At 41.3% G+C, this 72,089-nt stretch overlaps 1 pseudogene; it reads left to right on the top strand.

Annotated features, from left to right (window-relative positions):
- The first annotated feature begins 22,074 nt into the window (after positions 1 to 22,074).
- LOC131249760 (indole-3-acetaldehyde oxidase-like) lies at positions 22,075 to 41,843 on the top strand (annotated as a pseudogene).
- The last annotated feature ends 30,246 nt before the right edge of the window (positions 41,844 to 72,089 follow it).

Raw genomic sequence — 72,089 nt, 5'->3', positions numbered from 1 at the left:
ATGTTCCTCTATGAGGAAAAGAAAAGAAACCAGAAAAGATGACAGATGATTAATGGTTTTTATTGGATCGGAAGACTTTAAGAATGATCTGACTCTCTTTGTCTAAGAGCATCACCTTCAATATATCCAAAACCACAAAAGAATTAATGGAAGCCCTAGCGACGATGTATAAAAAACCCTCAGCGTCTAACAAGGTTCATCTTATGAAACAGCTATTCAACATGAAAATGTCAGATGGTGGGAGCATGGCTAAACATCTAAACGAGTTCAATACAGTTACGAGCCAGTTGGAATTCGTTGGCATTGTTTTTAAGGATGAGGTCAGGGCGTTATTGATCTTGTCCAGTCCGCCAGACAGTTGGGATGGTTTGGTGATTACTGTGAGCAATTCTTCAGGGTCGACAAATCTGAAATTTGATGATGTGGCCGGTCTAATTCTCAGCGAAGAATCTAGAAGAAATGCATCAGGAGTTTCAGGGGATTCAGGGAATGCTCTAAACGTTGAAAAAAGAGGAAGATCGTGAAATGGCCAAGCTTATATGTCCGAAGGGGGGGGGGGGGGGGGGGTGAATAGGAACGATGCCAGAATAAAACTTTAATAGCGGAATAAAGAAAGAAAGATAGCCAAATAAACTAAATCAAATCACAATGCTGAAACAGAAGCAACCTTATTAAATAAGAATCGAGAGGTTGATACGAATTCAGTTCTAAGGACAACCTTACACCATAAAAACCAAGGGTTTATGGCAGGACAACCTTATTTCTAGAACGTCCTTTGTATTAAAAACTCAAACCAAAAGGGGAATAAATAAATTACAGGAATTTAAATCTAAAGTATTACAACATTCCCACTGTGTTTGAAATATAAATTTTACAACATTCACATCTACACATACATTCCACAAATCTGAATGATAAGAGATATAAAACTTAAGCAAGCATTCAAACCACAAGACAAAGAATTATAGTGGTTCGCCTGTGTGTACACCAACTGTTAATAAATAGCCACACAGCACTACTCCACTCCTAATATCCTCACACAGGGGATATCAACGTTCACTAACAAAATAGGTTTCACAGGTTCACCTAAAACCTTCACAATTGTGTCTTTCTCTGTGGGCTTACACAATTAAAAAACCCCTCATCTGAGTTTTCCTGGCTCTCCTCAAATAACCAACACAATGAGATTTTTCTAGCAAATCCCAAAAGAAAACCAAATGAAAGTAAATTACATAAACGTTAAATACCTGGATTTCTCCTTCGTTGTAGCTGCCCAGAAGAACCAAGTCGGAGTAGAGATTTGAATGTCAAAGTTCAATGTCCAATACTCACTTTATAATGGTTCTAGGTTCTAATAGATTTTAAATTAAACCAAATTGGGCGTAGCTCTATTTGATTTTAATTCTAAGAAGACGGCATACAACAATTCCTCTTTTCAAATAAGATTGGAATATAGGAACAAAATTAAATAAGAAAAGCTAAAGAAAGAGAATATTAAACATACATACTTAACTTAAATGGAGCACAAACTTATCTCTCAAAAGGCCGAATTAAATTAGCTTGAATTTCATGTTTTATTCTGAGATTTGTGCTCTATTTATAGGTGAGCAAATCACGTCTTCAACTGGTCTAAAGAACTCTACGACTGGTCGTAGAACCAATAGATATTTGAATATTCAGGCGCAATAAGATCTGACGGTTTAACGACTGGTCATAGGTGGTTTACGACTGGTCGTAGGTCCCCTTCGACTGGTCATAGGTTTCACACGACTAGTCGAAGCTAGCCGAATTTCAATACTGTACTTTGAGTCGTAGGTTTGCGACTGGTCGAAGCACCAGTCGACACTGTTCATATAACTAGTCGAATAGACCTTAAGACTAGTCGAAGCCTAACAGAAAATATCCGAATTTTGCAACAAACTTACGACTGATCTAGAAAATTCTTAGATAGGTCGAAGCAGTGTTAGGACTAGTCAAACAAGGTCCAGGACTAGTCTTAGAATAACCTAAACTCACTTATATAAAACATATGAATTATGTATCCAGAATGGCCTACTCTAAAGGTCAACCTAAGGTCAGTCATACCTCAATAGTGAAGTAAGGACATTGAAATTAGGAGACGAGTGACCTTTGAGAGTAATGAAGCTTGAAGTCTTGATGTAGCTCAAACTTGAAAGCTTCTTGGGATCTTGAGTTTAGTCTTAGAACAGCCTAAACTCACTTATATAAAACATATGAATTATATATTCAGAATGACCTACTCTAAAGGTCAACCTAAGGTCAGTCGTACCTCAATAGTGAAGTAAGGACATTGAAACTAAGAGACAAGTGACCTTTGAGAGTAATGAAGCTTGAAGTCTTGATGTAGCTCAAACTTGAAAGCTTCTTGAGATCTTGAGGTGTGAACTTGAAAGCTTCTTGAGATCTTGACTTGTGAACAGTGCTTGTCAATCAAAGCTAATCTTGAGTAGAGCTTTGTTCTTCACATCTGCAAGCTTTATAACAGTGTCTTTGGCACCACAAATTTGACAACACAAAGGGGCTATAAATTATAGCACTTACGATCTCCCCCTTCGTCAAATTAGTGACAAAACAAACACACTTCCAAGATATGTTACATAACATAGAATATCTGATTAAAAAATCATGTATTAGTTGTTATATCATGTACCGGTTGTAATCAACCGGCATATTAACATGATCCTGCAAACCTGTAAATCAATATTCAACATAACATATAGTCCACTTCTACACATACTCCCCCTGAGTAACATACATCAAAAACGCAATGCTACTCCCTCCTCATAGCATAATCATAATCATTAGACACATCCATATCCATTCTCCCCATTTTTGTCACAATAGGACAAAGGAAGCACAAAATAAATGGCTGAGGAGAAATAAGTAAAGAGATATATGAGTGGAACCAAGACAAGATATGATTAACCAGCATAAACAACACACATAATTCATAAACTGAGTTAAGTTAAAGATAGATACAATCTCAAAACCAGTTAAGCTAGTGCAAGAGTAATAAAGTTATAACAGACCAGAAAATTTAAAAGAACTAATCTGAACCAGATGAAGGAGCAGGGATGGAAGGATCAAGTTGATGCATGCCCTTATTCAAGCGCCTAAGATATTTGCGCATATACTTGAATTGTAAATCATGGGCAACAGACATGTTTTCCATCTTAACATTCAAATTCTCAACCTTGTCTTCCAAAACACGCAGACGTGCATCAAACTCAGAAGGCTCATAATCTGGATCATTTGCAGAATCAGATTCAAGTTCTTCAAAAATATCATCTATGTTAATGTCATGAGGAAGATCACCAGCATCCTCCTCATTTTCAGCTTCAGTACCACCAACACCAGCACCTTGGCCAGGAAGGAAATCCAGTTTCATCTTATTGATATTAGAATTGTTAAATATCAGATGATGGATAGGGGCCTCTCTAACCGGCATATCGACTAACATATGCATAGCCAACACAGTCATCAAATAATCAAAAGGAATGTCACTATGACCTGGATGGAGTCGAAACTGAATAATGGAGTGACAAATCAAGGATGGTAGACAAACATGAGCACCGCTAGCAACAGCATGAAGAACACGAACCATGAAGGAAGTTAATTCAGATTTATTACCTGATCGAGGATACAAGTTAGACACAAAGATTTTGTGAAGAATTCTGTATTTGGGTAACAGATACTTTGAGGGAAACGCATTCCCTTCATGTGTCCATGGAATATCCAAATTGCATAAATCTTTCGTGAGCATACGTTTTTCAGATACATAGAGTTTTTCAGATAAGTTGTGGATAAGAATGCCCTCATCATTCTCAGGAGTTTCCATAAGAGCTAAAATCAAATGACGATCAACGTCAAATGGTCCTTCTCTTGTGGCTATCTTAAAAGATAAATTTTTCAATGAAAAATCATTTATGCATGTGAACATGGACTGGCAATGGACCGGTATGCTGGCCCACCCCAATGCAATAAGTTATCCCAACCTACAGCTTGGAGCATAGGAAGGATATCAAAAGGAGCAACATGATTAATATCAACAGGATGTTCAACAATAACGTTACGCAATCTGATGTCCCGAACATAAGATGGATCGTCCTCGGGAGCTCGAAGATGACGCTTAGTGATAGGGGCTGATCTGGAGGAAGAAGATGGACCACGGGATGTTGTCTTTCTCCCTCTAGATGCCATTTGCAACAAAGATTTTAAGAAAATAAAGAGTTGCAAAGGATTGAGAAGAGGGTTTTCTCAAATCAGATTTTACAAAAGAAAAACCTCAAATCTCAACGAAATTTGAAATAGATAACTTTAAGAGACAAATAGAAGAAATCTAGATACAAATCTATAAGAAAAATGTAAATGGAGCACTAACCTTGAAGATTTTGAAGGATAGGTTCGACTAGTCGTGCGTCGGCTAGATGGAGAGAGAAGAGGAAATGAAGAAGATGAAGCATTTCCCCAAATTTTAAGAGATTCACGGGATTCACGACAGGTCATGGATGTACACGACCGGTCGTAACATGACTGGTCGTGTATACTCACGATTGGTCGAGTATCGGCCAAAAATCTAATTTCCAGCATTATATACAAAAATTGAAATTTAATCAAGCAATTATATACAATATGATACAAATAGGCATAAATACTCATTTAAAAATGCACATGCCAAGATCAAATTTCATTTTGTTAAACCTGCTTTTGTTGAGCGGTTTAGTGAAAATGTCAGCACGTTGATTCTCAGTAGGGATATATTCCAAAGATATAACCTTTTCTTCTACTAATTCTCGAATATAATGAAATCTAATGTCAATGTGCTTAGTACGAGAATGCTGAATTGGATTTTTTGAAATATTTATGGCACTGTAATTATCACAATATAATAACATAGAGTCCTGTTTAATTCCATAATCACTTAGCATACGTTTCATCCAAACAAGCTGTGTACACGCATTACCAGGTGCGATATATTCAGCTTCAGCTGTTGAAAGTGATATACAACTTTGTTTCTTGCTAAACCAAGAAACTAAATAGTTTCTAATATAAAAGCAACCACCACTGGTTGATTTTCTATCATCAATATTACCAGCCCAGTCAGCATCCGAGTACCCAGCTAATTGAACACTAATCTCATGAGGATACCAGAGACCGAGATTAATAGTACTTGCAACATATCGCATAATCCGCTTGACAATAGTCAAGTGTGACTCTTTAGGATCAGACTGATATCTAGCGTAAATACCAACAGTTAGAGCGATATCAGGTCTACTAGTAATTAAATACAGTAAACTGCTAATCATACTCCGATATAATTTCGAATCCACATTTTTACCGGCAGAATTTTTTGAGAGTTTCAAAGTCATACTCATAGGAGTATCAAAATTTTTACCATTCTCAAATCTAAATCTCTTAATCAAATTCATAGCATCAAGTTTTTGTTTTACTTGCAACCCAACGAATAATTCAATTCCCCAACCATGCTCTTTTCAAACTGAGATTTCATCAAATCTGCAAACTCAATAGTCATGTCAGTACAGGTAGATCCATAAATGATATCATCAACATAGATTTGAACTATTAAAATGTGATCATTATGTTTTTTAATAAACAGAGTCTTATCAACACATCCCATTTGAAAATTATGGCTTAATAGAAACTTTGTTAGTTTCTCGTACCATGCCCTAGGAGCTTGTTTTAAACCATAAAGTGCCTTTTTAAGGCGATACACATGATCAACATTTTTGGGGTCTTCAAAACCCATCGGTTGTTCAATATAGACTTCCTCATGTAGATCGCTATTTAAAAATGCACTTTTCACATCCATTTGGTAAATCTTAAAGTTTCTAAAACACACAATGGATATAAAGAGTCTAATAGATTCAAGACGTGCTACTGATGCGAAGGTTTCATCATAATCAATACCTTCAATTTGAGTGTAACCTTGTACCACTAGCCAAGCCTTGTTTCTAATTATATTGCCAAGCTCGTCAGACTTATTTTTGAAAATCCATTTGGGTCCAATGATGTATTTATCTTTAGGTCTAGGTACGAGATACCAAACATCATTTCTCACGAATTGGTTAAGTTCTTCTTGCATCCCAACAATCCAGTTTTCATTAGAAAGAGCTTCTTTTACGTTAGATGGTTCTATCTGGGATGTAAAACATACGTAATTACATATATCCTCAAGTTGTCTACGGGTACGAACACCAGTGAGAGGGTTTCCAAGAATCTGTGTGGTTGGATGATCTTTAACAGTCCTCAGTTCAGAATCAGTCTGAGTAGATGAAGTATCAGATTTATCAATTACTAGAACTTCATCATTATCTGAACTTGAGACTGGTATGTTTAAGTGATCATCAATGACTACATTGATAGACTACAGATTTATCAATCACACCGGTCCTTTTGTTCAGAACCCTATAAGCTCGACTGTTTAAAGAGTATCCTAAAAAGATCCCTTCATCACTCTTCGTATCAAACTTTCCCAGATATTCGTGATCTCATAAAATATAGCACTTGCTGCCAAAAACTCGAAAGTATTTAACAGTAGGCTTTTTATCGAACCACAATTCGTAAACCATTTTATTATTATTTTTACTAGTGAAAACTCGGTTAATGATATAGCTAGCTGTATTGACTGCTTTAGCCCAAAGATTCTCAGAGAGTTTCATACTATTCAACATGACATTACCCATTTCTTGAAGTACTCTATTTTTCCTTTCAACTATACCATTTTGTTGAGGAGTTTTGGATGCTGAGAATTCATGTAATATTCCCTAGTTGCTACAGAACTTCTCAAAACCGCTATTCTCAAATTCAGATCCATGATCACTACGAATCTTACTAACTTAAGAACCTTTTTCAGTTTGAATCCTTTTGAGAACCTTTTTCACTTCTTCAAAGGTTTTTGATTTGTCCTTTAAGAAGACAACCCATGTATATCTGGTAAAGTCATCTACTATTACCAAGATATATCTTTTGCCACCTCGACTTTCTGTCCTGGTAGGTCCTACACGATCCATATGGAGAAGCTCAAGTGGTCTTGATGTGGTATTGGAATTCACCTTTTTGTGTGAGTTCCTCGTTTGTTTGCCAATCTCACATTCACCACATATTTTATCTAATTTTTGAAGTTTGGGTAGACCTCTTATAAGTTCCCGTTTGCTCAATCTATATAGATTTCGGTAGTGTACATGTCCAAGACGTTTGTGCCACAAATCAGTCTTGTCTGTATGGACCATGTAACACAATTGATTAGATGAGCTGGATTCGCTAACAATATAGCAGTTTTCAGACATTCTACGTCCAGTTAAAATTACTGAACCCTTGTTGTTTATGATTTCACAACCTTGACTGGAAAATTTCACACTATGGTTGTTATCGCATATTTGGGATATGCTTAACAGGTTGTGTTTTAGCCCCTCAACATACAAAACATTTTTAAATAAAGGAAGGTTATAGAGTTAAACCGTACCTTGGCCAATTATCTTGCAATTACTTCCATCACCAAAAGTAACTGACCCATCAGTTATATCTTTAAGATTGGTGAATAAAGCCTTGTCGCTTGTCATATGTCTGGAGCATCCACTATCTAGGTACCACTTTGAATGGCATGTTGCTTTGAAAGCGGTGTGGGCAACCAAGCAGGTAACTTTAGGAACCCATTTCAGAACTGTTTTGGGTTTAGGAGTATAGTTGGTCTTCATCTGTCTGTTGTTATAAGAATGGCCTACTGAGTTAGATTTTAAGAGCTCCTTGAGTAAATCAGCTATCTTTTCAACTACTGGGTTTTCGTTCTGATTTTTGAAGTTGACATACCTGCTTTTAGTTTTTTGAAAAGCTTGTGAATTTTTAGAAAAACCTTGATTAGTATTTTTCCCTTTTGAGTTAGAGGACTCTCCTTTCACAAACTTAGGAGGAGTATTCTTTTGTTTAGGAGGAACATTTTTATCGTAGCCTAACCCGGATCTATCGCCACATTTTTTAGATCCGGATAAAAGTTTTTCTAACTTTGGATCTCCCTGGGCATACCTCTATGTATCCTTTAAACTCAGAAGAGAAGATACTTCATTTTTAAGTCTCTCATTTTCAGATTTCAGATTTTCAATCAGGGAGGTTTTGAATTCTAAATCGTATTTTGATTTTTCAAAACAATCTGACATTTTGAATTTTTCTAAAACAAGAGATTCAAAATATTCTTTGAGTTTAAAAAACTTTTCTTTTTGAAGTTTAAGTTTGACAGCAATTTTACAACTTTCCTTGTATAGGGCATTATAAGCGTCTTGAAGATCATCTTCATTTTCATAATCACTATTCAAATTTTCTTCGCTAGTTGAATCATCATGATTTGAAAAAGTGAATTTGACTAGAGTCATAAGAGCTTTTACTTCACTGCCCAACTCGGTTTTAGAATCTTTTGACTCAGAAGAAGCTTCAGAATCAGACGATTCATCCCAAGTAGCCAACATACCCTTCTTTTTAGGTTTGTCCTTTTTAGGAAATTTGTTTGCTAAATGCCCATATTCTTGGCAGTTGTAACATTAACTATCTTTTAAAGATTTCTAAGTTTTAGATTTAGGTTTTGATCTTTTTTCATCATTTGATTTTTGAAGATCAACCCTTTTCTTACTCTTGAAAATCTTGTAAAACTTTTTCGCTAAAAGAGCCATATCATCTTCAGAATCAGAGTTTTCTTGAGAAATACATTTAGAAGATTTAAGAGTGATAAATTTACTTTTAGGAGCTTTAAAGTTTAACTCATAGGTTTGTAAAGAACCAACTAGTTCTTCTACCCTCATATTGTCCGTATCACGAAGTTCCTGGATCGCGGTTACCTTAGAGTTAAACCGTTCAGGAAGTGAGCGTAGTATCTTTGCACACACTTTACTTTCTGGGATTTTATCGCCAAGACCCCACATTGAGTTTACAATGTCATTTAATCTAGTGTAAAAGTCCATAAACATTTCATTTTCCTCCATATGAATTTCTTCAAATTTGGTTGTGAGGAGTTGGACTTTAGATTTTTTTACAATTGTAGTACCCTCGTGTGTCATTTCTAAAATATCTCAAGCTTGCTTTGCAGTATCAGAGGATATGATTCTTTTGAACTCATCCGGTGATAGTGCGCAAGTGATTGCATTTAGTGCTTTTGCATTGGCACTACTCTCATTTTTCTGAAGGGTGGTCCAAGAGAAATAAGGAGTTACTCTTATTGTTTTTGAACCATCGATTCCAGTCACTTCAGTGGTAGGTGGGTTCCATTTAGTCACTGTGGCTTACCACACACTCTCATCCATTGATTTGAGGAAGATCCTCATCCTGGCTTTCCAATAGGCATAGTTGGAGCCATCAAAGGGTGGAGGCCTAGTGACTGATAAGCTATCAAAATTTGACATCTTACATAAAGCTTAGATTGTTAGCTCAGAAAATAAATCTAAATAAGAAGCAATAAGAGCGAGCTATTAGGCTCTGATACCACTTGAAATGGCCAAGCTTATATGTCCTAGAGGGGGGGTGAATAGGACGTTGCCAAAATAAAACTTTAATAGCGGAATAAAGAAAGATAAATAGCCAAATAAACTAAATCAAATCACAATGCTGAAACAGAAGCAACCTCACTAAACACGAATTGAGAGGTTGATACGAATTCAGTTCAAGGACAACCTTACACCATAAAAACTAAGGGTTTATGGTAGGACAACCTTATTTCTAGAATGTCCTTTGTATCAAAAACTCAAACCGGAGAGGAATAAATAAATTACAGGAATTTAAATCTAAATTATTACAATATTCCCACTGTGCTTGAAATGTAAATTTTACAACATTCACATCCACACATACATTCCACAAATCTGAATGATAAGAGATATAAAACTTAAGTAAGCATTCAAACCACAAGACAAAGAATTATAGTGGTTCGCCTGTGTGTACACCAACTGTTAATAAACAGCCACACAGTGCTACTCCACTCCTAATATCCTCACATAGGGGATATCAGCGTTCAGTAACAAAATAGGTTTCACAAGTTCACCTAAAACCTTCACAATTGTGTCTTTCTCTGTGGGCTTACACAATTAAAAAACCACTCATCTGAGTTTTCCTGGCTTTCCTTAGATAACCAACACAATGAAATTTTTCTGGCAAATTCCAAAAGAAAACCAAATGAAAGTAAATTACATAAACGTAAAATACCTGAATTTCTCCTTCGTTGTAGCAGCCCCGAAGAACCAAGTCGGAGTAGAGATTTGAATGTCAAAGTTTAATGTCCAATACTCACTTTATAATGGTTCTAGGTTCTAATAGATTTTAAATTAAACCAAATTGGGTGTAGCTCTATTTGATTTTGATTCCAAGAAGACGGAATACAACAATTCCTCTTTTCAAATAAGATTAGAATATAGGAACAAAATTAAATAAGAAAAGCTAAAGAAAGATAATATTAAACATACACAGTTAGCTTAAATGGAGCACAGACTTATCTCTCAGAAGGCCGAATTAAATTAGCTTGAATTTCATGTTTTATTTTGAGATTCGTGCTCTATTTATAGGTGAGCCTCGACTGGTCTAAAGAACTCTACGACTGGTCGTAGAACCAACAGATATTTGAATATTCAGGCGTGATAAGATCTGGCAGTTTCACGACTAGTCGTAAATGGTCTACGACTAGTCGTAGGTTTCACACGACTAGTCGAAGCTAGCCAAATTTCAACACTGTATTTTGAGTCGTAGGTTTGCGACTGGTCGAAGCACCAGTCGACACTGTTCATACGACTAGTCGAATAGACCCTAAGACTAGTCGAAGCCTAACAGAAAATATCCGAATTTTGCAACAAACTTACGACTAATTTAGGAAATTCTTAGACAGGTCGAAGCAGTGCTAGGACTAGTCGAACAAGGTCCAGGACTAGTCTTAGAATAGCCTAAACTCACTTATATAAAACATATGAATTATGTATCCAGAATGACCTACTCTGAAGGTCAACCTAAGGTCAGTCATACCTCAATAGTGAAGTAAGGACATTGAAATTATGAGACAAGTGACCTTTGAGAGTAACGAAGCTTGAAGTCTTGATGTAGCTCAAACTTGAAAGCTTCTTGAGATCTTGAGGTGTGAACTTGAAAGCTTCTTGAGATCTTGACTTGTGAACAGTGCTTGTCAATCAAAGCTGATCTTGAGTAGAGCTTTGTTCTTCACATATGCAAGCTTCATAACAGTGTCTTTGACACCACAAATTTGACAACACAAATGGACTATAAATTATAGCACTTACAAATCGATGAACAAAGGAAGCAATAAACACGGGCGTTCTAAGTCGAGGAAGAAGTCCAAGGGATTGAAAGACAAAGACGGGTGTTGGCATTGCGGGAAGAAGGGGCACATGAAACGTGATTGCAGGGCGCTCAAGAAACAAGAACGAAGTTCTCAAGGCGGGAAGGATTCAGTGAATCTATCTGAGGAGAGTGACACAGAAGCGTTGATCTTGTCTCTTGATGTGAGGAATGAGTCTTGGGTTATAGACTTGAGTGCTTCGTTTCATGCCACCTCGTATAAGGAAGTTCTGCATAACTATGTATTAGGTGACTTTGGGAGAGTCTACTCGAGTGATGATGAGTCGTGTAGTATTGTTGAAAAGGGAGATGTTCATATAAATCAGAAAGACGGAACGACGTTGAAATTGAAGGATGTCAGACATGTACCAAATTTGAGAAGGAATCTGATCTCAGTAGGGCAGTTGGTCTATATCAGTTATGTGACAACATTCACCAGTAATTCTTGGAAGATCACAAAAGGTGCATTAGTGATATCTCGAGGCAAAAAGGAAGGTACTTTGTACGTGACTTCAGGATCGTATAGTTCACTCGCAGTCGCATCAACTGGAGTGAATGGACAGTTATGGCATCAGAGGTTGGGACATATGAGTGAGAAAGGGATGAAAGTGCTATTGTCAAAAGGGAAGCTACCAGGGCTGAAGCTTATTGACTTGGAATTCTGCGAGGATGTTCACACCTCAAGCATAGGGTTGTGATGTAGTAATAAACTCGGTAAGACCGAGGTCGAATCCACAAGGATTGAAACCTGTACATAATCTGAAAATAACTAGAACTAGAACTAGAGTAAGATGAAATCTAAATTGAATGAATATGAGGGAGTAATGGTGAGAATATTAATATAAAATTTGTAGAAATCAAAGATGGGAAACTAGGGTGCCAAGGATCCACTTGTAGAGATTAGGGAGAGCTATTCTTGATTCATGAACACAATTGGATTTAGAGTCCCATCTTCATCTAGTTGGAAGATATATCATTAAAATCAAATCTGAACTTCTTTTGATTCAGTTTTCAAGAGATAAGAAGGATGTAAATTAGAATGGATTCCATCACAAAACCACGCCTATGAGACAAAGTAAACAACATAATTAAACCAATCCACAGCCAATCTGAGTAATGTATGAATGTTAGGAAGAGTTCCATCATCCAACCATGTCCAAGGGGCGATGGTGAACAACAGGGCTTCCTAACTTCACAATAAAAAATAATGAAAAGGAAATACACAAAGTCATCGCAGATTGATTGTAATTTCAGTCACGACAAACCATTAAAAACTAGAGGCATTCCTTATAATCAAACTATACTCAAAATTAGTTCATCTAACATAAATCAAGCTGTAGAATCCTTCCCATCACGCCACAAGCTTCACCTCTTAGCCCTAGCTAAGAGGATTAGCCCGACATGATCCAGCTAACTCTCTTAAACAAAAACATAAAAAATAAGAAAAATAATAAAAAATCTACTATCTCTCTCTTGTGCAGCCGTCCAAGATTTGGATCCCACTCTCTGTCTTCTTTTTCTTTTTATAGCTGTGAAAGTTGGTGGAGAAGAGCCTCCTTTGCTGCTAACGTCAGTGCAGGCGTGCGTAAGCAAGTCGGTTTACATTACCGACTCTATTTCGCAGTCGGAAGAAACGTAAGAAGGAAAGCTCATGTAGCAAGATCGGAGCCTCCCAACTCCCTACTTCCTTTATTTCTGTCCAAAAAAACAATGTCCCTTGGGGCGTTTTGGACAAGCCTACACGATGGACGGTCTAGATCGGTTGTCCGATCATCATTATGAGCGTACAATAACCCCAAAATCGGTCGATTTCGGATGCTGAAACAGGGCTGCGTAAACAGCTTAGGCTGTGATGTTGGTGGGGCCCATGATCAGTGTCGGTTGAGTATTGCTTAGAAGGACCTTGATATTTTAATGGACAGTCCGGATCAGTTGTCTGGGCCACGATGGTGGCCCACAAGATCCAACCGCGGGCTCTGTTTGAGCGTTTGTAACGCGGGAGGCCGAATCCGGATGGGTTGTGTGGGTCAGCGCCTGCTGACCGTCTGACTCGATTCCATGCACCGGGAGATTAGGTGCCCCAGATGCACACTCACCCCAAGGTGGGTCCCATCGTGATGTTCTTGAGAAATCCACTCCATTCATCTGTTTTATCATACCAATTAACAGGTTGATACCGAAATTGAAGCATATCCAGATATCAGGTGGGCCCTAGATGAGTGATTTATGGGATGATCTGTCCATTGGCTACTTCCACAAGGATCCAATGGCTAAAATTTGATATGTATGGTTAATTTATGGTCCTCAGGCCATACATGAAGTTTCGAGCCGAATGGATAGTGAGAACCCTGTGATATTGCATTTTGGACAATTTTTGGGCTCGTTTAACGTGAGTGGCCTAATTTTCTCGAATCTCTAACTTGTAATTTCTTTTATCTTGGACCCTTGGAGTCCGTCCTTTTCCTTGGTGACTTCAGAGCATCAAATCCATGCTTTTAGTACCATTTTTCAGTCCAGGCTCTTAGATTCACCTTGCATCACAAATACGATTAAAATAGAGTGTTAACTGGTATCATGCTCATAAAATCAGGTAATAACTGGGGTTTATTATACAATATTTTATCCTCAATAGAGGACTGCGTGTATGGCAAGCAGAAGAGGGTAAGTTTCAAGAAGACAGTATGCGCTCCAAAGACAAATCTGTTGGAGCTTGTACACACTGATGTGTGGGGACCGGCACAGGTATTATCTCTTGGTGGCTCACATTATTTCGTTTCTTTTATTGATGATGCTAGTAGAAAACTATGGGTCTATTTCCTAAAGCATAAATCTGATGTATTTGATGTATTTAAGAAGTGGAAAGTTATGGTAGAAAACGAGACAGATAAAACAGTAAAATGTCTCAGATCTGATAATAGGGGAGAGTACTGTGATAAAAGGTTTGAGGAGTATTATGCAGCAAATGGAATCAAACATCAGAAAACGATTCCAGGGACACCACGACAGAATGGTGTGGCTGAGCGCATTAACAGGACCATCCTTAAGCGTGCCAGGAGCAGAGGTTACATGCAGGGTTGCCCAAGACCTTTTGGGCAGATGCTATGAATACTGCCACATATCTCATTAATAAAATCCCTTAGCATCATTGGATGGTGGGCTTCCAGAAGAAGCATGGACTGGGAAAGAAGTGAACCTTGCACATCTGAGAGTGTTCGGTTGCGCTTCATATGTTCATATTGATGCAAAGCATAAAAACAAGCTGGATGCGATGTCCAGGAGGTGCACGTTTATAGGCCACGGGCAGCATGATTTTGACTACAGGTTTTAGGATGCAGAAAACAGGAAAATCATCACAAGCAAGGACGTAGTCTTCAATGAAAAAGTGATGCATAAGGATAGTGTACAGGAAAATAAGGCCGATGAGAAAGAATTCGAGAGCTTGAAGAGTTACCGAACACGGGTGTTACAGCGCCACAGGATGATCATGCATAGGAACATTATGAGGCAGAGTCACAGACACCGGTTGTGAGGAGTTCTACTCAGGAGAAGAGACTCACGGTCTGATACTCACCCTCCTTATATTATCTACTATTGACAGATAATGGTGAGCCAGAGTGTTTTGAAGAGACGTTATAGTCAGATACACGGGTTAAGTGGGAGCAGGTCATGGATGATAAGATGGACTCTCTTGAGTCTAATCATACATGGGAGCTAGTCACTCTACCTAAGGGTAAGAAAGCTCTTCATAACATGTGGGTTTACAGACTGAAGTAGGAGCACGATAGATCGAAACGATACAAGGCTAGATTGGTTATGAAAAGGTTTTAACAAAAGGCAGGTATCGATTTCACTAAAATATTTTCACCTGTGCTGAAAATGTCTATGATTCGCATGATCTTGAGTATAGTGGCTATAGAGGACTTACATCTAGAGCAGTTAGATGTTAAGACAGTCTTTCTTCATGGGGACCTTGAAGAAGAGATATACATGCATCAGCTGACAAGGTAAATGACACTAGGAAAGGAGAACAAGGTGTGTAGATTGAAGAAGAGTTCATATGGCCCGAAGCAGGCCTCGAGGCAGTGGTACAAGAAGTTTGACAATTTCATGTCCGGAAACAGTTTTAGGAGATGTCATGCAGACCACTGTTGTTACTTGAAGAAGTTTGATACGTCGTACATCATCCTTCTTCTGTACATTGATGATATGCTTGTGGCCGGTTAAAGCATGAAGGACATCTCAGATCTCAAAAGACAACTGTCTAGAGAATATGCCATGAAGGATTTGAGAGCTGCAAAACAAATCCTATGCATGAGGATAAAGCGTGATAGGGAATACAAGAAATTAGTTTTGTCACAGGCAGAGTACATATCTAAGGTACTTGATCGATTCAATATGGGAGGTGCGAAGCTGGTTAGCACACCATTAGCCAACCACTTCAAGATAAGGAGCAAGGTGCAAAGACGCAGGAGGAACGGGACTACATGGCAAAAGTCTCATACGTGTCAGCTATTGGGAGTCTCATGTATGCTATGATAAGCAAGAGGCCAGACATTGCTCAAGCAGTGAGAGTTGTTAGCAGGTTCATGAACAACCCCGGGAAGGAACATTGGAAAGTTGTGAAGTAGATCCTTAGATACCTGGTAGGTACTAAGGATGTAGGGTTGTGTTATAGTGGATCAGAAATCAAGCTACAAGGCTACGTAGATTCAGATTTGGCATGAGATATCGACAGCAGAAGAAGCACTACAAGTTATGTCTTTACTTTAGGTAGTGCTGCAGTCAGTTGAGTCTTTCATTTACAAAAGATAGTATCTATCAGTACGACAAAAGCAGAATATGTTGCGGCTACAGAAGCATGCAAGGAGATGGTGTGGTGCAAGGTTTCATGAAAAAGTTGGGTAAGAAGCAAGTAGATTGCAAGCTGTACAGTGACAGTCAGAGTGCAATACACTTGACTAAGAATTCAACCTTTCATTCAAGGACCAAGCATATTGCCATCAGATATCACTTCATACATTCGTTACTGGAAGATGGATTGATTGCTTTGGAGAAGATTCATACAAGTGAGAATCCTGCGAATATGCTGACTAAGGCGGTCACACGGGAGAAGTTGAAGCTCTATTTAGCTTTGATTGGTCTTCAGGCTTGAAGACGGGGAGGTGGTGCACTCCGGATGTAGAAGACGAAGGCTTATGTCGATGTGTCTCCAAGTGGGAGATTATTGAGATGTGGAGCCACATCTGGGGGCCGCTCGACTGGTCGTGACCCCTGCTCGACCGGTCATGCAGCCCACACGACCAGTCGTGGACTGGCTCGACTCAAAGTCCAGCGAACATCAATTTTGGGTTTCGAGGTGCTCAACTGGTCGTGGCCCATTCTCGACTGGTCAAGGGGTCTGCTCGACCGGTCATGCAGCTAGATCGACCAGTCAAGGTTACGCAGATTCGTTTCCGAATTTGATGCGGACTGCGGTTTTTTGAGTCGGCTTTTACAAGGGTGCGAAAGGGAAGTTGCCTAAACTATAAATAAGTATTCCTAGGGCTTTTCTAGTGTATGGGAAAGCTTTTCTAAGAGATTGAGAAATAATTTTAAGGTGTGGACAAAAGGTTTTCTCTGTACTTCCAGGGAAGAGGTTAGTATTTTGCCTTGTAATCTTCGTTTTTCTTCATAGTGGAAGTTTGCATCTGTGGTTTTTTACCCTAGTTTGAGGTTTTTCCACATATATCTTGTCTTGTGGTTTGTTTGGATTGCTTTGATCTATTTCTAGTTTATATTTCTTCTAGCTTATCGTTTGTGGGAGAGACCGGAGATTGGATCTCGGTTTACTGCGTTGTTGGCGTGCTACGCAATACCTATCTAATCCCATCTACCATGCGTTAAACACCCCCTACCGGTGGAGCCCACAGAACGTGGTGACGTCACCTCAGGAGCTAGACTCGCTACTGTCAAGTTCGCGTTCCTTAGGCTGGGGATGCGGATTAGCTTATGAAAGGTTGAGTAGCGAGACTCGCTATTGAAGTGACGTTACCAAGTTATGTGGGCCCCACTATGATGTATGTTTTGTATCCAAACTGTCAATACATTTTTAGAGATCATTTTAGGGCATGATACAAAGAATGAGGCAGATCCAAGGCTGGTGTGGACCTCACCACAGAAAGCAACAGAGAGAGTGACGCTAATCATTGAAACCTTTTGAAGGTCCGCCTTGATGTTTATTTAAGATCCAACCCGTTAAAGTGCTAAAGCAGACATGTAAGAAGGGAAAACACAAAAATCAGCTTGATCGAAAACTTTTGTGGCCCTTGGAACTTTTTAATGGTGGGCGTCACTCTCCCTACTATTTTCTGTGGTGAGTCCAATCGAGCTTTGGATCTGACTCATTCTTTGGATTATACCCTAATATGATCTCTATAGATGGACAGTGGATACAAAACATACATCATTGTGGGGCCTACGGAAGTTGGTGACGTCACTTCAGTAGAGAGTCTCGCTACTCAACATGTCAGTATCTAATCCGCGTCCCAACGTAGGAACCTCCTGCGAAAGCCTTTCGCAGGAAATCTGCATCCTGATTTCCCCATCCTTAGTTCTCTTCTTCCTCTTCCTTCCCTTCTTATTATTCCTCACTCTGTCTTCTCTCTGTTTACCCTTTTTATAATTTCTCTTTCCCTTCAATCCTTTCTTTCCTTCCCCTTCTCTTGCTGCCAACAGCTTCGCAACTAGCACTAGCGGCACCGCCAGTTGCAATGGCTCAGCATGCTGCATTGACAGAGACATCCAACGTCGCCGTAGCATTGTCTGGTGCTCCATAAGGTTGCACTATCTTCCTTTCTTGCCTTTGGGTGGCCCATCTTCACCCATCACATTATTCAGTTCTATATTCATTTGATTCATGGATGTTTGGCAATGGATGTTAAACCTATGATTCATTGAATTTGAGATTAATTACACTTTTATCCTTGTTCATCATATTTCTCTTTATAGTGCCGATGGGAAATTATTTGGGGATGGGTCATCAGAAAGTGATGTAGAGTGGGGTCGCGGACATTTTCATGACCAAGATGGCCTTAAAACAGACATATCTTGCAGGAATGAGTTACTCAACGTACCATATATGATTTTGGGGTAGGATAAGCTACTTTAGCCAACCAACACAGTTGCCCGCGCCGAATTTGCGAGATTCCATCAGATCGACGGTCGAATTTCCTGTTTATTTCTGTTTTTACCATTTTTAGTAAGTTTTGGTTTGATTGTAACTTTTCATCCGTTGGGCTTTAGGAGTGGTGTCCAACATGAAAAGTGCTTAGAATAATTTGGAGAATAATGTGGTAAGTCAAATAGGACACTTACTATAAATAGTAAATTTACTATTTATGGTAAGTTACGAATTTTAGGGAGTTTTAGTTGCAGTTTAATTCCTAAACTTATTCCAAGCCTTGGTATACCTATTTAAATTTGTTTTATCTATCAATCATCAATAAATTTATTTCGACTTTCTAGAATGGCCCAAAGGGCAATTTTGTAATTTCACAAAGTATTATTATTATTATTATTATTTTATGTAAACCCTCATTCGTTTGGGGTAATACATATTCTTTTGTGAGAATGACAGAGATATTTTGTATTGAGAGCTGATTCTTCGTTTTTTGCCTTTTGAGCGTAGTTGATCGGCGTGAATCCGTGGTCGTAAGGGAACCACATAAATCTTTGTGTTGTGGTTTGCATCTTTTCTCTATTTTTCTTTTCATTTTGATATTGTTGTGTGTGTGGTCAAGAAGGATTCTTCTCCGAATGGATGGGATGAATTATTGTATTTGGTCACAGTCAGCTAAGATATTTATCGGAGGGTAGAAGAAGTTGGGCTACATAAATGGTACTAAAAATGAACCCAAAGAAGATGATCCATCCTACAAAGATTGGCAAAGTGAAAATTTTACAGTAAGGATCTCGTTGCTCCATTCTATGCAACCGAGTATTAGCATATGCTTAACGTTGTGTAGGACGACAAAAGAAATGTGATACGGTTGTAGTTATGTACTCTCAGAATAATGATTTAGCCCACACTTTCTATTATATGCCTATGGTTGGTATTCCATATGAACTCTCAAGTGGTTGGAGAAGCAGAGGATTTTTTATTCTAATTTTTAAGTGGGCTTCATCCAGATCTTGAGGCTGAGTGTGCACAGATTCTAAGACAAGTCTTTACCCTCCCTTGAGATTGTATATAACTATGATAAAAGGAGGATTTTTGGAGAAATTGATTCAAGCAAAAGATTCAAATTGGTTCCCGTAAGATGTTATATGAATTGTGAGATTTTTGAAACCGTGGCTGCCAGGTTCATAGTTTAGTTTACTGAGTCTTGTATGGAATTTTGTCATGCACAAGTGCCTGGTTAATCCAAAGTGCTGAGTCTTGTTTTGCTTCAGTTAAAATCAGATGGTTGCATTCATCCAATTCATTTAGTTCTCGAGGCCACTTTAAGTCTATTTACATTTCTTGTGTTCTTGACTTTATGAGACCACCAATCTCATGAACTGGAGAAATGTGAGCATCGAGTTAGCTAGCCATGTTTGGCAGGTTTGAGGATTGGAATGTTGCAATCAACAGGCGAGCCTTGGTGAATTATAGGTGGGGAATTAGCCAATTCATTTTGCTTAGTTCAACGTGAATATTTTCAACTGGTTGGATGGGAGCAGTTCTCTTTGGAAGCTACAGGTTGGATTGACGCGGTTGATTTTTAGGTCTTTTGGTTTAGGCGAGGACCCATTTGGATGTTAAATCAGATTGGGATTGGTCTAGCACCTTCAGAGGAAACCATCTGCTTTGCCTCTGGGGTTGCATACCCAAATTTGATAATGAGATGAGAACTGTAATCATCCTGCAATCAATTTCTTTGGGGCACTTTCCCACATTTAGTTTCTAGATTCTTCTACCAAGGTGCCACTCCCACTGACAGAAAAAACTGGTAATTAATCAATAATGATTTCTATGAGAACTATTGAATCATGATTTCCAATTTTGGATTCCTGTTTGGATAGCAAGTGGAAATATCATATTCCTCTCAAAACACTCACCTAGTTTCTTGTGTCATGAATCCAAATTATGGAGAAGTGTAATGATTGCTTGTGGAATCCTTATCCACCCCTTTCTATACTAGGCAAACAACAAAAATAGTCACATCAAAGGAAAACCCTTATCCTTTTCCTGCTGTCTGTTGTGGAATCCATGGTTTCTAAACATGGCCTTGTCCTAACATTAAATTAGATTAAAAGACATTCTAATGTTTTGAAAGAAAAGCCTTCCTTCTCCCATACCTATATCTACTTATGCTTCCCCTCGTGCATTTTGCAACTGAGATTCCACATTAAAAAAAATAAAAATCGGAAACACCAAAAATACCCCTAGTTTGGAATTTTATTGACTAGTAGCAAATAACGTGTAGCATAGCATTCACCCCTCTGAAGCATGAGGCGTAAGCTACATAGCGTGTAACGTAAGCTACACACTACTACATTTTTATTTAAGGTTGCGCTTGGTTGCACCAATTTCATGCTTTTTGCACCAAATTAGACCGATTAATAATGAAATTTAACAAAAATTCATGATATTTGGTGCAACCGAACGCAACCTGAAGTAATAGCTAGGAAAGGGCAATGATTAAGTATAAAGGTAAAAGAAAGAGCAACGAAATCGATTTAATATTGTTAATTATATTATAACTAATTTTTATTGAAAATAGAAAATTGTAACAAATCATTAAAAATATTAGTTGATTTTAATATTGCAATGAAAGTTAACTTGTAATGTGGGCTACGTAGCGTGCAACGTATGCAAATTATCATGTAGCATAGGCTACATGCGACTTAAGCTATTTTCACGAGCTACATAGCGTTAAGCCTACGCTATGCTACTTAGCGTAAGCTACACGCTACATATCATGGCTATTTAAAACACTGCTATTGACTAGTGATGGTAGAGATTTCATTTGGGTTCTGGCTGTTCATGATGATTAAGGGGCATGGTATGGTCTATTGATTCTTTGAAATTGGGATTTCTTACATCATGTAGATTCCGAGGTTATGATTTAAATGGGTACTTTTTTCCCTATTGGTTTGGTAGTGTCTATGGTAAATAATGGGCATATATGGCCTATTGATTATTTAATACTGGAATTTCTTACAATATGTGATCTCCAAGAACATATTGGATAAAGGATCAACCAGTGGGTCCCGACTTGAATAAAGAATGAGCATTGATGTTGGGCAGGTTGCCAATTTTAGAACTTTTGCCAAGCAATCATGAGAATGAGCAACCCCAAATAGCTGGGAGCCTGGGACAAGACTATGAATGATGATGGGGACGCAGTTTCTAAGATCATGATAATGTAGTTTCAACAAGGCTGTGATGCTAATGATGATACGGTTTCCAAGATTGCGGTTTTAGACTTTGTTTCTCTTCTGCTTTTTGCTATAGTGTTTCTTTGGAGGGAGGGAGGGAGGGAATTTTTGATGTATTCTATTTACTTCAGCACCTGTTTGGACAGAGGAAACTCATTTGGATGCTATCCCTTTTTTGTAGCCGAAAATCTATGATAAGGATGCTACATCATGTCCTTTTGAAGATGGGAGTGGAGAATTTCTGATGGGTTTTGTTTCACTTTCTCTTGGAAACAAGATTCATTGCGATCTTGATATTCTATTCTACAAAACGACATGGATGCTGCTGATGTGGTGCCCTTCTCAAGGATTGTTGGCTACAGAAAGATTGATATCCAAATGGGTGTCGTCCATGCAAACATATCCTTAATGAAGGATGCTGTATTCATTTGAGAATTTAGTATCTTTTCTTTTGCAGGTGGTTGCGGAGTGTGTGTAGTTCTTCTGTCGAAGTATGATCCTATAAAGGACCAAGTCGAAGAGTTCACAGTGAATTCATGCCTGACTCTTCTTTGCAGTATAAATGGCTGTTCAATTATGACAACCGAAGGCTTTGGAAACAGCAAAGATGGGTTCCATTCAATTCATCAGAGGTTTTCGGGTTTCCATGCTTCTCAGTGCGGCTTCTGTACTCGTGGCATGTGCATGTCTCTCTTTTCAGCACTTGTTAATGCTGAAAAAACCGAAAGGCCTGCCCCTGCCGACGGATTTTCAAAGATCACAGCATCTGAAGCTGAGAAAGCTATTGCAGGCAATCTCTGCCGGTGCACAGGATATCGACCCATTGCCGATGCCTGCAAAAGCTTTGCAGCAGATGTTGATATGGAAGACTTGGGTCTCAATTCCTTCTGGAGAAAGGGGGAGAATGCTGATGTAAATGCGAATAGATTACCTTTTTATAGTCGTGAAGGGATCTGTACATTTCCAGAATTTCTGAAAAATGAAATCAAAGCATCCATGAATGGCTTTATTGACTCGCCAGTGAAGAATCCTAGTGATTTTATGTGTGCAAAACTGCAAGTTCCGGCTAATTGGTATAGTCCTGTTAGTGTTGAAGAGCTTCAAAACCTGTTGAAATCCGAAGTAGCTGAGAATGGAAACCAGGTGAAATTGGTTGTTGGCAATACAAGTGCCGGTATTTATAGGGAAGCAGTTGAATATGATAAATACATTGATCTAAGACACATTCCTGAGCTTTCAGTTATAAGAAGGGACAATACAGGGATTGAAATTGGAGCTGCCTTGTCGATTTCCAAGGCAATCGGAGTATTAAGGGAAGAGAGAGAGAGTCCGTCAAGGTCCAATGAAAGACTGGTGTTCACGAAAATTGCAGATCAAATGAATAAGATTGCATCTCAAAACATCCGAAATACTGCCAGTTTGGGTGGTAATATAATCATGGCGCAACGAAATCCATTCCCCTCGGATATGGCTACCATTCTTCTCGCAGCTGGTTCGTCTTTAAACAGCCATACTGGTTCAGGAGCGGTATTGCTTACATTGGAGGATTTTCTCCAAAGGCCTCCATGTGATCCGAAAACCTTACTTTTAAGCATTCAAATCCCAAGCTGGAATTCTATAGGAAACTCTTCATCTGAAACCAAGTTGCTGTTTGAGACTTATAGAGCCTCTCCACGTCCCCTTGGAAATGCAGTGGCTTATCTCAATGCAGCTTTCTTAGCTACTGTTTTGACCCAAGAAATGTCGGAAAGTTTTGTTTTAGAAAATCTACGGCTGGTTTTCGGTGCTTACAGGACTAAGCATGCAATCAGAGCAAGGAAGGTCGAGGAATTTTTATCTGGGAAATCTGTTACTCCGGCTGTGCTGCTTGAGGCAATCAGAGTACTTCGAGCAACTGTTGTACCTGCAGAAGGCACTTCCCATGCTGCTTACAGATCAAGTTTGGCAGTTGGGTTTCTCTTTGATTTCCTTCGACCCCTTGTCAAAGATCTGACAGGACCTGAAAATGATTTATGGATGAGGATCTCTGATGTTGTTGATAGCACTGAAATTCAAAATGGTGGCCTCAATGGATATTCAAATGTTTTGGCAGATGAGTCTTCTGTAAATGGCCATCTCTCTTATAGAGACCATCAGGAGAGACCAGTTCCGCTCTTATCTGCAAAGCAAGTTATAGAAATCAGCAAAGAGCATCATCTGGTAGGTGAGCCTACTAAAAAAGTGGGGGCCAAGATTCAAGCTTCTGGTATGCTTCCCTGCACACTGTTTCTTACTATTCCAACTCGATCATGAAGCTTTATTTGAAACTCAGTAACTCTATGCTGCTATGTAAGACGACACTCCCTTTAATTTAGAACTCTATTGTGGAAAAACTTCACTTTATCTTTTACTTCTTTTAGAGGTTTGCTAAGCTTACATGTACTGTGGCCCTTCTACAGCCATCCAATGTGGCACAAGTATGCAAGATCTAAGCAGTCCATCAGGCAGGTTCCATCAATGCTGTTGCCCAAAATTCAGGTCATGCCACTGATCAGGGGGTTACATCTTATGAAACAATGGATGGCTAAATGAAATTTGGTCAGTATCTTCTCCTCTGTCGACCTGTCAGCCTGATCTTTGGGCCAGGGCATCTGTACCTTAGTACACACCTGATGGACGCTTGGATCTCGCACCCATTTATATAGTATTTATGGTAACATACTTTGTTTTGTGATTTTAAGAACTACTATTATGTAACTATCTACATTTCAATATTATCCTACAACTGTTCAGTTTCTAGATTTGTCGACTTATCAGGTGTTTCATGATCCTGTTTTGACACCTCAGAGTTTGTGCCGGACATGGATGCGTGCGTCCTTGTCTTAAATTAGACCAGGAATACGTTAATCGTAGAAGTATGCAAAAGTAGAGAGTATCTTCTCTCTCCTCAAGAATCTTTTATTTATGATTTCTTAATTACAAAGATTATCTTATGTATACAATGAGGTATTTACCAAAAGAAACCAAATATCCAAAGGATATTTAAAAGATAACTAAAGGATAATAACTGAGAGATATACGTCAATATAGTGTTCATTAGGAAAACACAAGACTGTACACCATTAATATGGTGCTCTGTAGGTATGCACAGAGCTGAGTACTCTTAACATTAATGAATTGGGTTCCAATGAATCATACAACATGTTGGTTTCGGGTTGGGTTGTCAGGGTACTTGGTTTGGGTTAGCATTAGAAAACCCCAACCCACTTGAAAACAGGTTGGGTTTGCAAATTAGGATCGGGTTAGGTGAGGTTGGGACTTGGGAATAATCACATGTTTTTGGGTCGGGTTAGTTTAGGGTTGGGTATAGAGGAATTTGGTTAGGAACCTTGGGTTGAAATTTGAGTTGTGGGTTGGTTCCTCTTGAGGAGTGTCAAGTTCGGGTCAAGCCTCAATCCAACCCAACCCGCGAAGTCGCACCCCTAACTCTATGCAAAATAAATGCATACATAAAACAAGTGTACGTTTGTTGAGTGATTTGGAAACTGCATTTGAATAGTTATGATCAAATCATGTAGGTGAAGCAGTGTATGTAGATGACATTCCTGCTCCTAAGGATTGCCTTTATGGAGCGTTCATCTAGAGCACAAGGCCTTTGGCATGTGTAAAGGGCATTGGATTCAAATCTACATCAGCAAGTGAAAGAATCGTTAAGGTTATTTCTGTCAAAGACATTCCGCGAGGAGGGGTTAACATAGGCTCTCTGTGTATATTTGGTGAAGATCCTCTATTTGCCGATGATCTTACCCAGTTTACCGGTCAACCTCTTGGTTTCATGGTAATTCAATGACCTCTCATGCATGCACACACTCTCCTCTCTCTCTCTCTCTCTCTCTCTCTCTCTCTCTTTCATGTATTTACATTTTCAATTTCACATGCATAGTTAATGGAATGGTTGGTTTAGATTGCAGAAACACAGAGATATGCCAACATGGCAGCTCAGCAAGCGACAGTTGATTATGACATGGAAAGCCTGGAACCTCCCATTTTAACTGTAGAAGAGGCTGTTGAAAGGTCCAGATTTTTTGAGGTCCCTCCTATGTTTTCCCCAAAAACAGTTGATGATTTCTCAAAAGGAATGGCAGAAGCAGAACAGAAGATTCTCTCTGCTAAGGTATTTCCCTCATACTTTAGGGCATGTTATACATTGAATCCAAGCAAAAGAAAGGGAAAAAATAAAATAAAAATCCAATGATGATTTCCATGAGAACTATTGAAAGATGGATTCCAATTTTTATTTCTTGTTTGAGTAGAAAGTGGAAATCTCCTATTCATCTTGTAAACACACGGATTTGGAGAATGTTTTTCTGTATTTCAGACAACCCTAAAGAGTTGAATATATAGAAATAGCTTGATTGCCAATGTAGGGACGAATATTGTGAAGATGGGATACATCACCAGTCATATGATTTGAAGCACCAGAATCGAAGAACCATGGTGAAGATGCGGTTATACCTGACATACCGGCCGCAGAAAGGGCCTGCACGATCTGCTGGAGCATCGCAGGAGTTAAAGGTGAGGAAAGACCTTCAACAGAACCAGTGGATGCAGTATCACTAACAGAAGGCTCAGAAGAAGTAGGTACAGAAGTAGCAGAAAGAGCACGACCACGGCCACGACCTCGACCACCACGTCCATGGCCAAATGAGGATGCGTAGGCACGTGAACGACAGTCTTGAAGACCATGACCAGTCCTTTGACAATACGCGCACCAATCTTTGCACTGAGCGATGACATGTCCCACTTTGTTACAGCCACGACAAGTTAAAGGAGTGGAATCACAATTTGGTGCAGAGGTGGATACAGTAAGTGTCAGGTTAGATGGTCCCTGAGATGTCCCCTGAGAGAGGACATGCAATCGTTGTTCCTTGGCTAATAAATCATTAATAACTGAAATCATTGAAGGAGTTGGGCTACGGTTCAGGAGAGCAGCTCTGCAATGCTCAAATTCCGGACGCAGTTTCATAAGAAACTATCTAACTTGCGCACTCTCGCGCATTGTGTGGAATATTTTAAAGTCATTTGGGAAGTCAGGATCCATCATAGCCATCTCTGTACAAATTATAACCATTGTAGAGTAGAAAGATTGAATACTTTTGTCACCCTAAGTAAGGTGAACCAGATTTTGTTCCAGGCGGTATTACCTAACCGCATTACTCTGTTGATATATTGTCTGGAGATGCTCTCATATAGCCTTAGCAGTGTGATGTGGCGTGAGGCTAACAGTTATTGATCGATCGACGGAATCAAGAATCAAGGTAATAAACCGTCCATTTTTCATTTCCCAATCAGCCATTTTGTCGACTTCGGTGGAAGCGGGAACAGGAACAGATCCATCAATCAGTCTCCACAAACCACGACCCTTGAGAAAACGTTGAAAGTGGATGCCCCATAGATTATAGTTGGTGCTATCGAAACTACATCGTGGGGCCTCTGTACGGGAGTCTTTGTCCATATATAGGAAAAGATATAAACTACGCCAAGGAAGAAGGTACCTTGCAGCAGGAGAGTTGGTTGCAGGCAATAGAACTGCAACAGATTAGAACAGCAATAAGCAAGAGGGTTTATATCACCACCAACAGATCAAAACCGTAACTAGCAAACGACAACAGATCAGAACAGCAAAAGGAGGGAGCGCAGCAGGGTACGAGCCGGATTAGATCAGAACGACAACAGCAGTAGGGGCATGCGTAACAGCAAAAGGATGAGCGCAGCAGGGGCGAGCGCAGCAAGGGCTTGCGCAGTAGCAACAACAAACAGATCGGACGTGCGCAGGGTGTGTGTAACAGCAACAGCAACAACAACAACAATAGCAACAGCAAGGGCGAGCGCAGCAGGGGCGTGCACAACAGGAGGGGTTGGATGAAGCAGGTGTGAGCGCAGCAAGTGTAGCAGGGATCGGATCTGGCCAGCAGGACCGGATCTGACGAACAGGACCAAATCTGATGAGTAGAACGAGATTGTTAATGGAGAGCAGGACCAAATCTGATGTGGATCTAGAGATTTTTTTTTTTTTTGGTGGTCGTGCAGTATGTATAGGTCGCTGGATCTGGAGATGGTAGAGATTGGCCGCAACTACAGCGGGATCTAGAGATGGTTTTTGACAGCGAGCACGCTGATGGAGTACGATGGAGATGATGGCAGGTCGCAGAGAAGATGACAGAGCCACGGGAATCAATGGAGGAGGCTGCCGGAATCGTGGACTACCGGAAATCGAAGAGGGAGCACCGGTTCAGAAACTTGGCTCTGATACCATGTAAACACACGGATTTGGAGAATGTTTTTCTGTATTTCAGACAACCCTAAAGGGTTGAATATATAGAGTTCTACAACGACTATACAAGGTAAGATGATAAATACAAAATCTTCTATACAAGGAATGTGGGCTGTCTAACACCTCTCACAAGCCAAGAATCCAAATTATGGAAAAGTTAATGGTTTCTTGGTGGTATCCACCCTTTTCTTTGCTATGCAAATGACACAAATCATCATATCCAAGGAAAATCCTTTTCCTTTTCAGCTGTTTGTCATGGAATCCATGGTTTCCAAACATGGCCTTAGTGTCTTTTTTATATCAAGGTCAGAAAACTTGAAACTTGACTTGGACTTAAGGAGGATCAATGTGACTTAAAGCTTGGATCAAGTACTCAATTGAGTTTTGTCGAGTTTAAGAGCTTATGGTCTGGTACTTTTTTAATTTTAGAAGTACTGGATTGAGTTTTCTGGGTATTTGAGGAAGTACTCTTGTTCTATACAAAAGCCAAGCAACATATGCCTGTCGTGATCAAATGAACTCACTGACTTCTTTGAAGACTTGATTGAGTTTCAAAAGTTCATCTGAACTGAATTGCTAGAATTCACTTCAAGAAAGCGTCATGAGCAATGTGGGACTAGCCTCACTCTGTTTGTAATAGACTACTTCCTGAATTGCAATTAGCATCATTTCTAATCCAAGTACAAATTCGTAAGTGTGCATCAGGGGTTTTGTTGTCATTAATTATTAAAATAGTGCTGCCCCACATTGGTCATCTCCTTTATAATGAATTAATTGAATTCCAATTTAGTTGAATTGGGTATCCAAATGCAGATTTTTCTTTTGCTGCTGTGTATCTCTAAAAACAGGTTCTTCATAGTCCATAGAAATGTTAACGAATGTGGCAATGGTTTTCAGATTGAACTTGGATCGCAATACTATTTCTATATGGAGACGCAAACAACACTTGCTGTACCGGATGAAGATAACTGCATGGTGGTGTACACTTCGACCCAGTGCCCCGAGGTCTCACACCGCGTAATCGCAAAATGCCTTGGCATTCCCGACCATAATGTTCGTGTGATTACAAGGAGGGTTGGTGGAGGATTTGGTGGGAAGGCCTTTAGGGGTTTACCTGTGAGTATCATTAGCATCATTTTCATTGGGCATGAATTTTGTAGACATTGTCATTTTCTCTACTATTTGTTTAGATAGACGTAGATTGCTTTCGAATGAAGTAGTCTTCCAGTCTTAGACCCTGGAATGTTACCCATGTAGAACTTCCCTAACCTTTCCATAAGAAACCAAAATATCTTGATGTCTTCTTAAGCATCATGACACCCATGCATGAAACGCTATTCATTAACTTGAATGAGCGACTTGGTTTAGCGAGGCTTGAAGTGTTTCAGAGTCTGATTAAAATATCAGTAGAGATAATGATTCCCCCTTTTTGGTAATACATTTAGTGATTTTTACTATGATTCATTGGAGTCAAACTTGAAACGGTTGTTACAAAATTTGGGTTCGGAATTTTTTTTTTTAGTGAGTTAATTAGCTGCTGATTTTGGGAAAAGCCAGAGATTCTTTCATTTTACTAACCAGTTTTTTATTTTTTCCTTCTTTTGGTTTCTTTAAGCCCACATGTGGCTCGTGGCGATTTCAAGAGTGGAGAAAAATGAATTGAGGTTTTGGAATTTTTATTGTTAGTTGAATTTCCAAATTGGTCTCTCTTGTGCGTGCACATTAGTATCTTTTCATGATTTTTGTAAATTCAAGTAAAAGCAGAAATCCTAGAGTGGTGTATTATTTTTCTCTAGGCCAAGTCAAACGAAGCCTAACGATTGAATGATTCATGACTAATTCTTGAATGTGAATCTTTAGTGAACTGTTCAAAATTCTCGAATTGCTTGCGTGGAACTCTTTTCTAAGAGTTCTCTAACAATGACCAATGTACCTTGTTCTCTTTTGCCATTGACTTTCTTTTTTCAACTGTATACTTCTCTCTTCGACTTTATGGGCCACCAGCTATTTGAGAACATTGTTGTACTAAGCTATCTGCTTTGCAATATGTAGTCTCAGTTTAACTAATGAATGATTTCTTGTCTGCATCCATGACCTCACAATTATGGGACTGTGCAATGTTTAGGTTTCGACTGCGCGTGCACTTGCAGCATACAAGTTACGCCGCCCTGTCTGAACTTACCTAGATCGCAAAACCGATATGATAATGGCAGGTGGACTGCATCCAATGAAGATAAACTATTCCGCTGGTTTCAAGTCTGATGGGAAGATTACAGCTCTACATACCGATATATTACTCAATGCAGGGATATCTGAAGATATGAGCCCAATGGTGCCATCGAACATTGTGGGAGCATTAAAGAAGTATAATTGGGGAGCTCTCTCTTTCGACATTAAGGTCTGCAAGACAAATCATTCAACCAATTCAGCCATGCGGGCCCCAGGAGAGTTACAAGGGGCCTACATTGCCGAAGTTGTAATCGAGCATGTTGCTTCAGCTTTTTCCATGGAGCCCGATTTGGTTAGGAAAAGGAATATGCATTCATTCGAAAGCCTCCAGTTGTTTTATGGAAGTAGCGCTGGTGAACTCACTGAGTTTACTTTATCTTCAATTATGGATAAGTTGGCTGCATCTGCAAGTTTCCATCACAGGACCGAAATAATCAAGCAATTCAATGGTCATGACAAATGGAGGAAGCGGGGCATTTCTCGCGTACCCATTGTGTATGCAGTGTGGCTGAGACCGACACCGGGCAAAGTGAGCATCCTCAATGATGGTTCAATTGTTGTAGAAGTTGGAGGGATCGAGATAGGACAGGGGCTGTGGACAAAAGTAAAGCAGGTTACGGCATTTTCCCTGGCTCAGCTATTGAGTGATGGAAGTCAAGAACTTCTGGAAAGAGTTCGAGTCATTCAGGGCGATACTTTGAGTCTAGTGCAAGGAGGATGGACCGCTGGAAGCACCACGTCAGAGTCAAGTAGCGAAGCAGTTGGGGTTGCATGCAATATCTTGGTTGAAAGGCTGATGCTGCTTGAGGAAAGGTTGCAGGAGCAAATGGGTGCAGTTTCCTGGGATACTCTAATCCTCCAGGTGATTATTTCGAAATTCTGAAACCATGTCCGACTTTCTTTGATCAGTTTGCAATGGGAGTTATACTCTATGTGGGTATGGGTACATGTCTGGGTTCATGCATAAAACTCGGCCAATCTCCAAAGCTTACTGAAAATAACAATGACCAACAACCAAGATTAAAGAGGCCCTTTTCTTTATTTTACTAGGTGGCACTGACAGGATTTTTATTTCATAAATGTTATCATGTTGCTATTTTCATAATTTTCTGTAATTTTCTGTTTAATCTTTAATTTTTATTGATAACAAAATCATGAGATTTCCAACCTGAAGCTTAGGCTTGTGTAGCCAGAGGCCCAAACACTTCACCTCTACCTTACACATTTTGAAATGCTGATTGCCTGTGTTTTTGAATCTCAATTCGAAGTTTCTGATAAAATTCGTGATTTGTTGATCACCCTGCCTTTTTATTCATAAAGTAGGCCGACTTTATGAAAACCTGGATAAAAAATAAAAAATAAATAAAAATAAAATCTCTCAGTCACACCCAATATTTGATTTTGATCACTCCAAATCCATTCTCTGTTCAGTCAAATGTCAACCTACCTTGTATAACATACTACCAGATGGTAGCTTCATGCTTCTCTTCCCTTCCCATTTCTCCTTGAAAACTGCTCACATAGATTCCCAGAATCCATCTCATCATCATTGCTGTTGTTGTCGTCACCATCGCTGCCACATCCCAACTGTTTGGGGCTGGCTTTACATGTCTTGTTTTGCCAATCATTCTAAGATCCCATGTTCAATAAGTGAACAAGCCTCCACATCCCTTCTCACCACCTCATTCCAGGTCCTCTCCGGTCTTCCTCTCATCCTCCTTGAAGGCTCTAAACCAATCAAGGTTCTTCTCCTTAATGGAGCCATCTCGAGTCTTTGTTCCACGTGATCAAACCATCTCATTCTGCTCTCTATCATTTTATCACTTGTTGGGACTACCCTGAGGCTTCTTCTTTCTTTTTTTTATTCTTCCTAGTCTTCCCACACATCCATCTCAACAATCCCATCCCTGCAACACTCATCCTCAAAGCATATCCAACTAAGAATATTGAAACCCGACACAACCTCATTAAGAGTTCCAACAGCATAGGACAAGGAAACCCATTCACTGACTAGGTGTTTTGCATAAAGGAAAATCACATCCGGAGAACATGATTTATCATGAAACAAACGATTGTTGCGCTCCCTCCAGACTGCCTGCTAGAAGGGAAAGACACCAGTTAGCCAGACTTTTCTTGACAGGCAAGTTTCCGAATGGAAATCTGATTATCTCCACTTTATGGGACTAACAATTGCAATTGAAATCAACATTGCATAAAACTCACCTTTAGTTTCTTAAGACATCTAACGTAACATCTATTGATTGAATACTAATATGAAGTTTTTGTGATCCCAGGTGGAGATAGATCTTCTTACAGGTGCTACCACAATCTTGCGAACAGATCTGATCTATGACTGTGGACAGAGCTTAAACTCTGCTGTGGATTTAGGACAGGTCACCTCAATCAACTGCTATTTATACTAGTCTTGTTTAAGTATTTATTTTCCGTTTTTTTTTTTTTTTTTCTTCTTTCTTTCTTTTTTCTGTTCCTTGAACCATGACGATGCATTGGTTGTGCTTATCTGATGAGCACATGTGATATGTGTCCATGGTAAACGTGCTCTTCTCCCCATTCTAGGAGTCATGCAAGCTCACTGGGTGGCAGTTCTAATAGATGAGCTCTTGGGGTTCTTAAAGGCCTCTGATAGAAGCATCCATGCATCTCAATGCATCATTGAACATTGGCTTGAATTGGTGTGTGCTTGGAAATACATGTATTTCCATATGGAATGCATGTTTATATGTGCAATTGTGCATCACTCCATTCATGCATGCAAATGTATTTGGTGGTAGTCTTCAAGGATATTCTGTGTTTGTGCTTCAAGACAAGATAAAGTCACGTGTTCATTTCAGTGCATCGAGTAGTCTGATGTAGTTCTAATCCTATGCATGTGTGCATGTCCATCTCTCACATCCATATTAGGTGGACTATTGGGCTCTCCTAAAAATGCACAATAAAAGCATGTATATATGTCAATGCATCAATGAACTGTAAACCGAGAGGAGCTGAAAGCTTTTGTGCATTTGAGACAACCCAAAGGGGTTGAATATATAGAGATTACAACATCTATACAAGGAAAGAAATAAAATCAGAATCATCTACCTATGGAAACCAACTATATAAGGTATGCTAGCTATACAAGGCATATTTCAGTCTGTCTAACATCCCCCCTCAAACTAATGCGGGTCATCGACAAGTAATAGTTTGCCAACGAGAAATGAGTGACGTGCAGAAGTTAGGGACTTGGTGAGAATGTCTGCAATCTGATCATGGGATGCAACATGTGGTAGAGAAATGAGCTAAGACTGAAATTTCTCACGGATAAAGTGACAGTCAACTTCAATATGCTTCGTCCGTTCATGAAAAACCGGATTAGAGGCAATCTGAATGGCACTGAGATTATTAACATGGAGTGGAGTAGGATTCTGCACAGGAATGCCCAAGTCGGAAAGAAGTCCACGTAACCAAACAAGCTCACTACACGCAGCAGACATCGCTCGATACTCGGCTTCTGTGCTTGATTTGGAAACAGTGGCCTGCTTCTTACACTTCCAAGAGATGAGAGAAGTGCCGAGAAAAACACAGTAGCTAGTGGTAGATCTTCGTGTGAGAGCGCAACCAGCCCACTCAGCATCTGAATAAGCATGAAGGTCCAGAGTCGCCGTGGAGGAGAAGAACAGTGATCGATCTAGAGTTCCACGTAGGTACCGTATGATGCATAACACCGCAGTCATATGAAGAGTCCAAGGAGTAGAAACAAACTGACTGACGACTTGGACAGCGTAGGCAATATCAGGGCGAGTCATAGTTAAGTAAACCAGACTCCCAACCAAACGGTGGTATAAGTCGGGCTGTGCAAGTAGATCACCATCGTCGCGGCCATAATGAATGTTAGGTTCTAAGGGAGTCTGAACTGTTTTCTGATCTGTCAATGATGCCCAAGCGAGAAGATCCTTGGTATATTTACGCTGGCTGACCAGGATCCCACATTTAGACCGTGAAATTTCAAGCCCAAGAAAGTATGTGAGATGGCCGAGGTCTTTCATCTTGAAGGAGGATTGCAGAACTTCCTTTAAAGCCGAGATGCCAGTAGCATCGCTACTAGTCCGGAGGAGGTCGTCAACATAGACCAGAACAATGACAATTCCGTGAATAGTGATGCGCAAAAATAATGATGGGTCATGACCACTTTGAGTAAAGCCAGTACCCGTAACAACATCGTGAAAGCGTTGGAACCATGCCCGAGGTGCCTGTTTGAAGTCGTACAGGGCTTTCTTTAGGCGACATACCTTATTGTCGGGGATTAAAGAGCCAGGAGGAGGTTTTAAATATACGGTTTCTTGGAGATCTCCATGAAGAAAGGCATTTTTCACATCCATCTGAGCGAGTGGCCATGAGCGAACAAAAGATATAGCTAGAAGAGTACGAACAGTTTTCATCTTGGCCACGGGAGCGAAAGTCTCATCATAATCAATTCCGTATTCCTGTTTGTATCCCTGAGTGACAAGTCGAGCCTTGTATCGATCCAATGATCCATCAGACTTGAGCTTGACAGAATAAATCCATTTGCTACCAATTAGCTGTTGGTCAGCAGGTCGAGTGACAATGTCCCACGTATGATTATCATCCAATGCTGCAAGTTCTTCTGCCATAGCCTTCTTTCAACAATCATGAGTGGCTGCCTGAGAGTATGAAGTAGGAATAGAAACGATATCCAGAGTAGCATTCATGGCAGACATAGAGCATATCAACCGATCAGGCGCTCGATGTTCACGAGCGGAACGACGTATCGAGGTAAGTTCGGGATCTACAACAGGTACAGTAGGTTCGGGTTGAGTAATAGGTGATGGATCTGTACGTGGTCGACGTGAGTAAACCTGCAACGGACGAGGGAGAGTACTTGAGGCAAACGGAATTTCTGGAAAGGCAGTTAGACCAGGAGAGTTTGGAGTGTGCGGAGGAGGAAGAGATGAATGAAAAGCAATGTGTTCAAGAAAAACAATATGTCGTGAAACCCGAACACGACGAGAAACCGGATCATAACATCGAAAACCCTTCTGAGTTTCCCCAAATCCCAAGTACATACATTTGACTGATTTTGGAGATAGTTTGTTACGTTCACGTGAAGCCAGGTGAACATAACAGATACAACCAAAAACACGAAATGTGGAATATGCAGGAGGTAAGCCGGTGAGAACAGAGTAAGGAGATTTACTGTTCAGAACTTTGGTTGGCATCCGGTTAATCAAGTAGACGGAATGTAACATTGCTTCCGCCCAGAAAGAACGAGGAACACTCATAGCTGTCATTAGGGTGTTGTCAGTTTCAACAATATGACGATTTTTTCTTTCATCCACCCCGTTCTGTTGTGGAGTATCAGAACAGGTGGTTTGATGAATAATCCCATGCCCTTGAAGAAATGTATGAAAATCAATTGAGAGATATTCCCCCCCTAAGTCAGAGCGTAGAGTTTGAACTGAAACCCGAAATTGAGTCTCCACCATAGAGTGAAATAACTTGAATTTTTCAAAAACCTGTGACTTCGATTGCAAAAAGTAAATCCAAGTGTAACGTGTGAAATCATCAATGAATATAACATTGTATCGTAACCCAGAGGGAAACATAATTGGTGAAGGACCTCAGACATCCGTATGCACAAGTTCAAACATAGAAGATGATTTTGTAGTACTTAGGGAAAATGGAACACACTTACTTTTTGAAAGACAACAGGAAGAACAAGAATAATCCAAATCATTTTTATTAAGAGAAATATTCCTTAACATGCCAGACGAAATTAACTGAAGTAACCGATCGGAATGTGGATGACTCAAGCGAAAGTGCCATAATTTCCACAATTTATTTGCCGAAGAAATATTTGATGAAGAAGGAGAAAAGAAACAACGAGCCGGAGTGACAGATGGATCAAAATCCAGCACGTACAGACGACCATGCCGCCTACCCCTCCTAAGTACCTTCCCTGTTGCCAGATCCTGCACAAAACAATAGTTGGGAAGAAATATAACTAAGCAGTTATTGGATGTGAGTTGACCAACTGAAATTAAATTGGAGGAGAGGTTAGGGACATGAAACACATCACGAAGGGTGAATTGGCGATGAGCAGAAGGAGAGAAAGTCAATGATCCAACAGACTGAATACGTAGTCTAGTGCCATCCGCAGTAGAAATAGCCTGATTGCCGGTGTAGGGACGAATGTCACAAAGATAGGATATAGCACCGGTCATATGATTGGAAGCACCCGAATCGAAGAACCATGTAGAAGATGGGGATCTACCTGACATACCGGCCGCAGAAAGGGCCTGAACGATTTGCTGGAGCATCGCAGGAGTCAACGGAGATGAAAGACTTTCAGCAGAAACAGTAAATGTAGACTCACTAACAGTCGGCTCGGAAGAAATAGTGGCAGCAATAGTAGAAAGAGCACGAGCACGGCCATGACCACGACTACCACATCCACGGCCGGAAGAAGATGCATATGCACGTGTACGACAGTCTTGAATACCATGACCAGTTCGTCGACAATAAGCGCAACATTATTTGCATTGAGCGACAACATGACCCACCTTATTGCAGCCGCGACAAGTTAAAGGAGAGGAGCCACGTGTTGGTGTAGTGGTGGACACAGCAAGCACCATATCAGATGATCCCGGAGTTGAGGAAGGAAGTGATAAAACTTTTAGTCATTGTTCCTCAGCCAATAGATCATTAATAACCGAATTCAATGAAGGAGTAGGGCTACGGTTCAAGAGAGCAGCCCGACAATGCTCGAATTCCGGAAGCAGTTTCATAAGAAATTGGCGAACTTGCGCACTCTTGCGCATAGTTTGGAAAATCCTAAAGTCATTAGGAAATATTGGATCCATCAAGGCCATTTCAGTCCAAATTGTGACAATTTTAGAATCAAAAGATTGAATACTGTCGTCACCCTGAGTAAGGTTAACGAGATCCTGTTCCAGACGATATGACCGGGCCGCATTACTTTGTTGATAAATTGTCTGAAGATGCTCCCACATTGCCTTAGCCGTGCGATGAGGTGTGAGGCCAACAGTAATGGACTGATCGACCGAATCGAGAATCCAGGTAATAATCCGTCCATTGTTCATTTCCCAATCAGCCAATTTATCGGCATCCATGGAAGTGGGAATAGTAACAGATCCATCAATTAGTCCCCACAAACCACGACCCTTGAGGAAGTTCTGAAAATGGATGGCCCATAGCGAATAGTTGGTACCATCAAAACTACACCTTGGGGCCTCTGTACGTGATGAGTTCTTGTCCATTGATCGAAATTAATATAAAGCACGCAAAGAGTTGCAGCAGAAGAATGTTTTAGGTGTACCGTACAACAGGAGATATCCAAGGGATAGCAGTATCTGGATCTGGCGGAATAGGAACAGTAACAGGAGCTCTGGATCTGGATAAGTGAGATCTGGCGACGCAGCAGCAACAACAACAGATCTGGATGGGAGCAATAACAACAGATTTTCAACAGATCTGGATGGGAGCAACAGATCTGGATGGGGTTGCTGGAACTCAAAGAGAACAAGCAATAGAGGTGACCGGGCGACGCTGGACGAGCAGAGGGGCGATCGGACGAGAAGCGGTGGTCGGACGAGCAGGGGGTGGTCGGATCTTCAATAGGGGACGGTCGGACGAGCAGGGGGTGGTCGGATCTGCAACAGGAGGCGGTCGGACGAGCAAGGAGATAGTCGGATCTGCAACAGGGGGCGTAGGACGAGCAACAGAGGGTGCTGGACGAGCAGAGGGATGGTTGGACGACGCAGCAGGGGTGGCCGGACGACGCAGGGGTGGTTGGATCTGACAGGTGGTGCCGAATTTGGATCAGTGAAGCTCTGATACTATGTAAACCGAGAGGAGCTGAAAGCTTTTGTGTATTTGAGACAACTCAAAGGGGTTGAATATATAGAGATTACAGCATCTATACAAGGAAAGAAATAAAATCAGAATCATCTACCTATGGAAACTAACTATATAAGGTATGCTAGCTATACAAGGCATATTTCAGTCTATCTAACATGAACATGGTCCCACATGTATTTGGCTGTGGACATTCATGCCAGAGGGGCACAACATTACCTGTTCGTCATTGCCATTACAAACTTTGAATGGTGATGAGGTTCTGTGATTTGCTATCCTTGTTTACAATATCCTATTTTGCAACTAATATGAATGTATAGACACCTTACATTTGAATAAACTCCTTACAGATTGAAGGATCTTTTGTCTAAGGAGTTGGATTTTTCATGCTGGAAGAGTATCTATCAAACTCAGATGGGTTGGTGGTTTCGGATGGAACATGGACATACAAGGTCCCAATCATTGACACAATCCCCAAAGAATTCAATGTTGAGATACTTAACAGTGGCCATCACAAAAAACGCCTGCTCTCTTCCAAAGGTATCACTTTCTCCTCCTTTTTCATATATAGGGAGGCATCTGATTAGCACAAAACAAATAGAAACATATCTAGGGAAGTTGAATTGAGGAAACTACAGTGTTATTTTTGTAGTTGCTTCAATTGAACCAGCAATATCATGGTTCTTCAGTTAAGGGCCTGTTTGGAACACAGGATTAGGTGGTATTGAATTGCATTAAGTAGAAATAACAGTAGAAAATGATTTGATGATTATAGTGTGGAGAAAAGAGTAGAAGAGTGAGAGAGAAGAAGAATAAAGAGGAGAGTTTGGGAAAAATGTTATGTGTTAGCTAACATGCCCCAACACACAATGTTTATTAGAATAGAGCATATAGTACACTGCAGGAGAAAAAGAAAGTGTACACATGCACTTACATTATAACCACACACACTATACACTAACACTCTCTAGATTAACACCATTATTACACAATGATTATATGTCTGGAAATACCGTGAAAATTTGAACGTCCAATCCCACGTCTGGGATCAAACTCTTCCTTTGGGAAAAACACTGTATTAAGTGAAACCAGTGTTTGGAGGACCATGAAATTGTAATCAATGGACCAGATTTTAGGACTAAAACCAGTCACCTATATGCATATGCAACTTGAGTGTCACATGTAAAGGGCACATATGGATGGACGGTGTGGATGCAACGCATGCATCAATGTGGGCCCCACCCTCTCCCATCAATAGGTTTAGCCAGAGCACTTATAAATTTATAACACGACCCAAATAAGCCTCACTCACTAGTATCTGAGCAATTCTTCCTGTTGCTTTTATAGAACTTCCCTCTTGTATCATCAAACCGTCACCCATTAATACAACGCCAACGTTGTTTGATTCCAAATTCTAGTGGAATACGAATTCTACTAGAAATCCCATTGTATTTCCTACTGGGACTAGATGATATGATACCTGGATTAATAAAATCCTTCCCATCGATTCCAAACGCTGTATGGAGTGTACATTAGACCAAGTGCAATTCCATACTACCTAATCCCATGTTCTAAACAGGCCCCAAGGGCCTAATCCCATACATTTTAGAACTACATGATTAGTGGATACATATATGAAATAACCTGAGTAAGAGAGGAAATTTGATGTCTAGTGGGCCACCCCTCATAAAAGTTTTGCCAATCTAAATATTGAAAGCCGATACTGGATTGTCGGGAGAAGGCTAAGATGATGATGGTGGTGGTGCTATGTGTGAACAACACAATTAAAAACACCTGCAGGGAGAATTTTCTTTCATTGTCCACTCAAGGTTGGGTAGTGAGTTGAAATGGATTTCAATTGATCCGACCGCACACCTAAATAGTCGATGCATATATGACCTCCCTCCCTCACCAATTGATTGTAATCAGCTTATGATAAGGTTCTGCCATAGGGAACTTCTGTTGTGTGTGTTCGTATCTAATCATTTTCTCTATAAATATTACTGAAAGAACAATAAAAATAAAAAAATTGAGGCTCATTTGCCTTAAATGAATCGACAACCATTCAAGAATATTATTTGTGTTGGCACTTCTGCCATGCTTCTCTGGCACATGTTTGATACAATAATTTTCTTAATAGGTGGTCTTGTTGACATATGTAAATTTGCAAAATATCTGAGCTATGTACTTGGTGAAATATCAAATCGGGTTACAAGGTTCTCTTTGTGACATCCAAGTCAGTCATTAGGTGGGCCACACCATTGGTACATGATTGCATGGCTGATTTCAAGGTCAGTCCTCTAATTTTTCTTGAACCCAAGAAAATAAAAGTATTTAGGAAAGGATTCCTATTTCGAGTCAAGTTAGTATCTAGGGTTTCTTTTGCTTATATAAGCTCATTAGATACACTGTAAGCAGCACTTTTCATCAATAATATCAATTTTTATCTACCATTTTTAGAGATCTCTCTCCTTGTGAACCAAGGGCTATTCTTGAGAAGAAGATTGTGATCTCTTCCTTTTTATCCTTGCACCCGCTACATTAAGCCACTAGGAAACCTATGCATGAGTGTGACTGAGTCTTGACTTGGAAAGACTCCTCGAATTGGTTCACTGACTCAGTTGACCCAATGTGACTCGGCCCGAGCCACTTGCTTGTCAACTTATTTATTTATTTATTTTAAAAAAAAAATTTGGCAATAAAAGTTAAAGAAACCCATGAGTTTCAAACCCACAACCTAAGCTCAAAAGGCAAAGGTCATTTACCAACATGCCAAGAGCTAAGAATCTATCCGATCTGGTTGTTTTATGTATTTCACCTAACCACAACTATTTAAAATATTACTATTACTCGAAATAATTCGTAATTTGATTGCTCGATATCTAGTCAAGCCTCATCTAACTTCGAGTAGACCCAACCTGGCTAGATATTGAACTGATTTGAGTTTTCAAGTTTTTTAGCTGCAGTCTTATCCCACTAATGACTTGGATAGGATAGCCAGGAAATTCACTTCTAGCTTCGTGCTTCGGCCCAAAGTTAAAACTACTGAAATAGCAGAACCAACCCCAATTTGGGGTGATTACCAAATGCAACCATAAGTTTTCTAAATATTAAAGTTTCATAAACAACCATAATTTTCTTTTCTTTTGTAATCTTCGTTGAGATTTTGAACTGTTCATGGGTTATGATTAGTAAGCAAATCGATAATCTTTTGCAGCTTCTGGGGAGCCACCATTGCTTCTAGCGGCCTCTATTCATTGTGCAACTAGACAAGCCATCAAAGAAGCAAGGAAAGAGCTCCTTGCAACCAACGGCTATGATCATCCTTCTTTAACATTCCAAATGAAGGTCCCGGCAACCATGCCGGTGGTCAAAGAGCTCTGTGGGCTGGACAATGTAGAGAGGTACTTAGAAACCATGATTTCTCACCAATAGATACCGTTCTGCTCATCTATTTCCATATTCTCCATATGTGAATATATGCTTGATGAACTGCCATATAGACTTGTAAGTTGGTAATATACAATGCTACAAGTGGGGCCTGCTGTTACGTGATCCAACCATTGATGCGATGGGCCGCCTCAACATGGATTGCCTATGAATAAAAAATCCCCTAAGATCATAATAGCTATAGAAGCATTTTACATTTCCTTTGTTGAATGCAAATTTGGAGCTGTACATCTCTTTTTTAACCGTCGGTTTGTTGGACACATTGAAGGGTAAGAACACTTCCAAAAAGCTGGACCATCCACCCTGGGGCCCATAATATCAGCAGTTTTGAAGTGTGTTTGTAGGGCTACCAATAAGGGGGGTGGCCCACCTGGGTGATTAATTTTCCGAGCCCGACTTGAGGCCTGGGCCCACCGTGGCTTCAAATATCGGGCCCAAGCATATCTAACTGCTCCATTCCATAGAAAATGGTCTTAAACCTAGGCCTAGGCTAGCCCTGTTTATCTGTAGGGTGTGAATGCATGCCTGGGCCAGGCCCATGGAACTGCCGTGGTGATGTAGAGCAGGTCGCATGCATTTTCATGGCAAAGATGGACCAGAGAAGGCCCGATCAGAGGCGGAAACGATCTGGACCATCAAAACCTTAAATCAGTGGTATCTTGCAGACTGGGATGAGTTTTTTTTTTTTTTTTTTTGGACACATTATATAGGATTTTGGGGTAGGATGACCTACTTAAGCCACCAACCCCGCTATGCGTGGTTGCCCACGCCGGATTTGTGAGATTATGTCAGATCGACGGTCAAAATGCCCGTATAGTTTCGTTTTTACTATAAATAGTTCTAGTTCGAGTATAACTTTTGATCCTTTCAGCTGTAGAAGTCGTGCCCAACATGTAAAGGGCTTAGAAAAGTTTGGAGAATAACATGGTTTGGTCAAATTGGACACTTACTATTTTTGGCCGAAAACCATGAAGGCTGGTAGGAATCGAGTTTGTCTATAAATAGTGAGTTCGTATATAAATAGTGAGTTAAGTTTACTATTGATAGTAAGTAACGTTTTTAGGGCATTTGAGTTGGAGTCTAAGTCTAAAACTTCGTCCTAGGTTTGAAATCCTTATTTAAAGAGTTGTAATTTCGTTTTTTATCATCAATCAAATTATTTCAAATTTATTATAGGAATTATTCTGGCTTTTATCCCTCCCGGATTTGAGGAAGTGTTGTAAGGAGTCTAGAGAGCTCTATGGATTTGTTGTTATCCCCTGAGGGAGAATGATCGACCTCATCACATCCCTCCCTGCACTATGTGGTGAGCCGGGTCGGAACAGGGCCAGCCCCATCAATAGCCCTAGTGTTTTCAGTACTAAAAACATCTATTAGGATGTTAGTAGTTTGATTGTTTATATTGATGGTGAGAGCTAGAGGCATCAAGCAAATTAGATGGGTTTTTAATTATGAGAAGTGGGACCCATGCTTCAGTAATCCAGACTATTGTTTTGTTCCCATCCAGAATATTGTTTTGTTCACCACCATGGATGGGCCATGCTCTGAAAATCTCCTTGATGGAAGATCCTAGCCATTGATTCTTTGGACTTGTTCAGTTGATTGTAAAAGGTTGCTCTATTTCTTATCAACTGCCAATTTACAGGCCACAAATTGGAACATTAAGATTGTCCTACCGAGGAGATTTTGGATGGTCCATCCGGGCCCTTTTTGGAATGTGGGATTAAATGGCATGGAATTGCATTAGGTGGAATTAACACCATTATTGCACAATGATTATATGTCCAGAAACACCATGGTATTTTGACCGTCCATTCCTACGTTTGGATCAAATTCTTCATTTGGGAAAAACATTGTTTTAAGTGAAACCAGCATTTGGTGGACCACGGAATTGTAATCAATGGAGTAGATTTCACAATTGATGGTAGTCACATGTATGCATATGCAACTCAATTGTCATATGTAAAGTGGGCATATGAATAGATATCATAGATAAAACACATGCATTAATGTGGGGCTTACAAATGAGTGAATTTGGAAAGCCACCAAAAATCACATTGCATCTTATGCTAGGACTAGATGATTTGATACCTGAACTAATCTAATCGTTCCCATCATTTCATCTCATGCTGGGACTAGTGATATATGATACCTAGATTAATCTAAACCTTTGGGTCATCTCCAAACATTGAATGGAATTTACATTGGACCAAATGCAATTTCATACCACGTGATCCCAAGTTCCAAATGGAGATAAGGAAAGGATTTTAAAATCAAAGCAAGAGCATTTAAGGCTCATTCGGCAGTTTGGATTTAGAATAAAGAGGATTCCAAATCACAATTTTACTTTCACTGGAATCAATGGTATTCTGAATTTTTCTGTTGCGTCTGGCCATCTGTAATTGGAATCACATGTAATATAAAAATTATAAATTCTGCAATTTCAAGAGAAATTAAGATAAATTCACAAAAGCTGTGGATTTACCGAGAAGATGAGAGAGATGTTGTGAAAGGGGTTTATATATATATATATATATATATATATATATATATATATATATATATATATATATATATATATAAAACAAATCCCTTTATTCACATGTTATATAGGTACGATAGGGAATATGTGTCACATATCTAGTACATTTATCAATTAAGGCATACTAATTCAATTTTTTATACAAAATTTTTTTTATTAAATGATTCTAATCACTTGATCCATACATGCAAGTTGAATCTGAATTGTTGAAATGAATTTCTGACAATTTACTTTTTTAAAAAAAAAAAAAAACAAAAAAACGAAGAAGATCATACTATTAATTACAAAAAATAATAATTTTATATGCTTCACATGCTTATAAGAGGCCATAACTGTTTAATGGACTGGATTTATTACACATATCATACATTGTCTGAACAAATCACAGGAGTTCAACTTCTTTGAATATTCCGTTTTCTTTTAAAACAAGCTTCATCGTACTCCTCCTCCTCCTCCTCCTCCTCCTCGCGTCTCTCTCTCTCTCTCTCTCTCTCTCTCTCTCTCTCTTCATTTTTAGTTCTTCTCCTTTATTTGACGCTCTCTCCCGTGTTATTGGAAACGGAAGTCGATAGCCTCCGGCTGCAACAGGAAGCTAGGTGGGGCCCACCACATTGTTTGTGATAAATCTATCCCACCCATCAGTTTTTGCTAGATCACGCTACGACATGGACTCAACAATGATATAGATCCAAACCTCGAGCAGGCCACACGACAGGAAAACATGAGGATTGAACTTCCACCATTGAAACATTCAAGTTACCACAAAAGTTTTGGATCATGCTAATGTTTTTATAATTTTAGTTCATCTCAGTAGGAATGACCTAATAAACGGTATGGATGGCATATATACGACATGGTGGACCCAGGGAGGTTTCAACGGCAGGAATTCCCTTACCTACTTTTTCCATCAGTGCGGCCCACATGAGTTTTGGATCTGTCTCGTTTTTGGGACCGCATTCAATGATGATATGAAAAAACGGATAGACGGGGTGGATTTAACACAAACATCATGGTGTGCCCCACCTAGTTTCCGGCCGTCCAAGGAAGTTCATGCGAATGGCTTTGGCCGTAATCTCCGTCCATTGGAAGCGGCGACGCGGATTGTTTCCTACCCCGTCTGTCTCTAACCATTGGCAGTCCCACTGTGATGATTCGGTTTTTCCACGCCGTCCATCTCTCCTCTTGGATCATTTTATGGTATATGGACAAAAATTAGGTTGTTCCGATGCTCAAGTGGACCACACCACAGATGACTATTGCATTTAATGCAACTGGCACTGAATGCAACCAAGCTTATTATTTGGCGTGGTCCACTTGAGCTTTGGATCTGCCTCATTTTTGTTCATGTACCATAAAAATGATCTGAGAGGAGGGATGCACGACGTGGATAAACCGATACATCACAGTGGGCCCTCCCACAGAACTGTCCTTTCGGGGCTAGAGACAGGCTGGGTAGGACGCAATGAGCTCGAGGACGCCTCAGTCGCTGCCTAGTAACGCGGAATAGCTACTAATAGAGCTGTACATGAGCAGAGTTAGCTCGGTAACTCAACTCGACTCGGCTCGGCTCGAAATGAGTTCGAGTCGAGCACGAGCTGATTTTTGGTGCTCAAAATGAGTTCGAGCCGAGCACGAGCTAATTTTTGGTGCTCAAAATGAGTTCGAGCCGAGCATGAGCTTGACACGGCTCGACTCGAATAGTACTCAAAATCGACTTGACTCGGACTCGACTCAGTACAGGGACCAGGGTATATATACCTTTCTAATTTTCGAAACAAAAAACACTAAGCCCTAATCCCATCACCCATCCCTCCCAGCGCCCGTTCAAAAAAAAAAAAAAACCCAACCCTTCAAAAAAAAAAAAAAAAAACCTCACCCTCTCTCAGCCATCCCATCGGCCATCCGGCCCATCCTAGCGCTCGTTCGGCGTTCTCCTATCTCTGGCTATCCCAGCGCTCGTTCCCCTCTCTCCCATTGCTCATCCCAGCCGCTCGATCGCCCTGTCCGGCTGTCCCTCTCCTTACCTCACCTATCCGGCGACCTTTTTGGTGGCCACAAAAACCGTCCGACGCACTCTCTTTCTCTCTCTCTCTCTCTCTCTCTCTCTCTCTCTCTCACATTTTCCTGTCCGGTGCCGGTCATCCCTGCCCCGCCCGGTAAGTACCTTTGATTCCTAGTTGTTCTAAAAATCACTTTGATTGGATAATTTAATCAATAGATTAATGGCTTATTTAACAAACTAGAAATCCTCTGTAATCAATGGCTATCATTCCACCATATAATGGCTGTCTGATCAATGAAGTTTTTCTCATTGAGTATGATTGACTGCAATCCTGTTGGCTGTTGCCCCTTTTTCTGTACATATTTGTTCAACTTCGAATTCCAATTGATAATCAAATTTAAATTCACATGAATCTTAATTTATAGCTCGAACTCGGCTCAAAACTCAAACTCGTAACTCAATACTCAGCTCGAAAACTCAAACTCGAAACAGGCTCGAAGACTCGAACTCGGACTCAACTCGAAAACTCTGCTCAAACTCGGCTCGAAATCTGCTTGAACTCGGCTTGAAATCTACTTGAACTCGGCTCGAACTCGGACGAGCCAAGCATGAGTAGCTGTTGCGAGCTCGATGGCTGGGCTGAGCCAAGCACAAGCTGGGACTCGAGTAGTTCGAGCCGAGCACGAGCTCGGCAATACCCGGCTCGGCTCGACTCATGTACAACTATAGCTACTAACCCCGCCCATCCCTGGGGACGGGCACGGGCTCCGTGGGGCCACCATATTTTATCCACAGTTCATTTATTTTATCCATATTATTTTAGACTAATTTTCTAAAAATAAGGCAAATACAAGGTTCAAGTGGATCACACCTATGTGTTGTATCCATACCATCCATCCACTTGGAGAGATCATTTTAGGTCATGAACCAGAGAATGAGGTAGATCCAAAGCTCAAGTGGACCCACCACAGAAAACAGTGGGACAGCGATGGCCACTGAGACTTGTGTGGGTTGGTTTCTCAGTACATGCGTCCTGTACTGAAATCATGGTGGCCCACGCATCACATGAACGTTCAACGGTCTGTCCATCAGTTTTATGACTTTTTTTAACCGTCCATTTTTCCTACATGTGTTACCCACCTGATGGATGGAATGGCAGATTTATGGAATATTCGCATAGGGGGTCAAGGAATTAACATCTCATATCATGCACATCTATGATATGTTGGCACGTGTGACACGCTTGAAGGTGGGGTGTATCGAGCTACGTTCTTGTAATGAGTGGACAAACTTAGTTTTTACCTATGGCGACCTTTACGGTGTCAGGCCCGGTTTTTGTACAGCGCAGATGTTCTTAACTGGTGTTGTATGGGTAGAGCTCCCATGCTACAACTTACGTGAACATTTTCAGTGCGAGTGGAAAAGTAAGAAGCAGAATGTTCTATATAGAGCTGGGCATTTTATACCGAACCGGTGGATCCGACCCGATTCGAACAAAACAGATGGTCAGGATCGGGTAGCATAATCCAAATACGAATTATTTTCAGGTCAAATCCAGATAGGCCTTGTTCCGAACCGACCTGATCCAGAATCCGATCCGATTAGATCCGATTCAAACCAGCCCGATTCGGACCATCTGCAATTTCTAAGTGCCTGTGTATGATCCATCAAACTCTACCAGAGTATTAAATTTTCTCATAACTGCAACCCATGTTATAGCGGTTTTGAACAAAACAATGGGTTGGAAAAGCGGTTTTGAACAAAACAATGGGCTGGAAAAGTGATTTTAAGTTTCCTGTTTGAAAATTCAGACGTATTCGGTATTTCTGCGTGGAAAGCAGTCCAAATGGACTGGTTTAAATTTGTGGGTCCCACTGTGATATATATGATGTATCTGTGCTGTCCATCCATTCTAGCATTTTGAGGCATGATCCAAAAAATGAGGCTGATCTAACACTCAAGTGACCCACACCAAAGGAAATAGTGGCCCTAAAAAGTTTTTAAAGGTTAGTGTTTGATTTCCTAAATCCTGTGGTGTGGCCCACTTGAGCTTTGAATCTTCCTCATCCTTTTAGACGATGCCATAATTTTAGCTGGGATAATGGATGGATGGTGTGGATAAGACACATATCACCGTAGGTCCCACATATATTTCACAGCATCATGGGTTTTAGTGCCAAAACAAGCAAGCGTCGATCAAGCAATGCATTGGTACAACTGCTGTAATTAAGGAAATTATCATTGACCATTTCCTGCGAGTTTACCATTGGTTTGAAGATCAAAGTTATATGGCCCTACAGTGATGTATTTATTATATCTACATCGTTGATAAATATTCAGAGATCATTTTAGAGCATTATCCAAAAAAATGGATCATATCCAAAGATCATCTGGACCACACCACAAATAGCAACAGAGAATGATTATCAGTGTGGTCCCACAGCTTTTTCCAGTGTGGTCCACTTGATAGTCAGATGTATCTTATTTTTTGGTCTCAAGCCTTAACACGAGCTCGCCAAATGGATGGACGGTTTGGATATAACACATATCCCATGATCAGACCTACATAACTTGGTAACATCAAAGTCATCTTTTCGTTGCCAACAAGTTACAGCAGCTGCCATACACAACACGTTCGCAGCTGCAACGCCTCGAGCTCCGAGTTGTATGAACGGTTCAAATGATATCAACCTTATATGGGCCCCACAATGATGTATTTATTATATTCATATCGTTTATCCATTTTTCATGATCATTTTAGATCATTTGGAAAAAAAAAATCATATCTAAATCTCAAATGGACCACGCCGAAAGTAGCAATGAGATAATGATTTTCACCGTTTTTAACGATCCGAATCGCACCCAACCTGATCCGACTCGGTTTCCCTGACCGAGTCGGACTCGGTTTGGGTCAGGCCAACCGTGTGCCTGGTCGAATTGAGTCCTATGTTCTTGATGTAGAGCGGGTCGCAGACAATTACATGGCCAAGATGGATCAGAAAAGGCCCGGTCGACTACAGAAGTGATCCAGACCATCGAACCTTAAATCGGGCGTATCTGGCAATCCGGAATGAGTTATCTGACGTAAAATATATGATTTTGGGGTAGAACGAGCTACTGAAGCCAACCAACCCGCTACGCCGGGTTGCGCAGCCCGGAATTGCGAAAAACCCCTGGATCGATGGTCGTTTCCCCGTTTTAATTTCGTTTTTACTATAAATAGTAAGTTTTAGTTTGATTATAACTCTTCATCTATCGGGCTTTAGGAGTTGCGCCCAATGTGAAAAGAGCTTAGAATATTTAGGAGAACGGTTTGGTGAAGCCAAATAGGACACTTACTATTTTTGGCTGAAAACCTTGCGCACTAGTAGACATCACGACCGTCTATAAATAGTAAGTTTACTATTTATAGTAAGTCACGGATTCAAAGAGTTTGAGTTGTAGTTTGCTTCTAATTTCTTTCCCATTGCTTGGTAGCCCTATTTAAAGGGTTGTGAACTCGTTTTTATTCATCAATTAATCAATTTCGAATTTATTAGAATTTATTTCTATTTTCTGCTTTCTTTTCCTCGTGGATTCGAGAAGTCTCTGTGAGGAGTCCAGAGAAGCTCCGTGGATTCGGGGTAGTTATCCTCATCACGTTCATCCCTGCGTCAATTGGTATCAAAGCGAGGATTTTCCTTGGGCCGATGGCAAACAACGAAGGTATGAATCAAAATCCTGTGGACGGTGATCCAGGGATTCGTTATCTTTCGGAAAGAATGGAAGCTTTCCACCGGGAGAGTCAGTTGACTATGCAAGGGCTGCAGGCAACTCTCGACCGTTTTGCGGATGCGCTACTTCCGCCCCGAGCCCTAGGCGGTGCTCCACCACCCATGGTTGCTGTACGACACAATCCCGATTTTCGTAGAGCACTACCAGTGGCAAACCGTAGGGCTACACCAGATGATTCAAGTTCTAGCGACGAGGACCTTAATGAGGGTTTTGCTCGACGACCAATCCATGGAGGTGATCATCTAGATCGTGCTGAAAGAGACTATCGAGGTAAGGCTGAACTTCCTAGTTTTAATGGTTTATTACGTATACAAGATTTTCTCGATTGGCTAGCCGAAGTTGAGAGATATTTTGATTACATGGATGTGCTAGATCATAAAAGGGTAAAATTTGTAGCGTTTAAATTAAAATCTGGTGCTTCTGCATGGTGGGAACAATTACAACTCTCACGAGCCCGCCAGAACAAGGCTCCCATCTCATCATGGCCACGGATGAGACGTCTTCTTCGATCTCGATTTCTCCCCAGTGATTATGAGCAGATATTATTCCAGCAATATCAAAATTGCAGACAAGAAAATCGAACTGTCACAGATTACACTGAAGAATTTCAACGGTTGGCTACACGAAACGATCTGTCAGAATCTGAGTCACAAAAGGTGGCACGATTTATAGGTGGGTTACGATCAACGATTCAGGACCGAGTTCAGATGTACCCAGTCGGGACCGTGGATGAAGCAGTTCAATTGGCGGGTAGGGCAGAAACACAACTTGCAAGAGCTCCTGCTCGTCCATATCCTTCAAATCGACCCCCCATGACGGGTCCCACGCAGGATCCAGTGCTGCCACGAGGAAAAGATCCAGTACCTCAACTTCCTACAACCGCAAACCGTGATACGGGGAGCGGCTCATCCAGACCTCAACGTGCAGCACCCACAACAGCAGGTCCGAGTAGGATTCCAAATCCTTATACTCGGCCAAGGTCGAATAATTGTTACCACTGTGGCCAACCAGGCCACTTATCAAACACTTGTCCTCAAAGTCCCGCAGCGCACTTGACTATAAACGAAGGGGGCACTGAAGATGAGGCCGCAGAAGAAGACCATCGCTTTGATGAACATGAACAAACTACTGAAGAAATAGCAGGTGGCGATGAAGTGACGGGCGAGGATCGTGGTGAATTTCTAGTTGTGAGGCGATTACTGTATGCCCCACGAAAGGAATTACATCCACAGCGACACAATATATTTCGTACTCGGTGCACCGTCAACGGAAAGGTCTGTGATGTGATCATAGACAGTGGTAGTAGCGAAAATATCATCTCGAGAGTAATGGTGGATAAGTTGTGGCTACCAACGATGAAGCATCCTTCCCCATACTCTATTGGCTGGATAAAAAAGGTGAATGAGACCAAGGTAACTGAACAATGCACTATCTCGTTTTCAATTGGCAAAAATTATAAGGATCAAATACTTTGTGACGTGGTCGATATGGAAGCTTGTCATATGTTACTCGGTCGACCACAAGTTGGACCGTGATGCGACCCATCGGGGGACGAGATAATGTCTACGTATTCGTCGAGGATAGTCGAAAAATAATCCTTGCCCTATGGCACCAGAGAGAACCACCCTGAAGCCTCTAAAGTGGAGGGGAGTTCCCTCTTGACCATTCGGGATTTCATGGAGGAATCCAAGGAAACTGGCGAGGTATACGCCGTAGTAGTAAAGGGCGAGGAAGAGGAACCCTCAAACATCCCTCCAAGTTTAAGACTGTTGCTAAACGAATTCAAAGAAGTCTGGCCTGAGGATTTACCTGATGGATTGCCCCCCATGAGGGACATCCAACATCACATAGACCTCGTCCCTGGGGCTAGCCTGCCCAATCGCCCTCATTATCGGATGAGTCCGAAGGAGTGCGAGATACTTCAGGGGCAAGTGGAGGAATTGATCCGTACGGTTCTCTTGAGAGAGAGCATGAGCCCATGTGCCGTACCAGCATTATTAACGCTAAAAAAATATGGAAGCTGGCGCATGTGTGTCGACAGCCGAGCAATCAACAAAATTACCATCAAATATCGGTTTCCAATACCACGGTTGGACGACATGCTCGATATGTTAGAAGGGGCCAAGGTGTTCTCTAAATTAGATCTAAGGAGCGGGTACCATCAGATTCGTATTCGACCCGGTGATGAGTGGAAAACGGCATTCAAGACCAAGGAAGGGTTGTATGAGTGGCTGGTCATGCCCTTCGGCCTATCGAACGCACCAAGTACTTTTATGCGTTTAATGAATCAAGTTCTAAAACCGTTCACTGGCCGATTTGTGGTAGTATATTTTGATGACATATTGATATATAGCCAGGATGAGGCGGAGCACAGGAAACATCTCAGGCAGGTGCTGTAGGTCCTACAAATTAACAAGTTGTACCTCAACTTGAAGAAGTGTAGTTTTTTAACTGACAGCCTGTTGTTTTTAGGATTTGTTGTAACGTCCGCAGGCATTCGTGTGGACGATGAAAAGGTGCGAGCTATTAGGGAATGGCCGATCCCGACAAACATTCATGAGGTGAGGAGTTTTCATGGGTTGGCGACTTTCTATCGTCGATTTGTGCGAGATTTTAGCACCATAGTCGCGCCTATAACAGATTGCATGAAAAAAGGACCGTTTCAGTGGACCGATAAAGCTGATAAGAGCTTTCATGAGATCAAGCATCGTTTGTCTACAACACCGGTCTTGGTGCTTCCTAATTTCGACAAATTGTTTGAGGTTGAGTGTGACGCTTCATATGTCGGAATTGGAGGAGTATTATCACAGGAAGGCAAGCCGGTAGCCTTCTATAGCGAGAAGCTCGCGAAGCTTGAAAGAAGTGGTCGACTTATAAGCTTGAGTTGTACACAGTTGTTCAGGCGCTGCGACATTGGCGGCATTATCTGATTCAAAGAGTGTTTTGTACACTGACCATCAAGCATTAAAGTTTATTAATAGTCAGACTAACGTGAATCGTGTGCATGCTAGATGGGTTGCGTTTTTATAGGAATTCACATTCGTTCTGAAGCACAAGTCAAGGCAGCAGAACAAGGTGGCTGATGCACTTAGCCGTCGTGCATCACTACTAGTTACAATGAGCAACGAGGTGGTCGGCTTCGACTATCTCAAAGAGCTGTATGCCGAGGACAAGGACTTCAAAGATTCTTGGGTGAAGTGCCAAGAAGGTCACCCCAGTGACCTTCATATATAGGACAGTTTTCTCTTCAAAGGGAATCGATTGTGCATCCCCTAAAGTTCTTTGAGAGAGCGGATTATTCAAGAGCTACATGGAGGTGGCCTCGGTGGACACCTTGGGCAAGACAAGACGTGAGCTCTTGTAGAAGAGCGGTATTACTGGCCGCAATTGGTACGTGATGTGGGAAAAGCCGTACAACGTTGTCACGTTTGTCAGACCTCCGAGGGGCAATCTCAGAATACGAGCCTCTACACCCTGTTACCTATGTCTGACGGTCCTTGAGAGGATTTATCTATGGACTTCGTGGTTGGTCTCCCACGAACACAACGCGGCATGGATTCGGTGTTCGGGGTGGTAAATCGTTTATCCAAGATGCACTTTATCCCACGCATGAAGACCCTCGATGCAACACACGTGGCGAATCTATTCTTCAGGGAGGTCGTACGGCTACACGAGGTCCCCAAAACTATTACTTCTGATCGTGATACGAAGTTCATTAGCCATTTTTGACGGACTTTATGGAGTCGATTCGATACACGACTTCAATTCAGCAGTGCTTACCACCCACAGACTGATGGGCAGATCGAAGTTGTGAATCGCACGTTGGAAAACCTCCTTCACTGTATTTCAGGAGAAAAACCGAAGCAGTGGGACTTGGCCTTGTCTCAAGCAGAGTTTGCATTCAACAACATGGTGAACCGCTCAACAGAGAGATCACCATTCCAGATTATATACGGACGAGTGCCTCGCCACACACTTGACTTGGTCCCTCTGCCCAAGCACCCAGGCACGAGCATTGCAGCAGAACATATGGCAGACAAGATCATGGGCATCCATTCAGAAGTGCAGACCAAGCTACATGCCTCGAACGAGAAGTACAAGGAACAAGCGGACAAGCATCGGCGACAAAAAGTGTTCGAGGTGGGCGACCGCGTTATGGTCCATCTGCGCAAAGAGAGATTTCCGACCCGGACGTACACCAAGTTGAAAAATAAGAAGATTGGACCCGTCCCAATCATCCGAAAGATTAATGATAACGCTTATATTGTTGATCTTCTAGATGACATGGCAATCTCACAGACTTTCAATGTCGCGGACCTGACCGAGTATCATGAACCAGATCATGACAAGAACTCAAGGACGAGTTCTTTTGAAGTGGAGGAGATTGATGTAGAGCGGGTCGCAAACAATTACATGGCCAAGATGGATCAGAAAAGGCCCGGTCGACTACAGAAGTGATCCAGACCATCGAACCTTAAATCGGGCGTATCTGGCAATCCGGAATGAGTTATCTGACGTAAAATATATGATTTTGGGGTAGAACGAGCTACTGAAGCCAACCAACCCCGCTATGCCGGGTTGCGCAGCCCGGAATTGCGAAAAACCCCTGGATCGATGGTCGTTTCCCCGTTTTAATTTCGTTTTTACTATAAATAGTAAGTTTTAGTTTGATTATAACTCTTCATCTGTCGGGCTTTAGGAGTTGCGCCCAACGTGAAAAGAGCTTAGAATAATTAGGAGAACGGTTTGGTGAAGCCAAATAGGATACTTACTATTTTTGGCCAAAAACCTTGCGCACTAGTAGACATCACGACCGTCTATAAATAGTAAGTTTACTATTTATAGTAAGTCGCGGATTCTAAGAGTTTGAGTTGTAGTTTGCTTCTAATTTCTTTCCCATTGCTTGGTAGCCCTATTTAAAGGGTTGTGAACTCATTTTTATTCATCAATTAATCAATTTCGAATTTATTAGAATTTATTTCTATTTTCTGCTTTCTTTTCCTCGTGGATTCGAGAAGTCTCTGTGAGGAGTCCAGAGAAGCTCCGTGGATTCGGGGTAGTTATCCTCATCACGTTCATCCCTGCGTCAAGATCCCACTCCTAACCATCGTCCTAATCTTACAAAGCCCATTAATCAAACTATTGTAACTAACGATCCGACTCGGTCCGATGCCCACCTCTACTTCTATAACAGCTGACTCTGCAGGGCCCACTGTGATGTGTGTTTTATCCCTGCTGTCATCTATCTTTTCAATTTGGCCACGTGGGCATCCTAGAATTGAAATTGTGGCTCAATTCAAATTGGACAACTATGACCTTGAGAGCTGAGATAGGCAGATACACATTATACGACTGAGATCGAATGAGATTGACCATCTATTCAGCCACTCATTCAGTATATACATCGGATAAGGCGATATTCAAAGGGTGGAGTTCGTCCTTTTATGATGGGTTATACATTTGCCTTCTGTACAAGAAGACTTATCAATATATATAAGTCCTCCCATATTCTGAGACTGCCCCTTGGAGGTCTGACAAACATGACAACATTGCACCGCATTACCCACGTCACATGCCAATTATGGCCAGTAATATCGTTTCTCAACAAGAGCCTGCATCTTATCATCTTGTCTCGCCAAGGTATTCACGAAGGTCACCTCTATGTAGATCTTGGATAATTTGTTCCCTCAGAGATCTTAGTGGGATGCACAGTTGATTTCCTTTGAAGAGAAAACCATCTTACATATGCAAGTCACTAGGATGATACTCCTGACACCCTATCCATGCATCCTTGAAGTCCTCATCCTCGTCATACAACTCCTTGAAATAGTTAAAGTTGATCACCTCATTGCTCATAGTAACAAGTAGTGATGCACGACGGTTAAGTACATCAACTACCTTGTTCTGCTGCCCTGACTTATGCTTTAGAACGAACGTGAATTCTTAAAAAAATGCGACCCATCTAGCATGCACAGGATTCACATTAACCTGACTATTAATAAACTTTAAGGCTTGATGGTCAATGTAAAGAACAAACTTTCTCTGAATCAGACAATGCCGCCAATGTCGCAATGCTTGAACCATTGCGTACAGCTCAAGCTCATATGTCGACCGTTTCTTTCAGGCTTCATTGAGCTTCTCGCTGTAGAAGGCTACCAGCCTTCCTTCCCATGATAAGACTCATCCAATTCCGATATATGAAGCATCACACTCGACCTCAAATAATTTGTTGAAACTGGAAAGAACTAAGACTGATGTTGTGAACAATTAATGATTGATTTCAGCAAAGCTCTTATCAGCCTCATCGGTCCACTGAAACGGGCATTTTTTATGCAATCTGTAATTGGTGCGATTATAGTGTTGAAATTCTGCATGAATCAATGATAGAATGTCGCCAGCCCGTGAAAACTCCTCGCTTCATGAATGCTTGTCAGAATTGTCCTTTCTCTTATAGCTCACACATTTTCATCGTCCACACGAATGTCCATGGATGTCATAATAAATCTTAAGAACAACGGGTTGTCCGTTAAAAAAAATTGCACTTCTTCAAGTTGAGGTACAACTTGTTAACTATCATGACCTGTAACACCTGCCTAAGATGTTCCATGTGTTCCATGTCACCCTAGCTATATATCAAGATGTCATCAAAATATAATACCATAAACTGGCTAATGAATGACTTCAACATTTGATTCCTCAGACGCATAAAAATACTCGGTGCGTTCGATAGACCGAAGGGCATGACCAACCACTTATACAACCATTCCTTACTCTTGAATGCTATTTTCCACTAATTACCGGGCCAAATATGAATCTGATAGTACCTGCTCCTCATATAGAGTTTAGAGAACACCTTGTCACCTTTTAGCATATGAGGCATTTCATCCAATCGCAGTATCGAGAACCGATATTTAATGGTAATCTTGTTAATTGTTTGGCTATTAACACACATGCGCTAGATCTCGTCTTTCTTCGGCATTAATAAAGCTGGCACGACACATGGGCTCATGCTCTCTCTTAAAAGATTCTTATTGATCAATTCCTCCGCCTGCCTTTGAAGTATCTCATACTCTTTTGGACTCATCTAATAACGAGGGTGGTTGAGCAAGCTAGCCCTAAGCACGAAGTCTATGTGATATTGGATGTCCCGCATAAGGGCAATCCATCGGGTAACTCTTTGGGCCAGATTTCTTTGAATTTATTCAGCAACGGCCTTAAACTTAGAGGAATGTCTAAGGGCTTCAATTCCTCACCATTTACTCCCACGACATATACCTCATCAGTTTCCTTAGATTCCTCCATGAAATCCTGAATGGTCAGGAGGGAGTTCCCCTCCACTTTACAAGCTTCAGAGTAATTCTCTGGTGTCATAGGGGCAATGATTGTCTTTCGATCGTCCTTAACGAAGATGTAAACATTATCTCATCACCAAGTAACATATGACATGTTTTTATATCAACCACGTCACAAAGTACTTGATCATTATAATTTTTACTAATTGAAAACGAGACAGTGCATTATTCAATTACCTAGGTCTTGTTCACCTTTTTTATCCAGCTATTCGAGTAAGGGGAAGGATGCATTGTTATAGGTAGCCGCAAGTTGTCCACAATCATCTTTGAGACGATGTTCTCGCTATTGTCATTGTCTATGATTACATCATAGACCTTACCGTTGATGATACACCGCATACGGAATATATTGTGCCTTTGCAGGTGCACCTCCTTTCTTATAGTATACAATAATCGCCTCATGACTAAGGATTTGTCATGATCCTCGACCAACCATTCTTCGCCACCAACTTCCTCAACAGCTTGTTCATTTTCATCAAATCTAGGTTCTTCTTCCACTGCCTCACCTTCAATATCCCTTTTGTTAATGACCAAGTGGGTTACGGGGCGTTGAGGACAACTGTTTGATAAGTGGCCCGATTGGCCACAGTGGTAACAATTGTTCAGCCTTGGTCGACAATAAAGATTTGGAATCCTACTATGACCTGTTGTTGTGGGCGTTGTACATTGAGGCCTAGATGGACTACTCCCCATGTCACGGTGAGGTTGAGACGCCCTCTTACTGGTTCATTTTCTCTGCCTTGTGCTGAATCCTGCATGCGACTCGTCATGGGGCACCGGGTCGAAGGATAAGGCGAATAGGGACTCTTGCAAGATGCGTTTTTGCCCTACCTGCTAACTGAACCGCTTTATCCATAGTCCCAACTGGGTGTATCCAAACTCAGTCCTGAATGGTTAGTTGTAAACTGCCTATGAACCGTGCTACATTCTGCGATTTGATCTCCAACAAATCATTTCACATTGCCAAACACTGGAATTCTTCTGTGTAATTTGTGACAGTTCGATTCCCCTGCCAGCAATTTTGATATTGCTGGAACAATACCTGCTCGTAATCACTAAAGAGCAATCATGATCGATGAAAGCGTCTCATCGGTGGCCATGATCGGATGAACACATTGTTCCGTCGGGTTCATGAGAGTTGTAATTGCTCCCTCCATTCAAAATCACTGGATTTTAATTTGAACGTTACAAATTTCACTTTTTAACCAATCAATGAAATCTTCTATTCGTAATAAGTCATTAAACTATACGTAATAAGCCATTAAAATTGGAGAGTTCGGATTTATCTCAACAGTCTCTTTCAGTACAATCTAGTTGATCATTTCTATAGACCGGTCACCAGGCAATGACGTCATCGACGTCCTCATCACTGGAGCTTGACTCATTTGGGGTAGCCCGATGATTCACCTCCTGAAGCGCTTTATGAAAATCAGGGTTATACCGTACAACAATTATGGGTGGCTGAACATCGCCTTGGGCTCTAGGCAGAATTGGCATCCGTAATATAGTCGAGGGTTGTCTGCAGCCCTTACATGGTCAACTGACTCTCCTGGTAGGAAACTTTCATTCTTCCTAATAAATAATAAATCTCTCAATCACCATCTATAGATTTTTGGTCCATTTTGTCGTTAGTTGCCGTTAGCCCAAGGGAAGTCCTCGCTCTAATACCAAATGATGTAGGGAGGGACGTGATGAGATCGATCACCGTCTTCCTTAAGAAATAACTAATCCGAATCCATTAAGCTCTTTGGACACCTTAAAGAGATCTCTCGATTCCATGAGGGATAAAAATAGAAATAATTTCTAATAAATTCAAAATAAATTGATTGATGATTTAAAAAAATGAAATCACAGTCCTTTAAATCGAGAACTCAAAATTAAAATGGAGTTTTAGACTCAAACTCTAACTCAAACACCCTAAAAAATGTGACTTACCATAAATAGTAAAATTACTATTTATAGATGGTCACCATTCCTACAACTCCATTCTAAGTTTGAGTGTCCAATTTGGCCAAAACCATGTTGTTTGACAGTCACCATTGACTTCATGATTTTTGGACAAAAATAGTAAGTGTCCAATTTGGCCTAACCATGTTGTTTTCTTAAATTTTCCAAGCCCTTTTAATGTTAGGCACGACTCCTACAACTCGAAGGATCAAAGGTTATAATCAAACTATAACTTACTATTTATAGTAAAAATGAAAATAAAATGGACTTTTGACCATTGATACGATGGAATCTTGCAAATTCGGCATGAGCAATCAGGCATAATTAGATTGGTTGGATAAAGTAGCTTCTCTTATCTCATAATCATATATGATATGTCCAAAAACTCATCCCGAATTACAAGATACGCCTATTTTAAGGTTCTAATGGTCTGGATCATTTTTGCTTCTGATCAGGCTTTTTCTGGTCCATCTTTGCCATGAAAGTGTTCGCTACCTGCTCTACATCAGCATCATTATCCCCTCCATTTCCTGTGATTTGGTCCACTTGAGCTTTGCATCCTAAATGTAGGGCATCTGTTGGTAGACCGACCGAATGCTTCACGAAATAGGCCGAGTATTATTATAAATACTAACTAGAGCATTTTTGACTGTAAAATGAACTTATGCATGGAAATCATTATTTTAAGATAAAAGATGTGGAATCAAATGGTAATAATAGTCAATGACAGAGTTATTGTTATTATTTATTTCCCAATTGATAATATATATTTTCTTGATGTTTCAACCTTTGAATTGAAAGAAAATATTATAAAAGTGATATAATTCAACCTCGTATCAGTTGGAATGCAGCAGACAATAAACAAATGGTTAAACTCTGGGAATTGATGTGCATTGCAATCACAGGAACTAATAGTCATTCATGTAATTAATGACGTCATTGATGTTGTCGTCTAATAAGCAAGGCTTATTCTACTTTTCAAAAGATGAGAAAATGTTCACATATATATATATTTATTTATTTTCTATAAATGAGCCACTTCCATGGAACATCTGAGCCGTGAAGATGATGAGTGATAAGATAAAGATCACCTGGAGCTAAAGTTGGAACAACTCATTAAGTGTACCACATACATTAAGCTAGACCATTCATCAGTTTTCTATTGATTTTAAGTGTGTTGCCCGTCTGATAAAAATGGGCTATCCTGGTTTTTACCCATGGTGGCCTTTATTATGTGTCGCACCTTTTGTACGGCTAAGATTGGACTGTGCTCTGAGTAGCCGTTCAGAGGAATGATTATAACTAACCAAGCAGGGAGAATGCACATCAGATCCACCCCGTCCATCGGGTGTGCTGCCACCTTTTCATCATGGGGTCCTAAAATTCTCTCCAATCGGAGACTTAAATGGGCCACACCGTAAGGAAACAATGTAAAATCGTGCCTAAAAACTGAAAATCTCACGTGGTGTGGCCCACACCACTCTTGAAGTGTCCTGATTTTCAAGAGTGTTGTGTGTCAGATGAGTGATTGGATGGCATATACACACTATGGTGGACCCTGCACACAATTTGGATAGTTTTAATTAAGAGTTCCAGCTCAACTGTTTTTCATGCCCAGGTGAGCGTTGTATCGGCCGGCCTATTTTTTTGGCCTTGGTCCACGACCAGAGTGCTCATCTGATGGTCAGTGTGGATCTCATCCACATGAATTCCTCCATCCACGTCAGCGTACAGTGACACCCCTCGTGACCACGCTATACTTTCCGTACGTCATTTAACGTTAACAATTTTATTTTCTTAAAGATCGGGCTATTATCATTCATGTCAAAATGATACGATGGAAACGCATCCATGGTAATAAGATAGACTCCATCCTTTCATGTTCCATTTATCTGAATATGAACCGTAATCCTAATGGACCCAACCATATAAATATTCGTTAATTAGTAAGCACAAAATAATAATAATAAATAAATAAATAAATAAATAAATTAGTGCTTGAAATTTGGAGATCATGGATAGTAAAAAAGGTTGGAAAGTATCCTATTACTGTAGTTTATGAACCATATGCCATATGATGCTGGTCATACTAGTTGGACGGTTTTGATTCTCCATATACATCCCCATCCCACGTGGATGGATGGTGGAAAGTGGCTCTATCATTAAGATAGAGGTGGTTCCACCGTGTATCATTTCCCGTTATTTTCTCTCTCTTGCTAATGAAATCACAGAATCTCCCGAGCAGAAGAGCAGGCAGAGAAAATGTTATTTTATCGCAGGAGTAAACTTTGAAGTTGCACTCGTGTCATTGTGGGACACGGACAACGTACAAAAGATCGGCTCGCTCTCCAGGTGGTCCTCACCGTGTGAATTCCACGCATGTAAAGGTGGGAAAATATGATCAAAAACTCATTCTGGTTTGCAAGATACAACTGAGGTCCTGATCATTTTCGCTTCAATCAGGCCTTCTTTGGTCCATCTTTGCCACGGTCCGTAACTCACTCCACATCACTATGGCTCTTGAGTTCTCAATGGGGCTGATTTTTAGGAATTGAGGTTTTTTTAGGTGAAGCATTCGATGGATGGGTTGGAATCCATGAACACATCACTGGGCCCCAAATCTCGCTGATATCACCAAGCACACTCCTATATACAGAGATATATAGCTTGGGACGGTATGAACGGCCTAGATTGTCAATGTATTCACACAGGGATGAACATGATGAGGTCTATCACCATCTTTCTCAAGGATAACTACTCCAAATTCATAGAGTTTCTCTGGACTCCTCACAGAAACTTCTTGAATCCACGAAGAAAAAGCAAGAAAAATAGAAATAAATTCTATAAAATTCAAAATTTGATTGATTAATGAAAGAAATGAGTTCACAACCCTTTAATTAGGGATACCAATGAGGGAAGCTTTAGAATCATACTACAACTAAAACTACTAGAATTTGCAACTTATTGTAAATAGTAAACTTACTATATTTATAGACGGTTGTGATGTCTACTACTGCATAAGGTTTTCGGCCAAAAATTGTAATTGTCCTATTTGGCTTCACCACACCGTTCTCCTAATTATTTTAAGCACTTTTTGTATTGGGCACAACTCCTAAAGCCCAACGGATGAAGAGTTATAATCAAACTAAAACTTACTAATTATAGTAAAAGCAGAATTAAATATGAAAATGATAGTTGATCTGGTGGTATTTTGCAAATCCGGCTTAAGTAACCCGGAATAGCGGGTTGGGTGGCTAAAGTAGTCCCTTCTACCCCAAAATCATATATTTTACGTCCGATAATTCATTCCGAATTGCGAGATATGCCCGATTTAAGGTCTGATGGTCCAGATCACTTCTATCGTCGACCGGGCCTTCTCTAATTCATCTTGGCCATGAAACTGTCTAGGACCCGCTCTACATCATGTACCAACATGCGGTCTATTGCGACTAACCAAACATGTCAACAAAGTCACCCCGATAATCCAAAGTAGACTTGCTTTGCACCAAGCAAGAAATTTCAATTCAAAGCATATTTGCTTCACACACCAAGCAAGAAATTTCAGGGCACCATCGTTCCAAACATAAAAATCATCACCAACGTACTTGTTAGATTGCATCGTTAGAGAGAATTTTGGTATGCTGTAACCTGCTTAATTTCTTCTATTTATTTGTTTTACCCTCTTTTTTTTTTTTTTTTTTTCTTTCCTTTTCTTTATTAATACTGTCTGGTTGCACCAATATTCTAAAATTTCATAAGATTTTACACGATCAAGAAATATCATGTTATTTGTGCAACAAACGCACACTAACTTTTGAGTTTTATATTATTTCGTGTGAACAGAAACCGAGTTGCTTCAGAGATTTTTGAAACAAAGACTACGGCTGAGTACAACTTCCTTCCTTTTCTTCTTCTACTTCATTTTTAATTAGAAATGATTTGATTTTGGATATTGGTAAGATCTTCTTAATTAATCTTTTGATGGGAAACAAATGAGTGCAGGATAATATGATGGCCAAAAATCAAATAGATCCAACCATTAGGTGGGTCACACTATAGAGAATAATGAAAAATCACCTTAAAAAACCTCCAAATTCTCAGTGGTCTCGCCCCACCTGATGATTGAATTGGCATAATTTTTAGGGTGTTCAATCATCATAGTGGGCCACAGCTTTTGGATGGGTTGGATGTGATACGCCTACAATTGACGTCCCGTTGCATGAAAAAGCATGTTGGGTCCGAGACGTTTGATGCTGCAATGATATACAGAGTCGATTGGATGATATTTTAGACTTGGAAAAGCATACGGTTGGTGTTGGGTTTCTCACAGGAGCAGACTCACCCAATTCAGATCATGACCCTGAAGGCTCACCCTAGATGTATATGTTGTATATCCAAGCCATTTATTGGGTTATTTTGGGCATTAGCTAACAAGGAATCTGCTTTTTGCACAAAGGAATCACAAAACGGCCTGGTTTTTGGGGACGACTCTTCGTCTGGCCTGGACCAGGGTCTATAAGGAATGGAATCTGTACCTCAAATCCTTGGTCTGTATTTGTAGAAGCTCTGTGGGACCCACCATGATGTATGTATTTTATCCACATTGTCTATTCATTGTACAAGCTTATTTTAGGCAGGAGTTCAAAAATGAGGCAGATCCAAAGCTTAAGTAGACTAAACAATTGAAGGGAATGGAGATAATGACGACTAGAGCTGAAAACGTCCTAGGGTCCACTAGATGTTTATTTTCCATCCAACCTCTCCATAAAGTCACAAAATTTTTATAATGTGAAAACACAAAAATCATTTTGATCGAAAGCTTCTATGGCCCACAAGAAGTTTTCAATGGTAGGTGTTTAATCTCCACTATTTTTTATGGTGTGGTATATTGAGATTTGGATTTGTCTCTTTTTAGGGCTCATGCCCTAAAATGAGCTGTAAAAATGGATGAATAGCTTGAATAAAACACATACACCATGGCGGGGCCCACAAAGCTTCTACCAATACCAACCGTTACTAAGGCCAATAGCGGAGGGGTCACTGCAGAATTGAAGTCTCTTATCTCTACATGCACGGAGATACGCTTACTTGGAATGGTATGAATCGTCAAAACTAGCCATGAACCAACATTGGTTAATTGTGACTAACTAAAGAAGTCAACGATAAGTCACCTCGAGGATACAAAGAAGTTCCGTTTGGTAAATTGAAAGATACATCTGAAAATTAATTTAAGAGTGCTGAATTTTCCAATGTATAAGAGTATGAAAAAATCTGCATAGTATTCAATTTTATTTGAAAAAAGTACCGGCATTTGAAAATAAGCACTTTTTTCATGAAACCTTATTTGATAAACCAGGCAAAAAAAGTCCGAAAAGTTAAAATTAACAATTTCTCATATTTTCTTATATTTCCTCCTATTGTTTCAATTTCTATCTTTCATATAGTACAAGACGAAAGTTGTGTGAGCCAACACAACTTTGCTACATAATCATGCTACTGGCTTGGTGGCGTGTTATATACTATGCAATCTAAATCCTCCACCGGACCACATTTTCAAAGCCCAAATTGCCTCCGGAAGCCTTTCTAGGAGCCTTTTTTTTTTTTTTGGTTGAAAAAGGCGCTTGCCACAGAATTTCATTCCACAAAAACCATGTACAACCATTCGGGTGACCCCTTACAAAAAGGACTGGGACCACTTATCGTAAGCTACACAAACAGAAGGAACTGAACAGCTCTGGGGCCTACCCAAGGAAGGGCAGGAGAGCCAAAGGATAGAGCAAAAAAACCACAAGAAAGAAAGCTAAGAAATCCGCAATGAGCCGAGGCCCACCTTATTTAGAACCAATTCCCCACGGGTGCGCAAAGGGAGCTTAGAAACGACATCATAAAATCTAGACCACTGGTTGGCGCTAGCCTAACGAGCCAAGCTGTCAGCAACGTTGTTGGCCTCTCTCAGGCAGTGGGAGATAGAAATAGAGCCTGATGAGCGAAGCAAACAAAAATGGTTCTTCCAGTAGTGGGCGATCTAGGGTCCGCCAGCCGGGCTCAATAGGACCTCCACCACTGAGCGCGAATCGCTCTCCACATCAACTGAGATAAGCCCTTTACTGGAACAAATCTAAAGCCCATGAATGATCGCTTTGACTTCCGCTATGAAGCTAGCACCATGCCCATACGCCTTGGAGAAGGCAAAGAGGAATTCCCCCTTAGCACCATGACAGACCCCTCCACCACCTACTGGGCCAAGATTTCCTCTTGAGGACCCATCTACATTGAGCGTCACTCGCCCCTGGGCTGGCCTAGACCACTACACAAAAGAAATGGAGTGGGGAGGAGAGGGGCAACCAGGGAGATGGAGATCCCGGACTGCTTCTCTATCAGCCTGGTTCTTACATAGCGGGAGGGAAAACTCATTCAAAAGTAGGGTGAGCCACGATCGAATATGGAGCATGGTCTGGTGAATGTTGTAGACGACGCCCTCATATCGCTGGGCGTTTCTAGCCTTCCAAATTTCCCAAAGAATCAGGGCAGGGAGAACACCCCTGAGGACGCCCATAGGAGAGGAGCTGTTGGCCAAGGCCCACCATTGAGAAAGCCTACTCCTGATGGATTGGTTCGGAAGGAGAGCAACAGAGAGAAGAGCAGAGAAATGATGCCATATGAGCGAAGCGCAATCTCCTTCAATAAAAAGGTGGTCTAGGGATTCCTCCCTTTAGTTTGGCGGCATACAACACACACAGGAGGATGCCATGTGGACCCCTTTGGACTTAACATTTAAGTCGACGGGAATGGCATTGTTCATGATTTTCCAGACCAAAATACTGATATTTGGAGGAAGCTGGGGACGCCACAACCACTTGGCCCACGGCTGGATCTGGCCTTGGACACGAATGAGGATCCTAGCTGATTTTATGGAGAAGATACCTGACTTCTCCCTGGCTCAAATCGTCCTGTCACGCTCCTGGTTTAGGGCTAGTCCTTCTGACAAGATGTGATGCCGAACGGAGTCCGGAAGAACCAGAGGCAAGGGAGTCGAAAGACCCTCTTATCCAATAAAGTTTTTTATCTTCACGCTTCGAAGAGAGGGGGAAGTGATGCCTTGAACCAGATTTCTTAAGGGTCCCAGCCCCGTCCAATTGTCATCCCAGAAACTACTGCTGCCATCACGCAAAAGCAGGCGGGAGTTAGCAAGCAGCATGTCGTGCAAGATCGCTAGCTTCTTCCAGGAAGGGGAATCGGAATGTTGTTGATTGGAGGCTACTCGGCTCTCATTTATACCATATTTGGAACGCATGAATGACCCCCAGAGGCTACTACCGTGGCTGTCGAAGAAGATGGACCAGGCCCTCTTTAGCCTCAAGGCCACTGCAATTTCCTTTAAGGTCGGAATCCCCAACCCTCCCTCTTTGGTAGGGGAGGTAATTTTCCTCCATCTAATCCAATGGAGGTTCTTCTTGCCTTTTGACCACCCCCAGAAGAAGTTGGCGAAGGCGGATTCGAGCGTCGCTAGGATCCTGTTTGGAACATTGATCGCCGCCAACGTGTGGATGGGGATGCTCGTAAGGACATGCTTGATGAGAATAGATCTAGCCGCCTAGTTGAGGAACCGGGCCTTCCAACTCGAGATGCGCGCCAGAATTTTATCCACCAAGGGCTGAAACAGGGAAACTCTAATCTTCCCCTTGGTGAAAGGGACACTGAGGAAAGAGAACAAAGAAATCATGCTAGAAAACCCTGTAATCCTTTCTATAGCACGGACCCTGCTCGTGGTCATTTTGGCGGACACAATGAGGCTGCTTTTAGCCCCGTTTATCTTGAGGCTCGAGAAGCTATTGAATTTTTTCAGGAAAGACATCAGGTTTCTAACAAAGGCGCAGCTACCATTGATGAAGATCGTTGTGTCATCTGCGAATAGAAGGTGCGAGATGACCTAGGCTCCTCTCCTGGTTTGAAAGGGCTGACATAAGTTGGAGGTGAACAGATTTCTAATACCCCGGCTGAGGACGTCCATGACAAGGATAAAGAGACTAGGGGAGATAGGGTCTCCCTGGCGGAGGCCTCTCTCCGATTTAAAGAAGCCCGCTGACTCCCCGTTGAAGAGGACCGAGAACCAGGGCCCTGCCTGACACTTCTCTACCAGCGAGATCCAGGATTGGTCGAAGCTGAACTGGGGAAGAACAACTTTTAGAAAGGACTAGCTCACCCAGTCATATGCCTTTTCCAGATCAATTTTAAAGATAATATTACTGGCCCTGGTCTTCCTATCAATGTCTCGAATGAGTTCTTGAGCCAAGGCAACGCTATCTGCAATAGAGCGGCCCTTCACAAAGGCCATTTTCTCTTCGAAAATTAGCCTCGGTAGAATGAAGTTGAGCATAGCTGCAATGACCTTAGAGAAGATCTTGTATATACAATTACAGAGCCTTATAGGGTGAAAATCAGAAAAGGCCTTTGGGGCTATACAATTGGGGATTAAACATAGAAGAGAGGCAGAAAAAGCCCAAGGAAGCGTACCTCCCTAGAATAGGAAGTTAACAGCTCAATGCAGATCCGGTGCCACGATGCTCCAGCAGGACTGAAAGAAGGCTCCAGAGAATCCATCTGGGCCAGGCACCCCGTTTGACGGCAGCGCAGAGACCGTACATTTTACTTCCTCGAGAGAAACCGGAGCCATGAGGGAAGTGTTGTCCTCTTGGAATACCAGGGGGGATGATGTTGATGATCAAGTCCCCAGCCGGCGATACTGCTTCAGCTATGAACAGGGTCTTGAAGAAGTCAGCAGCAGCTAATTTCATCTGGGACTGATTAGAGATTGTTGAACCATCCTGAAGCACAACCTGCCTGATTTGGGCTCTTTTGAGGCGGTCAGAAGCGGAGGCGTGGAAGAATTTGGAGTTTCTATCCCCCTCTTTTAACCATCTGTTTCTGGATTTTTGCTTCCAAAACAACTCCTCGAGGAGCTCAAGACGGGAAAAATTGGCTCTTTCCTTATGAAGGCTTGACAAGATGAGCGGAGTGGGCGAGGAGATGGCCGACTGTTCTAGCTTCTCCAATTATTCTGACGACGTTTTGATTTGCTCAAAGATGTTGCCAAAGGAATCCTTGTTCCACTTTTTCAACGTTGACTTGGTGTTCCTCATCTTGACCAGTAGGTGAACCATACAGTTGATGAAGGTCTCTGATTGCCAAGCTGCAGCAATCACCTGCTGGAAGTTTTCGTGCTGCGTTCACATTCTCTGGAAGCGGAACGGCTTCGGGGAAGAATGTGGGGCGGATAGGTTGGATAGGAGGAGAGGGGATTGGTCCAAGTGGAGTCTGGAAAGATGTTGAACGCAGAAAGAAGGAAAGGTTTGCAGCCAGGAGTGAGAGCAGAGTGCAAGGTCGAGCCTGGCCCATTTTCTGCTAGAACCTGACCTGTTGTTACACCAAGTGAAAGCGCTGCCCGAGAAGCCTGCGTCGATCAGGTTTGCTTGATTGATAGCCTGCATAAAGTCGGATGAGCTGGGAACAACCAAGAAGTTCCCGCCAATCCTCTCAGATTGAGTCGTGACCGCATTAAAGTCCCAACAGACCACCCAAGGATCCGTGCCGACCCTAGATTGATTGACCAATTCAACCCATAACTCTCTCCTCCAAAGATATGAGCATTTCACGTAGACACAAGTGAATAGCAAAGGTTGCACGAGATGGGGCACCTGGACTCTGAATGAAATACATTGGTCTATGGACGAAGGAGATTCAACCAAGATTGCAGGATGGTAGAAAATCCAAATTTTGCCCCCTGACGTAGCATTGGATAAGGAGTAATGAAAGCCGAGCTTGAGGCCTGTGGAAACCCGCCTGGAGTCCGGTAACATGGGTTCTAAGAGTTTGAGCATTGCAGGTTTATGGGTGGAGATGAGGTGCTTCACGTGCCTGACCGAGGGGGAATTGCCTATTCCCCTCACATTCCAGAGGAGGAATCTATCCATCAGAGATGCTTCCGGAGTTGATGACCCTGTAGTATTTGCTTCTCTTCTTACCTCGCCACGATTTCAGGTAGTTGTTGAGTGGCCTATTGTCTGAGAATTTTGCAGTTTCTTCATCCACTTCCCTGCTCGCCTTTGAATCTGGGTGATCAACCGACTCCTCTTGGTCACTCAGGAGGCTGTCTGTTGTGGAATCAGGGTCAGACTGGTCATCTGATTCGTTTGGAGGGGTGTTTTCTAGTGGATTGAGAGGATTGAGGATGGCGGGGTTGTTGAAGTACGGGGAGAGGTCAATATGAATTTGGCCAGTGTCAGGAGGGACTGCGCTCGATAAGGGAGAGGAGTCCAACCTGTCACAAGCGACAACATGAGTTTTGGAATGGGGTGAATGGCCTGAGTACTCAACATCTGCTGGCTTGGGACGAGTTGTCTGATGGTAGGGGGTTGGACTGTTAGAGGTGTGGATGGGGAGACGAGAGAGCTAATGACAATCAGCAAGCAAGTCGATGTGGAGGTTAGCAGTGGTAGTCTGCCGCGTAGACTATCTGATTTGCATCTGAGATGGACTCTGGTTGTAGGGCTGTGCTGCTGAGGTTGGAAAGGGCTGATTGGAGGGCTCTGCTAACTGAATTGTAGTAGGCTGCAATGGGTTATGGCCTAGATGGGAGCTGCACTGACGTTGAGGAGTACAAGTCTTCTCAGCTAACTGAACATGGGTATGATGGAGGGGTGGGTCCGGCTGTCTGGTGCGGTCCGAGTGTCGTGAAGGGCATGCAATCGCCAAGGGAACCACTAAGGTTGGCATGGCTGGGATAACCGAGCCTTGAGAAGACCCAGCTTCTGGATTAGCCGAGGGGGTAGGGACTGGAACTGTCTGCGCGGCATTCAAATGAACAGTTGAAGGGTGGTCAAGATTTGCTTCCCTGTTTTGGTGGAAGGCTGTTAGAACCCAATTTTTGGTGTTAAGTTCATTGAGGGGAGGATCCTTGGGAGGGGGTTGGGATGGGGAGGTGGATCTGAAATCAAATCCTGGGACTTCTAGCCTGGCGAAAATAGGGTATTCTTCCTCTCCTACTTTCAAATTAACCACTTTACAGATATCTCTTCCTGGCCTCAATCTGAGTTTAACTCTTGCAAACACTTGGAAGATGCCGAGCCTAGCCGCTGAGTCCACTTGAATGACCCTCTTGAAGTGTTGTGCGATGTCGACGATAGTAGCTTCAAACCAGGCATGGGATAGTATTCCATATAATCTGACCCAGGTCCCACCATAGCCCAACACAGAGGTTGGATTCTAGGCAACGACACTCTCCAACCCCATTGATGAGTGCAGGTCAGTATCGGAAGAGAAATCTACCTGCTCCTCCGACGATTTAAACTGCAGGAGAAAGTAGTTGGGAGACAACCTCATGACGTTGACCGCCGAAGATACAAATCTGGAATTTCTGAAGCCCCTGATAAGATTAATGATAAGGGTTGTCGGGTCAGATGTGAATCCGAGTAGTGCATTACCCAAGTTCCTTCTCCTGATTGCTACCGTAGCTTCATCTGCAATCACCGTATCAGGTTCACTATTTCTGCCTGGCTGATGAGGGGGTCTGGAGGGTGGGGTGCTTTTCAGCATAAAGGTATAGGCTTTTGGGTTTTGGAAGGCGTAGGAGTGAACCGGTTGGAGTTTGGGGTTTTGTTGTCTTCTCGACTTGGAGGACGCAGCTTGGACAGTAACCACCCTCCCATCAATACGCTTCCCATTTAAGACCCCAATGGCAGCCCTAGCTTCATCTTCATAGAGGAAGGAGACAAACACAAATCCCCTAGGTTTAATGGTTATAGGGAATATAGGTATGGAGATGCTCTGCACCTTGCCATATCTCCCAAAAATCCCATCAATATCAGCCCTAGAGCAATCAAAGGGAAGCTAGTCTCACAAACATCATGGTGGGCCCCACCTAGTTGGTGTCGTTCCAAAGCTAGAGTGGATTAGTTGTTATGGGAGAAACATGGGACCATGGGGCCCACCTTGATGTATGTGCATGTTCCACACGGTCTTTCTAAATAATTTAGAATATGGTCATGAAAATAAAGAAAATCCTGATCTCAAGTAGACCACAGCCCAAGATCGAATTCCCACCATTAAAGGCTTTTTGAGGGCAATGAAAGTTTTGGATCAAGCTAATATTTGCTTATTCACTTCATCCATGTCCATGTGACCTTATAAATAGGTTGCATGGCAAATAAACATTACAGTGGGCCGTAAGATGCTTTTAATGGTGTTCAATGACTATTGTATCCTATGGTGTGGTCCACTTGAGATTTGGATCTGTTTCATTTTTAGGCCCATGCCCTAAAATAAGATAGAAATAGATGGACGGCGTGGATATAAAATATATTTAACAAAATGGATCATGGTTACGGCAGTACCCACTGTAATAATACCCGGGTAACACCTAATCCGCTCCCACCGAAGGCGAAGGACCCCAATTTTGTGGGAAAGCCTCTTGCATGAAGTTCTTACCACGGGAAGTTGGGGGGCGCATACCGCAATGTTTTTGAGAAATCCATTAACTTTTTGGGATCATTTTAGGACATGAGACCAAAACTAGGGCAGACCCAAAACTCAAGTGGGCTACATGAGAAGAAATGATGACGATTGAACATACACCATTGAAACATTTGTAGGGCTAGAGAAGTTTTAAATCAGGGTAATAGTTTTGTGTTTTCAGTTCATCCTAGTAGGAATGATCTTGTGAATGGTATGGATGCCATATAAAAATTGCTGTGGACGTAAGGAGCTTTCAGTGGTAGGCATTTTCCTATCCACTATTTCCTATCATGCAGCCCACTTAAGTTTTGGATA

The sequence above is a fragment of the Magnolia sinica genome, chromosome 6, assembly GCF_029962835.1.
Source record: "Magnolia sinica isolate HGM2019 chromosome 6, MsV1, whole genome shotgun sequence".
NCBI lineage: Eukaryota > Viridiplantae > Streptophyta > Magnoliopsida > Magnoliales > Magnoliaceae > Magnolia > Magnolia sinica.
This window is presented reverse-complemented; position numbering and strand designations above follow the sequence as displayed.